A 72089-nucleotide genomic window follows, 5' to 3' on the forward strand; every position below is an offset into this window, starting at 1 on the left:
TCTCATTTATCACAGGGATTCAAGTAAAGTAGAAGACACAGGTGTTGGGCGCATTGGTGCTGCTCCACATACTGTACTGTATGCACTCGCCGCATCATTCAGTTAGTTAGCTGGACCTGTTTCGGATCACCTGTGTGTGTGTGCGCGGGCGTCTGTATGTGTGTGTGTGTGTGTGTGTGTGTGTGTGTGTGTGTGTGTGTGTGTGTGTGTGTGTGTGTGTGTGTGTGTGTGTGTGTGTGTGCTACCATATGTTACACCTTCAGTCGCACCTGATACGGCTCTGGCGTCACTCATAATTCTAGCTTCCTGCACGCTTCTAGCTACACTTTTGATATCAACTGATTTCTAAACCTTTTCTCTAATACTGTTCACACTTCTAATTCTCTTCGCAATTCATATTCTTCCTATGGTATGACCGCTTAATCTCTAACGCCGTCAAAAGTTCTGATTTTCTCCATTCTTGTAATTCTCTCCAAATTTGTCTCCACTACTCTGACTCTCTCCAGATTACTCGACTTTAATCTGTTAACGCTTTTAACATTCTCTCTTTATTGGTACTATCTATAAAATTGTCTCGCTCTGCAATTCTAATCAAATTTTCACTCCATAATTTTGACTCCACAGTTCCCTCCCTGGAGCTCTGTCTCAGCCCACCATCTTAACTCTCCCTACTCTACTAACTTTCAGAAGTAGTTTTGCCCAAATTTCTAACTCTTCCATATATACCTCGTCCCACAATTATTACTCCCGGGTGTCACTCTCTCCACAGTTTTAACCCTCCTCACAATGCTAACTCCTTAAGCCTAACTTTCCCAGTATTTCTCTCCACAACTCTTCCTCTTCATGGTACTAACTCTCACCACGTTTCTTACTGTCCACGATACATTTTTTCGCAACAACTTTTGGTCTTATTTATCTGTACACTATCCTAACTTCTTCCACAAGTTTAATTCTCTCCACAGTTCTAGCTCTTACTTTTGAGTCTCCGCATTTCTAACTCTCTCTCTCTCTCTCTCTCTCTCTCTCTCGACAATATTTTTTTACTCCACAGTTCAAGCCCACAATGCTCATTACACAATAATAACCCTTATTTTAATGTTTTCCCCTCCCCAGGTAATTTCTCTCCACAGTTCCATTTATCTTCACATTATTAATTCTCTCTGCTCCACGAACCTAAATCCCTCTGTTCTTCGAAATTCTCTCCATTTTTTCTTCTTTGCAGATCATACACTCAGTTCTCTCATTCTATTCTCTCTTTCTCTACATTTTCTTAATTCTACTTCTCTCCTTTGTTTCTGATTCTCAATTCTTTTTCTACTCATTTGTATCTCTCCGTTCTAACTCCGTTCTATATCTTCTCTTTAGTTTCAGTTATCTTTCTTTACTTCTCTTTTTACTTTTCCTCTCTTCATATTTCCAGATTCCAAAAATCAGTCTATTATTCTAAATTCTTACAAAACTCTGGGAGCAATTATCGCTCATGATTTAGTTAATAACTACTGCTTTATGTGCTCTAAATCAAATTGCTCGTGTGATATGTAAATTATACCTACACTCTGAACCAAGAGTAATATTTCAAGTAATGGATAAGTGAATTTCCATGCTCTGGTCATTCAACACAATGCCAAGGCTAAGCGCATTGGTGATGAGGATGTCTAAACTATGTGTGGTGTTCTTCATCATGTGGGCAATGTCGCTGTTCATGTGGCAATGGCTCGTCAGTGACACGGCTGACCTCGGGGAAACTGGCCACATCACCAACGCCACACCACCTCGCCCAGACCATGACGGCGACCAGAACCCAAGTGAAAGTGCTTATATCATCAAGGACAATAAGACACCACTTCGCCAGTTCCCGGGTGAATTAACGCCCTTCTCAGACATTACAGCGGCGGCAACCAGTAAGCCAAAGCCAGACGCCAACGAGACAAAAGAAAAGGTAACAGAAGAGGACCCTGTGGCACGCCGGTTACGAATGAGAGGCGAACGTCTACAATCTGTCTGCAAAAAGTACAATCCTCGGCCCAATCTTCTCCTCACCACATTGTACTACAGGGACTTCTTCTTCCACGATTACAACACCACCATCTGCACCATAGCAAAAGTTAGTGCTGGCAGTTAAGAATCCATCAGTGTTTTCAAAGTTTATCCTTTCACTTCACGCCTTCACGGAATTGTGAATTATTTTGAATTACTTTAAAAGAATTTTGCTTCCGATGAATCAAGCACACACACACATGCACACACACACACACACACACACTAAGAATTGGTACTGGAGGGAATGGGGTGAAATTGTGTTGCGTGAGGACACTAAGGCAGCCAGCAGGGATTGACGCTGCATGCGTGGCTAAGAGACTAGAGAGAGTGAAAATAAATACAAAAGCAATCAGAGAGATAAAGAGTCACTCGTCAAATTATTTAGCCTCACTCAGTTTAAAGTAATTTGGCAGCATAAATGTAGACCTGAGGTACATTACAATGAGAAGCCAGAAAAGGCCACATAGTGATGGGGGTAATGAAACTCTCACTCCAAGTCGAAAATCTCTCCTGACCTGATAAAATCGTTTGGGAATAACAATAAACTACGATTAAGCAGTCGGGTTGAAGAGGTTATCAGGTACAGCTGGAAGGGTGTTACCGGTATGTAAATGATTCAACTGAATTTTGTTAGGCTGAAGAGGCACATAACACATTGGAAATCGGATGATGATGGTGATGATAGCGATGGTTATAAAAGAAGTATGATGAAAAATGAAGGAAATAGTGTGTTGGCCATGATGAGTGATTTTATAGCGTGAGGAAGTCGCGTGAAGGAAGAGCATAATGAAGTGAGAGAAGCAGCTGATGCAAGAATAGAGAGGAGTCAAGGAATGGCTGGAAAGCAAAAATAGAAAGGAAGAGATGACAGAAGAGAGAAGTGTAGTTATGAAAAAAAAAAAAAAATCTTTTTTTTTGTCGGAAGGGATAATGTTAAAAGAAGATGTAATAGATGAAAAGTGAAAGATAAAATATAAACGAGTCTAGGTTATTTGGAAGGTCCATAAGAATTTTTTTTTTCTTTTTTTTGTGCCTTTCTTATAAACTTATGTTCTGTGCGTACGAAGTCTTTAAGTAATTTAGCTGTTATTATAGGTGGCTGATCTAGACAACTAAGTTATTCTGTGAGCTGGTGAGTCTGTATTAGCTTTTTTAGTCGAGGCTTCAAGGAAACCAGGAATGTTATGATATGCATTTGTGTTTCTTTCTAATTCGGTATTCTGGGTGAGATCAGCGCCTTCACGACAATTTAGCTTCTCTTACACATAAGTGATGGAAGAGGGGAATCAAGAGAAGTCAAGATGTTTGGAAGCGGCTTACAGTATCAATGTTTAGGACATTAACTTCTTTGCTAGAAGACGTCTTCCCTACTCTGTATATAGCTGTCCAGTGGTAATAGAAATTTAATACGATAAAGACGTCATTTTCCAGAAAAGGCCAATGGTGACTGTTTTTAACACTTTCCATATGAGAATGCTGAGGAGAGTTAAATACAGACTCCCGAGGCAGCAAGATTCTAATGAGAAAACACATAATTATCTAGAAATTAGAAATGGAGAGTTTCAAACCACATCGTCACCTGACATTTTTTCAATGAAGATTATAATTTTGTAGGGAAAATAAGATAAATTAATAAAACTATCACCGTATTGAAGGGGGTAAGAAATTTGTAGAGTAAGGGAAATGAATCAGCAAGGTAAAATGTAGAGAATGAGGGGTCATAAGAGAGAGGCGGAGAGGTGTTACCGATGTATTTTTTTTTTTTTTTTTTTTTTTTTTTTTGAGGGGGGGATGCTTTATTGTGGTTTGCTTTGTTCAATGTCTGTGTTTTGGTGGGAACGGTGGACATGTCGGCGGGTCAGCCAGTACCGGTAACTTGGTGTGAGGAGTTGTGGTATGGAAAAATGTAGCCTTCGAGAACCTCGCATAACTTGAAGAAACAGTAATTGGCATGGCAGAAAATTCGTGCTTAAATCTCGCCACCACCTCTCTATAGCAGCCTTACATAACATGAGAATATAAACTAACATGGCAGTAATATGGATGCGAATAGTAGAAGGTTTCACAGTGATATCGTTGTACCTCCACCTCACCCACATACTCTTCTAGACAGTATCCCACTGTCCACATGGCCGGATCATTTCAGTGTACAGCCATGGGCAAATGTTCACCGTCAATCCCCTGCCAGGCATTGTTTCCTTCCTTTCATATTTCTGATTCCTCTCAAAGCGCCAGAGTTTCTTTACTTATCATACTCTTTATTGTGAGTTTCATACTGTTACCATATAAGAAGAGTTCACATAACACCATTCATTACGACAACCAGCAGAGACATGTCGGAGAGATTTTGCGTGTCTTTACTTAAGTTGCATCCCAGGACATCCACATCAGCACAACAACACTCCTTCATACATTCAAGCGCTATTTCAATTATGCTCATAACGCCTGGGTCACGTCTGGCAACATAAGTGGATGTCGCGGGATTAGTCAGTTCACTACGATGATATGAAGCAGGAGAACCGTCTTCGCGTGGTTGCACTGTTATAACTGGGAGATGGAACTGCCCGATTTTACAAACGTTCTTTATCTCTCGCTATCCTGTGATTGGATGATGGTCTGCAGAGTAGGGGAAACTTTGGCGTGCAGTCCACCCTGTTCATATTCAGAACAGCCTGAGACTGCAATTACTGTTACTGCTATTACTACCGTTACGCAAGCGAACGTTTGAACATACACCTGTCATCATTATTTCATCTTGGTGTAAACTTTCAATATTCCTGATGAGGTAGTTAACCAATAACAGAATAATAATTACGCTAAAATATTTTCTCACGTTTTCTCTCCTGTTTTCTCTCTGGATGTGCATATATCGAGGCGCCGTAGCATTTATCACACGCGCGATGTTCATTTCTCTGTTCTCCACTTGCCATTTCAACAAACTGCTTCGGTAAACGCTTGGCTATTGATCGAATGATAAACCCAGAAACAGGGCGATTACCCTTGCTGATTTCAACCCCAAACATAGAAAAAACGTTCATGTAAATTATGGGCGTAATATCCGATATTTAGTTGTTAGAATTCATGCAAAAAAAAAAAAAAGTGTTACAACAGGAAATCTATATTGCCGTATAATGATCCGGTTTCGATATGCGTGTTTGCTTGTTACCTTAACACAGCAAAACAGGCGCCTGTAGCGCAATTTTTGTTAGAACAAGATACCGTTAAAATGCTCTAACTTGAAGAATAGAATAATTTTCAGTCCAATCGGACCATCGATTCCCGAGTTATGATTCGTTTCGTGACCTCAAGCGGGGGCCGCCGAATGCGGCCTTTAAGCGAGTCTTATTAAATCCGATTTCATAGTGAAACATGTCAATTGAAGCCTTCGGTACACTGGGTCACAAAAGTATCGGTGCACAACATGCGTGAAAGATTTGCGACCACAGAACGAAGGTCACTGAATTATTAGTATCCGACCTACCACACGTTGGAAGCCCTGATGTCGGGAGGTGTTATATATCGCCAACTAGCAATATCCTCTTGCAAACATATAACAAGTGTAATGTTTATATAGACAGACACTGATGTTACACAATGATATGTTGGTAATGTCAGCAGTTGTTCGAACCTTTTCGGTAGGCATCGCACCCCCTGTGGACCGATACTTTTGAGAACCAGTGTACATTCCCTATGAAAGCTGAGATCCCAAGGGGTTTCTCTGGTCTCATGAGTGTGTATATTATATATATATATATATATATATATATATATATATATATATATATATATATATATATATATATATATATATATATGGCTAAAAACAATAATTATTGATCGTATCTACTACGTGCTGAAAGAGTCTCTTCTCTATGTAGCATAGTATATAAGTTATTAGCCTCTGAAAACCATCGCGGTCGGGCCTTGTCGTCTCGGGATGGGCTGGGTTGTGTCGGGCCGCTCATTTCTCAGCTGAACACAGAGTTTACATCGCTTAACTCGCAGAGCTCACTCGCTCGTAACAGCTACTACTATTACTACCATTACTACTACTGCAACCACTATCATGATGTGTAATATAGTCTTGCCAACTGCAGATGATTTCGTTCATCTTCCGGGAGACCTGTTGTATTCAGGGTATCAATGAAAGCAATACAGTATCTAATACACCCAACTTTGAAAGTCTCCTAAACTGAATAAAGTAGCGTGAAAGTAACAAGAAACGCACCCTGTAAACTATTACAGACTGCGTTATCGGAGTGTGTAAGAAACGGAATCTAAAGGTGCATGTAGGGAAGAGTAAAGTTGTAGTCTTCGAGAGAAATGAAGTCATAGAATGTACAGTACAGTGAGGCAGGATGGAGAGGAAATGGAAAATGTGAATGAATTTAAGTACTTGGGCGATGTGATGAGTAAGAATAGAAGTTTAGAGGATGAGGTATTTGAAAGGATACAACAGGGAACAATGGTTGCTGGCTCTTTGAAAGCCAGTGATACAAAATAGGAAAGTGAGCATGGAAGTGAAAAAAGTCGCTGCTGATAGTATTGTGATACCAACACTAACGTATGGAAGAGAAGCTCGGGCCTTGTTGGTAGGACACGAGTCAAGAGTGAGAGAAGAGGAAATTAGTTATTTGAAAGGAGCATGTGGAATGACAGAGAGACAGACTTGCAAATAAGAAAGTGAAGGGGCGTTCTGCTGTGGATGTGGATATGAAGGAAGGCTTCAGAAGAAATACACTGAGGTGGTTTGGCCATGTGGGAGGATGGAGAGCGAGTGACCAATGAGAAGAGTGTATGTGAGTGAGGTGGAGAGGGGGAGAGGGAGAAGGAGACCGAGAATGAGACGGAGGGATGGAGTGGAAAGGTATGAGAGACTGGGGTGTGAACTAGGGGGAGGGCAACGAAATGGCGGGGGACAAGGCGATATGGAGGCGATTTGTTTCTGGCCACCCCTTACGTGATTAAGGCGTTTGGCTATAGAGAGACAGTTATGTAGTTATCGGTTTAGTAACAGTAGTACTAGCAGTAGTAGTTGAACTGTAGTGAGTAGTGTTAAATAGTAGTAGTTGTTCTCACTGTTGTTGTTGTTGTTGTAGCTCCAGGTTTCCCTCGCGGGACAGGGAGTTGGGGGATAATTGTATAACCAGGTAACTCCACCACCCAGTTATATCGGTGTCACCACATGTAGGCATACCTCTCCCGATACCGATATGGAAAGGCAACAGTCACTCCGCTACAGTGCCTAATTTTATTCCATTTTATTTCTGTCACTGTCAGATGATTTTATTCCCTTTACGGGAGATGTTTCGAGTAGCGGCATTAAATATAGCTTCCATTAACTCCCTCGCCACAAGATATCGCTCCAAAAACGGTGACTGAAATCGTTTCTCGGTAGGCTACTAGAACTAGCTCTGAATACATCATCGTGGCGAAAATATTAAGGCGGATCATGGGGTGCCAGCTATATTGTGACGCCAAAGTGTGTGTGTGTGTGTGTGTGTGTGTGTGTGTGTGTGTGTGTGTGTGTGTGTGTGTGTGTGTGTGTGTGTGTGTGTGTGTGTGTGTGTGTGTGTGTGTGTGTGTGTGTGTGTGTGTGTGTGTGTGTGTGTGTGTGTGTGTGTGTGTGTGTGTGTGTGTGTGTGTGTGTGTGTGTGTGTGTGTGTGTGTGTGTGTGTGTGTGTGTGTGTGTGTGTGTGTGTGTGTGTGTGTGTGTGTGTGTGTGTGTGTGTGTGTGTGTGTGTGTGTGTGTGTGTGTGTGTGTGTGTGTGTGTGTGTGTGTGTGTGTGTGTGTGTGTGTGTGTGTGTGTGTGTGTGTGTGTGTGTGTGTGTGTGTGTGTGTGTGTGTGTGTGTGTGTGTGTGTGTGTGTGTGTGTGTGTGTGTGTGTGTGTGTGTGTGTGTGTGTGTGTGTGTGTGTGTGTGTGTGTGTGTGTGTGTGTGTGTGTGTGTGTGTGTGTGTGTGTGTGTGTGTGTGTGTGTGTGTGTGTGTGTGTGTGTGTGTGTGTGTGTGTGTGTGTGTGTGTGTGTGTGTGTGTGTGTGTGTGTGTGTGTGTGTGTGTGTGTGTGTGTGTGTGTGTGTGTGTGTGTGTGTGTGTGTGTGTGTGTGTGTGTGTGTGTGTGTGTGTGTGTTTGTGTGTGTGTGTGTGTGTGTGTGTGTGTGTGTGTGTGTGTGTGTGTGTGTGTGTGTGTGTGTGTGTGTGTGTGTGTGTGTGTGTGTGTGTGTGTGTGTGTGTGTGTGTGTGTGTGTGTGTAATACAAGCCCTGGTGTCGTGAGAGTCATACGAATAAAAAGAGATGTCCAGTACCTGGATTTATTACAATTTTTGCTAAACTGCAAAGATATCTAAATATAATTACTGCAGTCTTGCGTGGAGTGTATTGACAAAAGAATGTACGACTTATGGTGATCACTTGGAACATTAAATATTTCGAGAGTTATGTGTGTATATTATTACGTAATGGTAGTTCATTTATGTTTTAATTTTCTTTACTTGCACTTCTCCTTGTCACTGAAAAATACACCGTAATTTGTCATACCTTGTATACTTTCTGATTATTTTTTTTCACACTTGTGATTATTCGTGAAGACAGACAACGTATCTACAGGGACACATGATTAAGGGAGATGGAGGTGAGACTCGATGCACTGGACTTGTATGTATGAAACAAGGACGAGTACAGTTTAACGCACTTTACATCAAGGACACCCCACCCCTTTAAACACACATACAGCTCATACACGTCTAACTTCAAGACTAATCCCCTTTTCTCCCAGACCTTTTATCCTACGGACGATTTCTCCCTGTATCTATTCCTTTATTCTAAAGATCACACTTACATATTTTCCACAGACTAAGAGTACTTCACACTCTCAGTCCCTTTTAACAAACAGGCAGGATCCAGCACTTGGAGATCCCATCTGCGAAAGGTAAACGGAGGTCCGCCACAACATCTTCCCGTTACAATGGATGCCCGAAGGATAGAAAAGCTGGCACAACCTGAACCCAAGCTGATAGAGGATGTTAATGCTTCGTCCACCATCATTACCGTCAGGTATGGCGAAGAAGACGAGCTGGTTTATAATTTATGTTAGATTGCTATATATTGCTTTGTTGTTTCGGACTGCGATATTAAACAAAAACTGTGGTAAGATATATTAAACAAAAACTGTGGTAAGATATATTAAACAAAAACTGTGGTAAGATATATTAAACAAAAACTGTGGTAAGATATATTAAACAAAAACTGTGGTAAGATATATTAAACAAAAACTGTGGTAAGAAAGTATAAGTTCATTAACGGACACAAACCACATATTACACGGTCACACTATATAAACAGAAGTCACACAGTAGCAGGATGCACATTACCGCACCTCACCTGTCACACCTAGCATTACTAGGCCTTACATACATTAGGATACACCGCTACATCACCCAAGATAATACTCTCCATTCTACCACACTTCACACTGCCACGCTTTGCACTCCCACACCACAATTTACCATACATCACAGTACCACACCTCACAGTGCCACACCTAACATTGCCACACATACTGCCACGTCTCATAGTGCCACGTTTCACGTTTGCCACATCTCACAATTTGCCATACCTCACAATTACACCTCAAGATCTGCCACACCTCACATAGCCACACCTCCATTGCCATACGTAACAGAACCATTCATATTACCATAATTCATACTCGCAGCCCACCTCCCGTCCCGTTGACACCTACACTCCAGTCCGTGGCGGGACCAGCCCCCCTAGCATCACCGAGGAGGGTAGGTCTGTCCTTTCCACCCGAGGGCCACGGCCTAGGACCTGCCCACCCGGAGGTCGAGAGAGCCGTTTTCCTCCCTCCGCCCACCTGGACCAGGGCCTGCCCTCCCTGGGACCGTGTCTGGCCTCCCTCTTCGGTCTACATCTGCTGCAGGGGTTGGGCGAGTCGTATCGCCTTTCCACCAGGGCAAGGGGGTTGAGGGCAGCATCGGGACGGTATTACATCCAGCACTTGTCGGCGCCCCCTCCATCGGCGCCTGGCAGCCTACCGTGGTTTCGCCGTCCCGCCCTGCCCTCCTCGACCATCGTGTGCTCGTTTCCCTGAACCACCGCGCCTTCCCCTCGCCTTGTTCGCCACCTCGTCAGCCTTCGTGTCGGCCCAGCTATGCTCTCATGGGAGAGCTTTTTTTTCTGCAACTTCCCTGACGGGCTCTCCTGTTTGCCCGTTCCCCATCAGAGCTATGGGGAAAATATTCACACACACACACTGCAACACCTCACATTGCCACACCTCCTGTCTCCTACTACACGGAAAATTTTTCGGACGTTTCTGCGCTTCCTGAATAATTAATAATGCATTTAACTGGAAGCTGGAATATATTAAATACCTTTCATAAGTGACACACTAGTAATAGTAACTGAAGTTGTTCCTTGAAATCATAATCATCCCAACAACCACCACTGTACTTAAACGGACTTCAAAGTTCTTGTGAAACTTAATTATCAGTATTTGGCTCTAATCCACTTGTTTAATTAATTCTTACTGAACAAAGCTTTTCAGTGAAACAAGCTTAATATATGGGTTATAATCGCTTGTTATTTCTTTATGTATGTTCTATGATGAAGGTGTCTAGGTAATAAGCTTAACTTTGGCTGTATAACTACCGTATCCAAAGTTGCGTTAATTAATACATAACAGCCGCCCACTTTGGCCATAAGTGATAGTAATCCTCGCATACGCCACTGTTCGTCTGCCTGCGTTTGCTAAATCATGTATAATACCAAAAAGCTATTGCAATAGGCATAATGTATTTGTTAAACGGGCATCAGACACGGCAGAGATTTCATTACTTTCACGAATTTCCATTGAACAAAATCATTTAACGGGGAATTTCACAGCTGATAATTTAGTTTTTCTTTTTTAAAATACAAGAACAGAAAATACGGGTCGCTCTAATGTTTTGATTTTCAGACTCTTCCATCAGATTTTTCTCCCCTTGAGCCACTCTGCGATTAGTGACAAATACCTGTTAATATTTTCTCCCCAAAATCTGTGTTCCATTACAATACTGCATAAAGGCTCAGCGATGATCCCATGTGTACTATAGCATTCAGGCCCACGATAACCCATAAAGCTGCTTTCTCACACAACAGAGCTCGGGCACGTAACCCGAATTTTATCATGAGTGAGACGAAGCCAAGGGTAAACTGGCGGCATTGCTGGGAAAGCCTCATTTCTTAAGCCCTGGGGCATGAGAACCCATTATATATTTACGGTACATCTTGCTGCCATCGGACGATGCTATACACTTAGGAGAGACTTTTCGATCTTAAGGGGTTGGGTGCAGCCATTCTCTAACCCACTTCCATGCTAGAACTTTCTCATACGCTGAAAAAAATCGAGTGGCTGTAGTATGAATGTAATCAAAATGACTCATGAGTTGGAGTTGTTGCTCTTTCCAATATCACACTATTTTTTGCAGCACTCTTATAGTTTTAGTTTCCAGTAATAATATGGATGTCCGCTCCCCGTAAAACAAATAACTCAGAGTTAAATGGCCACCCCTTACGGAATTATGGCGTCTGGCAATAGATAGATAGACAGATTCAGTAAACTACTGTTATTTTAGCTTTCAAAAATGGCCTCCATTTGTTCGAGTCCTTTACAATCGACTACTTGCAAATTTGGGGGTACAAGGAAGATCAATTTCGACACTGATAATTATCGTACTATTAACATAAACTACGTTTCGACAAGAAAAAATGTTCTGTAAGAATAACGTTGACAATATCAAGTACTTGCTGAGCAACACTGTGCCTTGATTTAGCCGTTAATGAAATGCCGAGAACTGGGGCCCCGAACTATCGACGCAAAGCGTCGCTCGGTATGCCTCCACCAAACCTTGAGCATGGACTCGCCATACGACTTCCATGACCTTGTTGACCTAATCAGTTCATTGTCCCTTCATACTGTATCACTGACAAAAGTTTGGTCGAAGTCCGCCATGGGGTTGAAGAGATATCGTGCCCACAAGAATAAACTAAGTTGACTCCATAAGACTTTGACCTTTGCCCCCTTGACCTTGCCGACATAGTTAGTTCATTGTCCCGTCATACTGTATCACTGACAAAAGTCTGGTCGAAGTCCGTCGAGGGATTGAAGAGATATTGAGCCCACAGGGATAAATTAAGTCGACTCCGTATGACCTTGACCTTTGATCCTTGACCTTGCCAACCTAATCAGTTCATCGCCCATTCATATTCTATCACTGACAAAAGTTTGGTCTAAATCTGTCGAAAAGTCCAGGAGATAGCGCCCACAAGGATAAACTAAGTCGATCCCATAATTATGACCCTGCCCTTTGACCCCTTGACTAAGCTGATCTAAGCAGTTCATTGTCTCTTCATACTGCATCACTGGCGAAGTTTTGATGGAAATCCGTCAATGAAGTCAAGAAATATCACGCACACAAGAATGTTATGGGCACCCATGCACCCACAGCCGGACAGACCAATCACTTCATGCCTCCTCCACCAAAGGTTGGCAGAGGCATGATATGGAAAATATTATATCCTTGAGCATCCATATTTTCACGGTGTTTGAGAAATGGCTTATTATTTTTGTTATGCAACGTATTCTGGGTCCCGGCTCCTCGGTTCCAGACACGTTGCGTTTCTGGGTTCTTTAGTCCTGATCGGGTCAGTGTCAGCAAGGATGGAAAATACAAACACCACGGGTCAAAAGTACACTTAAATATTAACACAAGACAGATAGGCCTACACACAAGGTTCAATGATCAAAACAAAGGAACTGTAATGACTTGAAATAACAACTACAACAATTACTCTCTACCTAGTTCAGCAAGTCTTACCCTTTACACGGCATTACACCTCCTTGATACACAGTGTTACAAGCAAGGCTACATAGGGATATCAGACCATGCACAGTATGTCCTCGCTCTGATTCGCCGGACAGTATATCTCCTGTCCTTAACTCTAAGTATCCACGTGACAAGTACGAGATCCTAACTAATCAATGTAACCGCGTGACAGTTACGAGACCTAGCTAGTCTTAGTTCTTACACACTTTATGGGGGGGGGGGCCATAAAATGTTGGGTGCTAGGTACGACAGGTGTGTACTGACCGGGATGATTATATAGCCTGACTCCTGGGTCTAGGTGTTCGCGTGACAGGCACGAGATCCTAACTAATACAATGTATCCGCGTGACAGTTACGAGGCTCTAGCTAGTCTTATTTCTTACACACATTTGGGAGAGAAGCCATATAATGTTGAGCGCTAGGTACGACAGGTGTGTACCTTCCGAGATGATTATATAGCCTGACCCCTGGGTCTAGGTGTCCACGTGACAGGCACGAGTTCCTAGATAATATAGTGTGTCTGAATGGCCTGGATAGTGTCCTAGCTAACCTTATTCTACACATGCGATACAAGGGATGGAAATGCACACTACCCCGCACTGACTGCTATGAGAGGGGGGGGGTGGAGGGTATCGTGGGGGTGAGTGCACTGGGGAGAGCGGGACAGGGGGAGGGATGAGGACACTGGGGAGGATCACACTGGGGATTGTGGTTCCGTGAGAGAGCAAGTAACGCTGGGGAGGGCGGTCACTGTCGGGAAACCCTCCTGTATTTGGGCGTTGGGCACTCCACGCGAACAGTAGGGTTCACTGGGGCGAGTCACACAGGAGAGGGTTGAGAGAGAGCATCATTAGGGCTCTGGGACAGGGGGAGGACCTTCACGAGAGCCAAGTCATTGGGGAGGGATCGGGGAGGGACACCAACAGGAATCTACTACTCACAGTTCCAGCGGAGTGGAGGACAGGTCCAGGGGACAGGAAGGCCAATTCCGGGAGCTTCATGTGTCAGCCCGGCGTGGGAAATGGGGCACCTAGTGAGTAGTACAGGGGCAGGTGTTCTGCAGGGTCGCCACAAGTCCTCGAGGAGTAAGTGGGTGGTGTATGGGGCAGCTCCCTAGCCACGGTGGCCCGGCGGGAGGGCAGGCTCTCAGGGCTAGGGCTGAAGAGGGCCAGGAGGAGCGCTGCTCGGCGCTGGCCCTTCATCGTAGTCGGGTTCCTGGGGGAGGACCCGGGGAGGCCCAGGGCTGGGGTTGGGTGTGGAGAGGGTGGCGCCCAAGGTGAGCTGCTGGAGTGTCCTGCTGGGGCAGCCGTCCCAGCGAGGCCGCGGTCTCACCGTCAGGAGGAGGCCATCAGCGGTGAGCTGCAGCCTCTTGCCCTGGAGGAGTCCAACAACACAGGGGGCTGCAGGGACAGGACACCGACTCTAGGGGACGTCAAGTCTGCTCCGGCCTCTGGTGGGGTCCCTGAAAAGAACGGGAGTCATCGTCCTCTGGTGGGGAGGGATGGGCAGAGGGACACCTCACTTCGCCACCGGAGGAGTGGTCGGGGCGGGAGGTGCCTGCCTCTACCGAAGCCTGGGGATGGACTGAGGGAGAGCGGTCAGAGACCGACTTTTCGGACTCCACAGGCCCTGACGGCGGGGAGAAGGCACCTGATGGATATGCCTGGCTATTGCCACAGCTCCAACAGAGGCTGCACTCTGGCCATTGTTCTGACAGTGGGGAGAGGGTGCCCGATGGATACGTCCAGCGATGGCCACAGCTCCGACAGAGGCTGCTCTCTGGCCATTGTCCCGAAGGCGAGGGGAAGGTGCCCAATGGATAAGCCTGGCTCTTGCCACAGCTCCGACGGAGGCTGCTCTCTGGCCCTTGGTCTGTAGGCAGAGAAGGCGCCAGATGGATACGCCCGATGGAGGCTGCTCTCCGGCCCTTGGTGTGAAGGCTGACGGAGGCTGCTCTATGGCCTTTGGTTATGGGACTCCTTTCCAGGAGACAGCAGTAATGGACGGCGATGGCGCGTCCGCTGCTCCTGGTGGGGGATAGCAGCCCTTGAGGCTCATCCTGAGTCCTCTATCAAATAAGAGGCCGATCCAGGTGACTCAGCGTTCGAGGGTCTGTTTGGGAGCTTGCCTTTGCAAGTCCCACCCCATTTTTTTTTTTTTTTTTTTTTTTTTCCCGGCCTATCAACCATTGGGGCCGAAGCCCCCACCCCGGTTCTGGTGAGCATTCCCTCTGTCGGAGTGTAGTGTCCTTTTCCTGCATACTGCCGGGTGGTCTTGCTGCGGGGAAGAGGGGCGCCGGGGCGCGAGGGATATAATACACTCTAGTCCGGAAGCTGTGACAGGTGAGCCAGCCTCCCTGTCATCTCCTTATGTTGTGAGTATCACTCCTCAGTACTCTCCTCCTGGGGTGGTGTCCGGCTCACCTTGCCGCACGGGTATTTCGATTTTCCTTATTTACTGCTGAATCGAAGCATACTATTGTTCAGCAAGTGTATTCTTGATATTATGACATAGATATCTGGAAGAGATATCTATTTATTTTCAAAGGGATTTCCGCTGAAATTACGAAAATTACAAGCGTCAATATTTTGAACTTCGTTGTATCCCGAAACTGGCAAGTGTTCAGTGGATATCTGGTCACGGCGTATGTATCACAGATTGCCGACCAAGTGAAATAATGTGTCTCGGGATCCATCGGTAATAGCGCATCTACTGTCCGTTCGATTTAACCAGGCATAAATTTTCGTTCTGTTTTAGTTTCGATCCCGTATCTCAATGACAGCCACTGAGGTTATCATGGGCCCATCACATTGAGATATTGCATTTTACTGTATTGTTTCAGCTGTGTAAGCGTTAAACAACAGGAAATTATATGTTGTGCTGGATGCAGCTTAACACAGCATACATGTGTAATCTAGCTTTATCCTGTGTGTTAAGTGTGTGTATGAGAGCAAAAACTGCGTCTGCATTTTAACCGAGCCTGATTCAATCTTTTTAACTACGTCTTCACCATAACAAAGTCCGGTTCAATTTGTTCAACTGCGTCTTCCTCTTAACCTAGTCCGATCCAACCTGTTTCACTTTTCAAGCTGCTTCCATGCTGGCCATGGGTAAGAGTTCTGAATTTTGCAATAAGTGCGAGGTCAAGACCTAGTCCGCTAATTCTCCCTTGCATCAGGGCAACTCTTATATCTTACTGAAGTTAATAGCAAACCATTATATTCATCTGAGTAAATCATAGGCACCTGTGTGTTAATAGTTACTGACAACAATCTCTTGTCGGAACAACTCTTATTTTTTTCTAGGTAATGCAAAACTATTTTATTAAGAGTGAATCACATGACCCTATGGGCTCGTTTAAGCGATCACTGTCGGAGCATGTTCTAGAAGCATGGTAACAATTAATTAATGGTAATGGTAAAGTAATGGTAACAATAAATTAATCAATGTTGCAGTCAACTCCATCTTTTCCAGAGCACGTCATTATTACCATGATTTGAAAAACATCCACCGACAATGATCATGTAGCTCAGTCGGTAGAGAGGTGGCCTGCGGTCCTTCCGGACCCAGGTTCAAATCCTCGCTGGGGCAGGGAACAGTTTCAGGATCTGAATTTAATAATAACAGACGTTACTGATCTACCAGAAGACCCGCCGACATGTCGAAAAAATACCCCCGCTAATACCAATACACCAGTCCTGTATGAGAGCACTAGCATGTATTCAATATTAACGGTGGGTGTTAGCGCCGAAGTGGTGACATGTAGAGGTGTATAGTACGAAGGAGAACTACTGGGCCTTGGAAGCAGGCTGTGAAGCCTATGCCCAGAGCCGGACGCATAAAAAATAAAAAACGCGCCATAAGAGTGTTACCTGTAAGGCCTGAGAAGTAAGCGTGGATCTGTTGTTTGTATTCGCTTGCATTTGTTTGTGGTGGGTTATTGTGTGGTGGGTTATTGATGAATAGGGTGCTGTAACGTGCTGGTAAGATTTGCTTGTCCGGGTGCGACTGTATGGTCCTAAAAAGTGAAACGAGTACAGGCAGAGGATTTGTATCTGCACTAAACTTGGATTCATTCACAGTTAGATTACTCTTGACTCCAGCACTTAAAGTTTCTATGCGTAGGCTTTTTTTTTTTCTTTCTTTCTTTAATCCATTTATCATGCGGAATACAAATTCTGTTGTTTGAAAAGTGTTACGATGTGTATTTGATAGGATGGGTGTCAGTATTTGTTGTTTGTTTAGCCGCCCACTAACATACATACATACATACAAACATATATGCATGCAATCTACTGATCTTTTAGGCGTGGAACACATTCGTGGTGTCCTCCTCGTAATGAATGCCAAACACTAAATTTTAAGTTCATGTGTTTTCGCCGTGTTATTTTGAGTGTTAATGAGAATAAAACTGCAAGCAAAAATAACTCCTTTTTACCGGTATCCTGCCACGCTGATGTGATGTCGACAGACACCCGTTGACTCGCCTGGTATCAACCTACCGCCAGAAGTATTCGAGAGGCGTCATGATACCTTACGATCCAGTACGAGAACGGGAGCAACTCAAGGTTAGTGAAAGTTTCAGCAATGCTTCCTGGTAAGCTGTACTTCCATCCTTGACCCAGATTAATGTCCTTTTCATCTTATTTCACGTTGCTCATTGGAAGAAAAGGACAATGCTACGGCCTCCATCCTTGTACTAGTGTTAATCTGTTATAACTCAAAATTCAATGTGGAGGGATGACATAATTTAGGCCAAGTTTAAGTGAAACCAGTATAGTATATATATAATCATGGCGGAACATGAAAAAACTTTATGACAAATGCGGAGAAACTCTGACCTTGAAACTCTTAACTATTTCATTCTCGGTACCACAAGACGATAACTTATACATATTCTTGATATTGGTCTCTCATCGTCGTTGACTTAATTTACACTGATGGACACTCATCGCGTTAAGGATCAGCATATGTAGAGTTGCGGACATAAATAACAATCCACTTCATAACTGGTAACGATGGGGCAGTGAGTAATGAGTTTCACGTCCTAGTCATACAATACAGGAAACACAGCGAACTATATATAATCTCACGTAGGAGTTTCATGAGTGTTCAAGTAAAGAGTGAAACGATATTATTGTCAGCAACAACTGGTGAAACAAAACTTCGGAAGCTAGTCAGATTTCAGACGAAAATGGACTAAAACTGCATTAACCCCTTCAATACTCTTAGGTCTTTTAAGGATCTTGCAACCTTAAGACGATTTAAAGCAACGTAGGAAAGCCTTCTCGTATCCAAAGGGTTAACAAAGGGCGTAGCGCACTCCTCCGGTTAGAAAAATTCAAAGCCGAATAGAAGAGTGTCAACAAAAATAAATTTATTACTGGCTGCAGCAACGAATTAGTTAAATAAATCATACGGTACATTATTTATACATGATTTGTAGAACATTATGAATACACCCATAGGGTGTTCATTATCTTAACAAGATCTAAATTCAGTTTTACTTTTTCTTCGCATAAGTAGGAGCATAATTATGTTTTTTATTCCCTGAGCATGGAAACGTCCATTTGTTTGTTATATTATGACTGTCGCACGACGATTTTACAGAGTGTTTCAATAAAGTTAACACTTATGTCGGACTGACGTTTGTAATAAAATATAACTTTCTACATTCCAGATCATGATAAGGTATATTTAGAGATTCAAAGAGTTAAACATTTTCCACTCTCCTTCTTTACTGCAAGATCATTCACGCTGCCTGTTCACTCAGTTACAGACAAAAGTCTATCTATCTATCTATCTATCTATCTATCTATAGCCCGACGCCCTAATCCCGCAAAGGGTGGCCGCAGACAAAACGCCTCCAAGTCACTCTGTCACCCACCATTTTACTACCCTCCCCCCAACTCACCCCCTCCTCCCTCATATACCTTTCGACTCCATCCCTCCACCTCATCCTCGGTCTACCCCTCCCTCTCCCTCCCTCCACCTCACCTACATACACCCTCTTAGTCAGTCTTTCATTCTCCATTCTCTCCACATGTCCAAACCACCTCAGTGTATTTCTCCTAATCTTCTCAACCACATCCACATCTACCCCACAACGTTCCTTCACTTCTTCATTTGTCAACCTGTCCCTCCACGTCACTCCACATGCTCCTCTCAAGTAACTCATTTCCACTGCTCTCACTCTTGACTTGTTCCCCTCTTGCAAGGTCCACGCCTCGCTTCCATACGTCAGGGTAGGGATCACAATGCCATCATGCAGTGACTTCTTAACTTCCATACTCACCTCCCTATTTCTCATCACTGCTTTCAGTGTACCAACAACCTTCCTTCCCTGCTGTACCCTTTCACGTACTTCATCCCCCAAAGTTCCATCCTTACTCATCACACTACCCAAGTACTTGAATGCACTCACATTCTCCATATCCTCATCATCCAACCTCACTGCACACTCTGTGACTTTATTCCTCTCAAACACTATAACTTTACTTTTGTTTACATTAACTTTCAGCTTCCTCCTCCTACACACTGTCCCAAATTCATTCACCAAACCTTGCAACTCCCATTCATCTTCACTCAACAATACTGTATCATCAGCAAACAGCAACACCGGAAGCTTCCAAATCTCACCTCCATCCATTAGGGCCAGTCCCACATCCACTGCCCTACCTTGCACCTCCTTTACAACCCCATCCATATATATATTAAACAGCCATGGAGACATCACACACCCCTGTTTCAGTCCCACATTGAGATCAAAGAACTCACTCAGCTCACCATCCACTCGCACCGTAGCCCTAGCTCCCTCGTACATACTCTTCACAGCACTCAACAATTTCCCCTCCACTCCATATATTCTTAATACCTTCCACATACCTTGCCTATCTATTCTGTCATAAGCTTTCTCCAAGTCCATGAAGGCAGCATACACTTTCCTTCCCTTCTCTAGATACTTCTCTACTAAACATCTTAGAACAAATATCTGATCTACACACCCTTTTCCCTTCCTAAATCCCCCTTGTTCTTCTCCAACTAGCTCCTCTGTCATATGCCTAACCCTATCAATGAGTATTCTACCATATATTTTACCAGTCACACTAAGAAGGCAAATACCCCTATGGTTACCACATACTTCTCTCTCCCCTTTTCCTTTGTACAGAGGAACAATTATACCTGATTTCCAGTCCTCTGGAACCCTTCCCTCTTCCCAAGCCAATCTACACAACTTCCATATCCACTCCACAACAATCTCACCCCCATACCTCAGCATTTCACCACACACTCCATCAATTCCTGGGGCCTTTCCCAGCTTAATCTTCTTCATCGCTTCCACTACTTCCGCCCTACTGATCTCTTCCTCCCTCCTCTCATCTCTTCTTCTCCCAGCCATTCCTCAACCACTTATACTCACACTGCTCTCACTCTCTACATTCAACAAATCCTCAAAGTGCTCCTTCCATCTCCTCAATTTCTCTCTCTTCTCCTCCAACAATCTATTATTCCTATCTTTCACTCCCTTTTTATTTTTCCCCTTTCACACTGCCTTACTTTCTTTACCTCCTTCCAAAACAATTTCTTACTCTCCCTCCATTTCACACTCAGATTCCTCCCAAACTCTTCATCCACTTTCTTCTTACTCTCCTTCACCAGTCTCTTAACCTCCCTTCTCCTGCTCACATATACCTCTCTCTTCTCTCTCTCATCTTCTCCCCTACCTCTACTCGCCAACCATTCACCATATGCCTTCTTCTTTTGTTCCACAGCTCGTTTCACCTCATCATTCCACCATGCTGTCCCTTGCACACCCTTGCATCTCCTCCTCACTCCACAAACCGCCTCACACGCTGCGCCTATCTCTTCCGTGAATATCTTACATACTTCTTCCACCCCTTCCATCTGCTCTAGCTCATACCTTCCCAATCTTTCCTCCACTATGCTTTTATACTCTGTCATTTTCTCACTATCTTGCAATTTCTCCACTCTTCTCACAGGAGCTGCTTCCTCCTGTCTTCCCCTTCGCCTCCTCAACCACTTTCTTTGCATCTTTACCTTGGCCATCACTAAGTGATGGTCCGAGACTCCATTCCCCCACCCTCTCCACACTCTTGCATCCAACACTTGTCTTCTCATTCGCTCATCCACACACACGTAGTCTATCATTGCCTTTCGTTCAACAAGTTCACCATCCATCCTCCTCATTACTCTCCATGTATACCGGTGGATCATCTTATGACGAAAGTAGGTGTTGGCTATTGCCAACTCCTGACAAGCACAGATGTCCACCAAAGCACTACCATTCCCATCTACTTCAGCTGGCACACCCCACTGACCAACCACTCCATCCACTCGTACATTCCCAACTTTGCCATTCATGTCTCCAATCAACAGCACTCTCTCGCTCCTCTCAAACTTGTCCATACATGCTTCAACTCTCGCCCAAAACTCATCTTTCACTCTTGCCACTCGATCCTCTGTTGGAGCATACACACATACAATCGCCCATGCTTGTATACCTACTTTCATCCTCACCCATACAATCCTTGCACCTACTGTTCCATACTCTCTTATATTCTCCTTCCACTTCTTGCTTATCATCAGACATACTCCCTCTCTTGCCCTCTCATTCTCACTGACTCCCGCACATATACCTACACCATATTCCCATTCTCTCACCTTTTCACCCATCCACAAAAGTACGGTATTAAAATATTTCCCATATAAGTGATAAAATTTTGAAGTACCCTGTATATTGCACTGTACAGAACTCACAGGCTGGAGGGGGAGGGGGGCGAAATAATCTTCATTAACTCATTCAGTGATATGACGCCTTGTTTCTCTTAACCTGGCTACTATCAAACGATATTATTGAGCTCAGGAGATGCCGATGAAGCAGAATAGTCAGTCCTCTCCATGGGTGGGGCTTCCCCAAGCTTCTCTTGAGCTCCAAGCTGAATGAATTTGCCTGGCTATAGCCAATACAGAAAGTAACAACTATGAAGAGGTTAAGAAAGAGCTTACAGTATCATATCCACCTTTCCTAGTTCTCAGTGCCTCTGTTGGCGAGCGCATAAAATCTTACCTAAGAAAGCCTCACATTGGCGCTTTGATATGATGTGCGGGTGAAGTAAATGCCCTAACTATGAATCAAAGACAGTGGAATATTAGGAGAACTTATGTCCCTGTCAGTACAGCTGCGGCATAAATATTGACTCACCTTTTAACAATAAATAATGAGATACTGAGTGATGACTTTCCAGACCAGTGATCTGAATTTCGGAGGCTAATAATTTCAGAATACTGTGGAAGAGGTTCATAAGTCTTCTGAAAAAAAAAAAAAGAAAAAAAAGTGAATATTATGGAAGAGGTTCATATGTCCTCAGCTAAAAATAAAGGTGGATCGTTATTTTTGTCCGCAATTATACAAGACGAATTTCCTATTACCCCATAGAGATCTGGATCGACTTGGAGCGCCAGGATGCATCAATTTTGGATCCCCGCCCTTCACACCAACAACCTCCTCCCGCCAGACCTGCACCTCACCCTTGGCCTCGATGCCCCATTTAGCCCCAACAAGATGTGAGTCGTTTATTTTCTTATCTGTCTTCACATTACTGTATCTGCTTGCCTTGTACTGTGCGCGTTCTAATTTATGCAGAAAGAGAGAGAGAGAGTACTTATGACTGTAAGAAAATTGGCGCTCGGAAAGCACGTTACAATATTAAAAACTCGGCTGATTACGTTCCCAATAACACTTTTTAGCTGCTGTCAGGAGGAGGTGGCTAAATGTTTTACATGACCATTGCAACCTACGGAGAAGTGTACTAAACACTGCAAAAATCCTATTTTGTATAAAACTAACTGCATTAATTGTACTTTTTTATTTCTAAAGTTGAAAAGCTAATCTGTGGACACCTTATACGAGTATCCCAAATCCATTTTCTGATGTGTAGGAAACATGAACTACAATACTTTTTACCAACCTAACGAAACTAGGTTACATCTTTTAGCTCAGGTAATAGGCAACTGGAGGGTCGATATGACCAATAACCATGAAGAGTCAGTCCAACTGCATAACTAAGGCTCATTGAACGTCAAGCAATCGTGACAGAGTATTTTAGGTGTGGGGGTCTAATTTCCTCATGTAAAAACAAACAGGGAATAGTTATCTTTTACTAATGTTTGAGTTGGCAACAAACGTAATGTCGTGTTTTCTGCTTCTCCCTTCATAGACTTCTAATGACTGCCTTCATGAATCCGTGACAACTGGCAGTGATGACTTTATTTGGCAACTCATAATTGTTGTTGGGCTCATTCGAATTCGCCGGGATAATTTGTAAAATCCAATGAGAAAACGTAAGGGAGATGGCAAGACTTTTGCTGCCAACAGTACGTCGTGTTTTCTTGTGTTTCAGATATTCGACTAACGTGTACTCTCGGCTGCGGCGGGCCCTCAAACCCCGCCTCACCTTTACACAGTTCCTGCGTCATGTAGTGGCCACCTTCTCACCCGGCCAACGCCCCGACGCTCACTGGTCAGTCACTACATCTACCACTCACGGCTACGGTTTGACTACAGTGCATTTATTCTAAACTCACAACGTTTAGCCCCTTTCAGCATAGTTAAATTCCAAGTGGAGTCAGACTGAAGGGAACGCTGACTAATAACCAAGGAGACTCATTCCTTATTCATGCCTCAGTCCCGTCGAATTTCATGCATCCACGATACAGTATTCGAACTATGAGTGATCCAATTATGTCAAATGGGAAAAAGAAATAAATAACTGCCATACAGGTTGACTGCAGCCAGAGTTTCTTTCACTTCCACCACGAGTCCTTTTCAGGGGCAGAGAAGTGAGACTTGTCATTATTCTCCCGTATAATATTAAAAAAAAAGCTATGTCCACATCAGAGAGCGATACGAAACACAAATGATTAAACTGGTGTTGTATAGCCAATGAATTACTATAGAAGTGTTACGGTTGCCTTGGAGTAGCAGTAATAAATCTTTAAAAAAAAAAGTATAACTTTGTTTTAAGTCGGGGACTTTGATGCATGGTCGTGGGGAGTTCGGACGTGTTTTTCTGGCTCTCCTCTAGCTTTCAGGGCTGCCCCACCGGCATTAGTTTTGTAAATAAAGCGATTAAGAGTTAGGTTAGCTAGTACTAATTCTCCTCCCAGCCCTTTAGAGATATAGTAAGTGTCTATATCTGTTTCCTGAGATTGCCTTTGCTTACTCACCTCTGGAGTGTACCCCCCACTGATCGCTCTGGGGTGTGAGTTATACACGGGCGCGTCCTCCCGAGAGTGGTTTGAGAGGGTAATCTCAGACTAGGTGTGTCTTTCCCAGGTACCTTGTCCCTTGCTTGTTTTTCTCCTTCTTCCCACTTCCCCCGTGAGGGGGGGGAGGTGGTCCTGACGAATGTAACGACCGGACTGACCACCCCCAGACTGACGGACGCCAAACTCGTGCCCCACTTGACGTTCCTGTTGACAATGCCACGTTCGTCATTATCCATGCTCTAGGTTCGACTCCCCTGTCCAGTCTCAATCCCTTCCTTATCAAGAAGGTGATTGACCACTGTGCAGGAGAAGTCGAACAAGTGAAAAAACTTGCTAACGGAGATCTCCTGGTAAAAACTGTTAACTCGTCACAAGTGAGAGATTTGCTGAAACTGCGTAAATTCCACTGTTACGATGTCGAAGCCAAAATCCCAGTCTCCATGAATTCTTGCAAGGGTGTTGTCACTTGCAGGGATCTCATGGTGATGAGCGAGGATGAAATCGTACAAGAATTGGCGCAGCAAGATGTAATTGAAGCTAAATTCATAACTCGTTATTCGGAAGGCATAAGAACGAAGACAGCAACTATTATCTTGACATTTGCCAAAATTTCTCTACCTAGTCAAGTCAAAGTTGGTTATGAAATCATTCACGTTCGACCATACATCCCTAACCCTTTCCGTTGTTTGAAATGCCAGTTGTATGGGCATGGTTCGAAGACTTGTCGGGCTTCCCAGCCAGTGTGTGGCAAGTGTGCAAGCCAGGGTCATGATGCGGAACATTGTACATCTGAGACGGTCTGTTGCTTTCACTGCAGGGCGGCTCACTCCACTTCCTCTAGGGATTGTCCCAAGTGGAAGGAGGAGAAGGAAGTCTGCACAGTGAAGGCAACTGAGGGCATTTCCTATTACGAAGCTAGGAAAAAGGTGAAGGAGTTGCATGCAACTCCCACGCCGAATAGGTCCTATGCTTCGGCGGTAAAGTCCCGTCCTGTGATGTGCTCTGTAGAGACCCAGACTGACCCTGTCTTTCTCCCTCCTGCCGCTCACAGTACATCTCCATCTCGACCTCCTGTCCGTTCCAACTCTCTCACTGACATCCCTAAAGCTTCAACTTACTCTCAGGCTGCTGCTGCCTCTTCATCAGCATACGGCCTAAAACGAAGCCTGACAAGCCTACTAAGAATAACATGACCACCCTCACGAAACAGTCACGTCCTCATGTCCTTCCGGTTCCTACTCCAGCGAGGGAGAGAAAGGTTAGCTCTTCCTCGGGGGAGGCTGGGAACCTAGTTATTGATGATAATATGGAGGTTTCCATTAACAAGCACCGGGATAGGTCCCCCGGTAGTCGCTCGCCTGCCGGCGGGCGACCCAAAAAGACAAAGCACACTGGCCCCCAACGAAAATCTTAAACCGCCGCATTCACTATACTACAGTGGAATTGTAGAGGTATTGGGAATAAGTTACACAATATAGCAATCTTGCTTTCTATACACAGGCCAGACGTTGTTTGTTTACAGGAGACGCGCCTGGAGGATCGTCCTGATCCTCCACAGTTCAAACACTACTACTCGTATAGAAGATATGAAGGTCACGGAGTTGCCATTTACACACACAAATCACACCCACAAACGGAAGTGATTCTAAATTCTACTCTGGAAGCGGTCGCGTGCAGAGTAAAATTTAATAACACGTATCTGTCTATTTGCTCTCTGTACTGTCCTCCACATGGCCCCATTGATAGTGATGCTTTAAATTCACTAGTGGAACACCTGCCTGGAAATAAGTTAGTGTTGGGCGATTTTAACGCCCATCACTATCAATGGGGTAGCTTGAGGATCGATGTCGTGGGGAGCAAGTAGCCGACCTAATACTACAGTCCAACCTCTGTCTTCTGAACGATGGTAGAGCGACTCGTGTAGATGATCGTACTGGTAACTTTTCGGCCATTGACTTATCTTTGGCCTCCCCTGGTATACATCAAGATCTCTCATGGGACCCTTACGACGACTCCTTGGGAAGTGATCATTTACCCATCTGTCTTTCTTATACACGCGACATCATTTCGGACCCTCCACCTCCAAAATTTAACTATAAGAAAGCAGATTGGGGATCCTTCTCAAGGATCGCCAATTTAGATATATCTGGGGAGACCATAGATGTTAAGGTCGAAAATATAACCCAATCCATATTACACGCAGCTGAGGCTGCTATTCCCAAGACTTCTACAGTTCATGCGAAGCATAGAGCACATTGGTGGACGCCGGATTGCCGACAGGCATTAAGAAAACGCAATAGGAGATACAGGATTTTTGATAGTCAGCCCACTGAGAAAAATTTTATTGCATACAAACAAGCACGGGCTGAGGCAAGGAGAATAATAAGAAGGGCCAAACGTGACTCCTGGCGGTCCTTTGTGTCCACGGTGACTCGTACAACACCATTACGTAAAGTCTGGTCCACCATAAGAATATTAAATAATAAAGGCCCATATTTCCCCATTACCACCTTGCAAGTAAATAATAACATCTATGACGAGCCCGTGGACGTTGCTAACATCCTCGCCAGAGTTTTTCTCATGTAAGTAGCTCAGCCAATTATGACCCGCGTTTCCAACATCATAAACGCACGGCTGAGCTACAGATATTAGATTTGCCACAGAAGACGTAAACTCCCGTACAACTAAGAGTTTCACGCTAGATGAACTGCTCCTTGCCCTTAAATCCTGTAAAGACACCAGCCCTGGACCAGACACCATCACATACGGTATGATCCAGCATCTTAATCAGGACAACCTGATTAAGATGTTAGCATTGTACAATGAGATTTGGGCGTCTCGAACGTTCCCAAACTCATGGCACTTTGCGCACGTCATACCGATACCCAAAGAGGCTGGTCGTCTTATGAATCCCACTTCATTTCGTCCTATTGTGTTGACTTCTTGTCTATGTAAGGTCATGGAACGTATGGTTAACAATAGGCTTCTTTTTGTTTTAGAGTCGAAGAATTTGTTAAATGATCAACAATGTGGCTTCCGTAAATACAGAAGTTCACTAGATCATTTAATGAATTTGGAGCATTGTATTGCAGAGGCATTTGCCAATAAAGAATTCATGATAGGGGTGTTCTTGGACATCCATAAAGCCTATGACATGACCTGGCGACACGGTATACTAATGAAGCTCTATGCTTATGGTTTAAGAGGAAATTTGCCTATTTTTATTTCAAATTTCTTAAGGGACAGAACTTTCTCTGTCAAATTGACCCGTAACGTAACATCGGATATATTTATCCAGGAAAACGGGGTGCCTCAGGGAAGTGTGCTTAGTCCTACTTTATTTAGTATTATGATCAATGATATTCTGTCATCAGCTCCCATCCCGAGGAATCTTAAATACTCACTCTACGCTGACGATTGTGCAATATGGCACTCTTCCCGTAATGCACAATTTTCGGCTGGGCGGATTCAAGCAGCCCTTGACTCCGTCCACCAATGGGCCTTGCAGTGGGGATTTAAGTTTTCCGTACGTAAGTGTGCCGCTATAGTTTTCACTAATCGTAACGTACCTAATTTGTGCTTAACTTTGGATAATCAGGCGGTACCTTTTCAAAATTCTGTAAAATTTTTAGGAATACATTTTGATCGTAGAATGAATTTTAAACTTCACGTTAATACTTTGCTTGCTCGTTGTGATAAACCGTTAAATGTCCTCAAGTACCTAGCGGGTACTACCTGGGGTGCCGACAGAAAATCTTTATTAATGGTGTATAAGTCCCTTATTCGATCGAAGCTAGACTATGGCGCACAGGTGTATGGCTCGGCATCCGATGCCACGCTGAAAGGATTGGATGTGTTACAGAATAAATGTTTGCGAATGTGTCTTGGAGCTGTCCGGTGTACCCGTAGAAGCTCGTATGGAAGTGGAGGCGAATGTGCCTCCTCCGTATTCGCCGTGACCACCTGGCCTTGTCCTATGGTGTAAGGACATTAAGAAAAAGTAATATCGGCAATGTGGCCTGTACCCCCGCGCGTCAATACCACCACCTTCTGCGGGGGTGCGTCGCCACTTGCCGCTCGCCTCCACTTACTGACTCAGGAGCTTGATGTGGACCCCAGTGACTGTGACAAGTTGGTGCTTAAAAATATAGCGCCTTGGGAGCCACCCGGCTTTACAGTCGATGTTACATGGCTCCCAGCACCAAAGGCCAAGGCGCCAGAGGCGGAGTTCCACCACTTGTTTCGTAAGATCATTGTTCGTCACTTGGGGTCCCATCAATTGTACACCGACGGCTCCAAGTCGAGTGAATGTGTGGGTGCAAGTGTGTGGTCGACTGAATGTGTTCTCAGGTATCGGTTGCCGACTCATACATCTGTGTTTACTTCAGAACTTTTTGCTATTGACAAAGCCATAGACTATGCTCTCAATTCTAGACATGACTCATTTGTCATATTTTCAGATTCAAAATCAGCCCTTCAGGCAATTGCATCTTGCACTACGGACTCTCATGAGATCCAGGGCCGCATCGTTAATAAGTTGCATTCATGCAACAAGTCATTCACGCTGATCTGGGTGCCTGGTCATTGTCGTATCTATGGCAATGAGCAGGCTGACTTACTTGCAAAGTCGGCTGTGGAGCTCGAGGAGACTTGGGACGTTCCTCGTGATCTACGGTCGAGTCTATCTCTCGGAAAGAAATCAATAAATCTTCTGTGGCAAGGTCAGTGGACCAGACTAAATATTCCAACTTGTAAGCCGTACCTGGGCGACTGGGACACTGCCAACCGTCCCAGTCGCCTAGAAGAAAAAGTGTTGGCACGGCTACGGCTGAATGCCACCGTTTTAACCCACATAAAACCTTATATGGAAAGACGCTTCCCACCGCACTGTGACATCTGTAATGCGGTGTTATCTGTCAGTCATATCATCCTGCGCTGTCGGCGATTTATTCGTGAACGCGCTTCACTTATGAATTACTGCGGCGCAGTTGACGTCCCCTTCACCCTTTCCACCATCCTGGGTGATGGGGACATTGTTATGACTGATAAATTGATGGCTTTCTTGAGAGAGACCGGACTGATCAGAGTGATGTGACTTTTTTACTGTGTGGTTATGGTTTTTATGAACAGTAAATATGTATATATTGTAATATTAATTAGGGTTGACAGTTGACATATTTTAAATAGTTCCTCCTCCCACCGATCTATTTCTAATATAGATGTCCCCTACATTAAGCCAAATTCCTCGCCTGACAGTCACCAGCTGATGAGTGCAAGTGTGCAATATAGGAAGGTATTGGGCACTTGCAGTCGATGGTAGTCTGCTGGGCGAGGTTCTTCAATTTTTGTATAAATTATGTAAATACATTATATTATCTTGCTTAAGTTATTCTAATTAGGGACGACAGCTGACGTATATGGAAATGTTCCTGACTCGTCTGGTTCCCTTTCATATATTGATGTCCCCTATATTAGGTTGTGCCTCGACTGACAGTCATCAGGTGATGAGTGCAGGTATGTAATGTAGAAAAGCATTACATATCTGCAGTCGATGGTGTTCTCTTGGTCGAGGCTTTTTGAACATTAGTGTAGGTCTAGTTATTTGTCTCTTAGGATTTAGTATAGGTTAGCGATTTGTCTGTTAGGTGGTTAGTTTTAGGGTCTTTAGATTAGGTATTTTGTTTATAAGTAATATAAGGTTAAAAATATAAAAAATAAATAAAAATAATAAAAATAAAACTACAAAAAAATAATGAAATAAAAATTATTATATATATATGTACGTGTGCATGAAAGTGTGTATGTTCATATGCATGGATGTGTGTATGTATGTATGTATGTATATATATATGTTTGTATATATATGTATATATGTGTCAATATATATACATATATATATATTTGCCTTAATGATCAGAGGCTTCGGCCTCAATGGTCGATAGGCAAAAAAAAAAAAAAAAAAAAAAAAAAAAAAAAGTTTTAAGTCTGACTACATCCACACGCGCAGCCGTGTTATTTCCACTACCACTCAGTGAGACTTTACCTTATTTAAGTAAAGCCTGAGAGTAACAAAAATATTTTAAGAGGTCGTGCAAACAATAAATACAAAGACATAACCAAATCCCTCTGTTTTAGGTCTGACATCAACCGCGAGTGTAACCCGTGTTACTTCCAATACAAGTACGTGACAAAGGTGGAGTCCATGTCCCAGGATCTCGAGTATATCTTTAAGGTGCTCAGGATTCCCACTACTTCCAGCATTGTCATGAACCAGAATAGCCCCAAAGATGGAGACTACTATGCGTAAGTATAACAAAACCATGAAATATGCATGGTAGTTTTCTATATATATATATATATATATATATATATATATATATATATATATATATATATATATATATATATATATATATTGTTTCATCCTTTCTATCTATCCGGTGGGCCACAGCAGACCTTCAGTGCAGTGACGTATATTTAGCTGATCTCTGCTATAGTCTTTTCACTTTAACTAGACGTAACATTGCTATCTGTTCATAATGCACACTAAGTATTACTAACAGATTAACAGTGTTACTTCATAATAATCACGAACGCGTGCTGTGGAAAGGATGTAGAGCCGCAGTTTTGTATTCTTCCATTTGGCTATGGAAATAAAGCTGCAAAGAGACGAAAATTTCAGCCTATTCAAAATGAATGAACTATACTTTCAGGTATATGTATAACTTGGGAAATGCCACATACTGAACCTGAAAATGAATGTTATATTACTTTCTTCTCCAGTGCGAAGAATGTCTCATACACTGAGTAAAGCAGTCTGCAGACATCAAGAATTATTTGTGTGTGTGTGTGTGTGTGTGTGTGTGTGTGTGTGTGTGTGTGTGTGTGTGTGTGTGTGTGTGTGTGTGTGTGTGTGTGTGTGTGTGTGTCACTGGACTGAAGCGATTAAGAGAAGGCTGAATATGAGAACACGAATGTATATTATTACCTTTTGTTACTGTAGGTGTTCACATCGAAAATTTTCAAGATGGTGAATAAAGGCCCAAGAATTGAGATGGGGCTTATGGTCGTACCCAGTGGGTTCATAAGGTTGAAATACCGATGATGATAGTGGTGGTGGTGATGATGATGATGATGATGATGATGATGATGATAATGATTCCTACATCTTTCTTAGAATGATGACAGAATGACATAAATTAGCTTTTGACTATGAAAAGTTATTAATAATGAGTAGCAGTAGCAGTTCTTGTTGCTTAACCCCAGTCCGCATGGCCGAGCAGACCCATCGACAGCAGGTAAGCTACTGCTCTAACGTTGTCGTCCCATAGAATCATTACACAGTTGATGTGTCTACATTTCAGTGTTGCATGAGCTTTCCAGTGGTCCACTGTGTATATTATGCTGTGTGGACCTATTCTACATGGAGGGTACTCGCCGCCTGTGACTCCTCCCAACCTGAATCTGTGTTGGTAACTGAGGAGGGCAGGGTGATGTCCTGATCAAAGCCGAGTTATGTGTACGAGATAAGCTTTATTTAAAGATACCTCTGATGGTGAACGTTAGGAAGGGTAGTCTGCAACACAGTGTTCTGATCGAGGTAGTGTACAGCCCTATGTGCGGAATAAATTTGTAGGTGTTTCTTCATTGCTGGCGTTGGAATGCCTCGCGATGGAATGTTGTTGAACAGAGTCTGGTAATGTTAATGCAGTGATGGTTTTATGTGCATAGTTTGTGTCGTAAGATTCTCATGTACAGTAATGACAGGGGTGTTTTGTGTTAGCACAGGTCGCTGCTTAGAATTGCGTTTCTCATTATCTAGAAAAGAAGACTAGTTTCAAAGTGTGAGTTGTGGGAGTGGTTTTGATGCAGCCAATGATGGTGAGATAAAGTAGTTCTGTACGATCTGCTAGGCACTGTACTAGGTGTCTGACAGGATGGGGACCTATGACGGGTGGCATAGCACATCACTGATTTGATATATTATTCGTAGAGTAGCGACAGTGTTTCTTTTTGTTGATCAACGTTTGTCCCTGTAAGTGCCTTGAGTGCGTTCAGTATGGGGGTGCACCAACTTTTGATGTCATGTATGTGGTCCTTGGAAGTAAGTCCAGAGTCATGATTATATCACTCCAAAGATCTCATTGGAGGGAGTGTCTAGCACACAAGTACACTGTTAAGTGTATGTTAGATAAGGTACCAGTGCTTGCGCTTGTTGCTGGTGATGATCGGGGTGGTATTACTAACTGGAGCTATTGTCAGCCTGTTTTCCTTGACTCAGGCCTGTAGTGTACTGGGTAAATGTTGTTGCAGTGTGCAGGCTGTTTGCAATGTGCCGTGAAGTTGCTATGGCGCTGCCCTCTGCATAAGGGACAATATTTGTGAGCGGTTGATTTGTGGGAATGTCATGCATGCACTCGCACAAGTAAAGGAACACAGCTGTTTGGAACTCATTCAGTAAAGGTTTGTGTTCGTGAATAACATGATCTACAGCATAAAATGTACTTGTCTACCGGGTAAATAATTGGCAAGCCAACATTTGGTGTTAATCTCCATGTTTGTGTTGTACATTTTAGTAATTAGTTTGCGTCGGTTGATGACATTCAATGCTTTACTAACGTCTATGATTTTAAGAAGTGTAAGTTGAGCGGGTTTTGCTTTGTTGATACCATCAGATGCATGATGCGTGGAATTGGTTGGTAAGGATTTTGTAGACTGTAGTTTTCCAATCCGTCTTGTTAATAAACAAGAGGGTTATGACTTGTGGCCCCTTTTTCTCTCTCTCTTTTTAAACGATCAGGTGTTCAGTTATCCTCGATGGCGGGCAGAGTAGTGTTATGGGTCTGTTCAAAGAAGGGTATACGAGTGCTGAGTCCTTGTTCTGTTTGCGCATAGTAATGACTGTTTCATGTTTCCAGATGTTGTTTCATGTTACCAGGTGACGGGAATGCTACAGTGTGCAAAAGTAGTTGCTGATGTTTGTGAGTGCCTGGGTGTCATGCGGTTTCAGGAGTAGTTCGCTGATGCCATTAGGCCCTGTGCTTGTAGATTTCCTTGTTTTTATTGCTGCAATGAAGGGGCTACGTTGTGGTTGAGTGAAAGACAGCCTATGCAATGAAGTGTGTGATGGCGTAAGGTTATTAATGTTTGCACAGTGGTCCAACGTGGTGATACACGAGTAAGTATGGTTCTTGTTTGAAAGATGGGATGTCCTGGGGGATGGTCGTGATGGCCACATGGGCTTTAGAAGTGCTGTTTGTGATTTTGTAATGACATTAAGAGTCTTAGGCGAGAACTGTCAGCTGAGTGTGTAAATTTTGCTACAAAAGCTTTCCACTTTGTCTACATTCATTTTGACAATTCCGTCGTTTAACTGAGGGATCAGTTTGATGGTGTCTTGTGTATGTTGAAGAGGGATGTAGGGTTTGAATGAGTTATGTTATTTTGCTAGGCAAGCTATCTCTGATGTGAAATTTAGGTTCCAGTTTTGCCTCATGGGATGCTTACCTCCGTTCATTATGATATTAAATTTCATAATGAGCTTGTTGATGTTGGAGATAGGTGTGCTGTTTATATGCTGAAGTGCTCTTCTGTTTCTTTGGTGAATTCGTCCAATCTGCTTCCTTGTAATTTGTGTAAGTGTTCTCTAATTGCTATAGTTTAAGATTATTCGTGTAGTGATAATGATGGAGAGGCGTAGGTGATCTGAAGGGAGTTTAGGTTTTGTCCGCTAGATGGTGGGGCATGAAAGTCTGGGCGAACAGAATGTAATGTCCGGGGAGAAAGGAAAACGGAGCGCTTCGTGTGGGATGTGGGTGCATTGTGAAGCGCCGTTGAGAATATACAGTATATACAAATCATGTTGAACTGTGTTGCACTGTCAAGGCTTCGGTCCTTGTCTTGATTATGTGCTTACCTGGTAGTGTTTTCAGCGTGAATTCCCTAGCTACGATATGACTGCGTGTGTGTTCGGAAGCGAAGCTGAGGATTGAATTGCACTGATGATGGTATGGGAGGTGTCAGGGGGAATGTAGTGTTAAAAATGTTGAATTCTTGATTGTGACCGGAGCTGACACTACATGACTATTTCTAATGCAATGTCAGGTTTGAAGAGTGATTGTATTGTCTGTGCTGTCTTTGTTGAGGATGGATTTATGAATTAAAGCGATGAGGCCATCAGTTCTGTCTGTGCAAATGTGTCAGTAGCGTCCAATGTGTTCATGTTTGCTCGTGAACCTATTTTTGTAGGTGTCCATTGTGTATATTGTTTTTTAATAATGTTCTCAATTTGTCGTGTTTTAGAGCGGAGGCCATTGACAATGCGTTGTAGCGTGCTTGTGTTGCGTGTTCTGAGTGCTGCCTGACTAGTCCTTGTTGTAGATATAGTGTTGTGTGCCAGGCATGAGTTGTGGTGGCAGTGGTTGTGTGAGTAGGGGAGTTGTTGGAGGGGGTCGGGGAAACTGTGTTTGTGGCGACGCACCTGTTACATACCCATGTGCTGCGGTGTTGTCTAGCATTTGTTAGTGTAGTTCATGTGCAGCCATTCTCTGCAAGAACTGCATTGAACGTACCCAAGTGGTACGAGTAGTTAGTGCTTATAATGTTGAGGGGGAAACTGGTCTTGTTTGTGTCTCGAGATTGTTCTCAGTGTCTCCGGAAGGCGTAATGATATGGGCTTACGCATAACTGCCACTGTATTCCATAACATAAGGTTACGTTCCATCTAAAGAGATGCAGGTCACAAAATGCAAGAAACGTCACTTCTATACATCATTCTGACATTTACAAGGTAGTGCTTGTGAGCTTATCCTCTTCAGTACAATGACGTCTTAGCATTTATTCTTGTCATCACACAAAATGGGTGGATTAAGAATGGCTTTCATGGACTCGTTCCGTACTAGCAGGGTTTACTAAGGTGAATAAACCTGTTGGTCTGTCAGTAGCAAGGCGTCGTCGTACTGATGAAGTTGAAGTAATTTTCGTTAACACGTCCTTCATTTCATCTTCCAATACTAAGTCCTCATTACATTCACAGATACTACAATGAGGTTCCCGTTGAGGTAAGGCGTCAAGTGTACAAGTGCTTCAAGATGGACTTCGAAATGTTTAATTATAACCTTCCGGATGGCTTCTTGGACCCGAAATCTACCATTGAAAATCAACGATCCTAAGCAGACAGACGCTCTGCATGTCGTTCGTAATTACTGAGTAAGATGTATCACTTGCATTTGACGAATAAAGTAGTTTAAAAAAAAATAGTAGCTCTAGTGGTCATTTTCTACCTATCCCTCTATTGTCGGTGCCTTAGTCCCGTAAGGGATGGCGACAAACAAATCGCCTCCATGTCACCCGGGCATCTGCCATTTGGCTGCCCTCCTTCCATCCCACCCTCCCTCATTCACAGCTCTCTCCATTTTATCCCTCCATCTCATTCTTGGTCTCCCTCAACTCCTCTTCCCTTCCTCCAAACTCACATACACATTTCGAGTCAGTCTTTCATTCTCCATCCTCTTCACTTTGCCAATTTCTCTTAATACTTTCAGTCATATCTATATCAAGACCACAAAGCTCCTTTACTCCTTCATTTGTCTGTATATCCATGTAACCCCTGTTAAATAACTTATTTCCATTGCTTGCTCTTGACATGTGTCCTTCCAGCAGGGTGCAAGCTTTACTTCCGTATATTAGACTGGGGATCACAATACTGTCATAAAACAACTTGTTTTCCTTCAGTGCTGATTTTCCTGTTTCTTATCACTGCTTTCAATGAACCAGCAGCATTTCTACCCTGCTGTACCCTTTTAATCACTTCATCATCTAGACTTCCATCCATACTCATCACACTACCTAAGTACTTGAATCCACTCACACTCTCCATTTCCTCACGTCCAGCCGAATTGTGCATGCAGTGACTTCATTTCCCTCAAAAACTGTAACTTAAACTTTTGTCAACATTCATTTTTAGATTCTACTAGCAGGGGTACCCGGCGTTGTCCGGAACAAAAAGGCGAACCCTTCAATTCTATTTTCCTCCAGTTCAATATTTCTTTCTACTCCAAAAAGACCATGTACCCCTCATGCTTCTAAAGAGGGATTATAAGAGGTCCAGAAACTTTATATTTCAGCTTTCGCAGACTAACGCACAATATTTATGCGCACCTGTTTACTAAAAAGGTGACCTCAAATGACCTCCGACCAGTGACCCTAGTATGACCTCGAAGGTTAACCTCACACAGCCTATGTCATAATCCGAACTGGAGGTCATGCGAGTCTCCATGCCAAAAATTGGGCTGCTGGGTCCGGTCGTTCGAGCATGTATTACCGGTGACCTCAAAGGACCTCGGGGGTCAACCTCAAATAGCCTATGTCCTAACTGGAGGTCATGTGAGTCTCCATACCAAACATTGGGTTACATGGGTACCCGGCGGTGCCCGGGCCAAAAAGGTGAACACTCTACCGGTGACCTCAAATGACCCAGATATGAATTTTTTCCCCCTCTAAAACCATCCACGGGTCACTCTGATTCAGAATATATATGGGTCTTGGGGTCTCTGGTCCTTGGTTTGGCCGTGATTGAAGGACAAACAAACAAACAATGCGGCTCTTTTATATACATACTGTAGACGCCCTACATACACCCCAAGCAAATTCATCAGGCCTTGCAGCTCACATTCATCATTCTGCACTTAACAAAACAGTATCGCCGGAAATTAACACTACAGAAAGTTCCCACTCCCCACCCACTTTCATTAAAAGAATCTAACATCACCAGAAATGACACACACCTATTTCATTCCAACACTCAGATTGAAGAACTCACTCAGTTCACTCTTCACACGCAGTGCAGCCCTAGCGCCATGATACATATTCTTCACAATATTCAGCAACTTTCCACCATCTCCCTATATGACTTTCAAAGTTCCTGTTCATCTGCCCTGTCATATGTTTTCTCTAGATAAATGAAAGCAGCGTACATCTTCTTTCCCTTCTCTAGATACTTTTCCATTAAACATCCTAGAATGATTATTTAGTCTGCGCAGCCCCTTCTGTTCTTAAAGCCTCCTTGTTCTTCTCTAACTAACAATTCGTTTGTTACCTTAACACTGTCGATAAGTATCCCACCATATATTTTTCTTTTACACTGAGAACACATATAACCGTATGATTGTCAAACGCTCCTCTTTCCCCTTTTCTTTTTATAGGAAGACGATAATACCTGATTTCCAATTCTCTAGGGCAGTAACAATGAGCACATCTTTTTTTGTTTTATCACTTTACGCATAGGTTTCATCAGTGTCATTGACCAAGCGGCACAGCAAGCATTAGAATATAAAAAGCAATGTAAAGAATCTTATTTAAATGGCAGAAGCTGTTTTACATTTTGACCATTATACCTGTACTCGTAATCTTCAAAATTCACGACGTTGTTTCATATTCTTTTCGTGACAAATCATAGAGATGCCTTTGATGTACATTTACAGGTATGCTTTGCTCTGCGTTCATTTAATACTATGTAAATTTAAAAGTCTTCTGCAATGTCATTACCTACGTTGTAGAAGTTGTCAACAGGTTATCGAGTTGCTGGATAATATGGGAATAACAACGTTGTTAGCCGATTCGTGCAATAAGATTTCTGTTAACATTTTCGTTTGCACTTCTGTAAGAGAATGCCATTTGCTAATAAAGTTCATCATCTAATTCTGTGTTGCCCCATGAGGAGCTATGGAGCCCGAGGCTAGGCAACTTGGTCCTGATATTAAAGATGGGAGTGTCCAGCCTCACACATCCCCGAGTGACATTACGTGAGCAATAAACCCCACCCACCCCATGGATATAAACCCGCACAGGCTTAATCCCATTGGAGAGCCCTAATTACCCACAAACCACCAGGCACCAAAGTTCGGTTATATGGTTACCTGGTGTACAGGAAACCATTTGGCTTGTCACTCTGTGTAGAGTCACCCATAAACAGAAGGAAAAACAAAGTATGAGGGAAAGAAAGACAGAAGAGGAAGGTAGGAAAGAAGGAAGGAAGGGAGGAAAGGGCAGTCATCCGAGAGCAGTACTGTGGCCTAATGAGTGTGTGGATAGTTAGTTATGAAAAATAAAACCTTTTTATGACATTCTCATTCTCTCTCTCTCTCTCTCTCTCTCTCTCTCTCTCTCTCTCTCTCTCTCTCTCTCTCTCTTTATATGCATCCTGTATATATATATATATATATATATATATATATATATATATATATATATATATATATATATATATATATATATATATATATATATATATATCGAAAAATCCAACTTGTGAATATTAATTTGTAATCAGTTCATCTATACTGAAAGTATCAAGTATGCAAAATATTGGTGTAATCTATGTTCATATAGAGGTGGCGCCTGCCTCGTCAATATCTCGCCATTAGCTGAATCTGGCTCATCAGTGCCTTCGTAGGAGTCTTATAGGTCAGACCTTGTAATTCGTGTTTTTTAATCATCTAGTCTTTGTCCTCTTATTATTTTTTTCATTATCAGGTGTTAATGCTTAATAATTATCTTGGAGATAAACAAATATGGCTCACACTACTCGGTCTGCCTTAACCCATGATATTTTTGGTACATTAAGAACTATTGGTGACAAGCAACTTCCACCGAAAGTGAGATGTGGAAAGACACTTTTTGCTGAAACAGAAAAATCAAAAGTGTCAGTGGAGGAAATAGCGATCAGAACTTGTTCCTTGTGTTCACTTAACAAGAATTACACTGTTGGTTTTGGACAACCATTCTAAGTTCAAGACTCTAGTGAAAAACAAGGGGAAAGACTGCTACAACAAACAACTTGAAAACTATAAAACTCACATGTAGAATGAGCTATTTGATATCTCCTGTTGCAAATGTAAATCCTTTGAAGAGTGTAAGTGTTCAAAGAAAAGAAAGGTGCCCGTAAATAAGAGTGACTTTCAGATCAAAGAGGAAATAGACAGATATACAATGGAGAAGTGGATACAAAAGAAATAAAAATCCTGCTACAACGAGCAAAAAGAAATAGGGAAGCAGAGAACAACAAAGTGAAAACCTACTGTCAGAAAGGTCAAAGTGGGATGGAGGAAATGAGTGATACTGCTGACAGTTTGGAAAATTATGGTACAGACGAAACATATTGTTCCAGTGTAGAAAAAAGAAAAGAATAAAAATTAAGATATCACGAATGCTAATCATCTGCGAACTGGTTACAAGAGAAGCTGATCGATTTGGTGAGAGTGATAGAAGTGCTGCTTCAATTCTCACTTCCGATCTGGTGGGTGCTCGGCTTGTTTCACCGGAAAACAAGAATTTAGTTATAGACAAGTTAAAAGTAAGACGTGCTAAAAAATCATGCAGAGAAAGACTTTAACATATAGAAAAGGGAGACATAGCAGCACTGTATTTAGATGGAAAAAAAGACAAAACATTAACACTGGAAGAGAGAAAAGATGAAAATTGGTTGTCTGTCCATTCACCAAGTAAACATTTTTGAAGAACACGTTTCATTAGTTAAAGAGCCAGGCTCTGAGTACCTTGACCATGTAACTCCTGACAGGGGAACTGCAGCTGCTATTACTGAGTGTTTAATGAACTGTGGGCTGAAGACTGAGATGCTTGTTGCAGTAGGGTGTGATGGTACACCTGTTAACACAGGGACAAAGGTCAAAGCAATAAAATTGACTGAAGACTTTCTTAACCGTCCTTCGCACTGGCTTACATGTTTCTTACATTTCAATGAGCTTCCATTTCGGCATATATCTAAACATCTAGATGGTAAAACCTCAAGGCCCACAGCATTCAAAGGAGAGATTGGGAAGAGGATAGGAGAAACAGCAGCCTCCCTGTGGTAAATGTTGAACCAGTTCCAATAGATGATGCGAAGAAGTTTCATGAGACCTATTTGGAGAGAGATTTAAGTAAGGATCAAATATATATATTCTGACTATATGGTATGCAGTGTCATCTGGAAAATTTCTTGAATCATTCTCTTCCGTTGAACCAGGCCCATTAGCACATTCAAAATGGCTGACAACATGTGCAAGAATTTTGAGACTGTATTGCTCAGTACCTCTTCCTTCCAAACCATTGAAAACATTAGGCAAATACTTGATGGCTGTGTACATTCCGACCTGGTTTAAGATTAAGAAAATTCCTTCCCGTGTCAATGGCCCAAAACATCTATTCAATGCTGTTACCAAGATCAAATATATGAAAGATGAATGCTTGGGAGCATATAGGGCTGCTACCCAGGCTATTAAAACAAATGCTTCCTATGCCCATCCGGCAAACATGCTTTTGGGCATGGCTTTTGGGCATGGCTTTTGATGAAGATATTGATATCAGAAGACATGCTGTGAAGAAAATTCTAGCAGCAAGAAACAACCCGAGAAAAAAAAAGAAGACAATTCAAAGTACCGGAGATAAATATGGGAGCAGATCATTATACTCAAATGATCAGCTGGGATGTGGTGGATATTACAGAACCGTCACTCCTCAAGAATTTGATGTTGAACTACATGGTTCGGTTGAAAGTCCTGAACTTATGGAAAAGCTGTGTCCAAAGTATCCTTCCCATACTCAGTCAGTTGAAAGCACAGCAAAGCTGGTGACTGAAGCATCTGCAAAATTTGGTGGTTACAGAAACAGAGATGGGCATTTAAGAAACATACTCAAATCAAGAAAAATAAAGCAAGCATTCGAATCAAAGAAGGATTTCAAAGCAGAGCAAATCTGGCCCAGTTTAATGGAAGGGTGGATGGGATGTGTTAGGTGTGGAACTCCATTTGCGGCCACCTCCTCGTGGTGAGTTCTTGGTAGTGCACTATCACAGTGCACTAAGGACTGCATAATAAAGTGTCCAGGCGCCACCTCTTACTGACTTTATATATATATATATATATATATATATATATATATATATATATATATATATATATGGCTTTATCTATTACAGATAGATAAAAAGATAGAGAGATAGATTGATAAATAAAGTTTTTATTATATGATCTTACGATAGTTAGATAGGAAGATAGGTACTGAATAATATATAAACATATATATAGATAGATAGAGATTGTATATACTGTATATATATAGTATAGATAGATATACAGATAGATAGGTAGATAGATAGATAGATAGACATAGATATAGATAAAGATAGATAGATATAGATATATATACATAAACCTACTAACCTGTCCCTGTATATAACTTAACTGAAGAAAGAGAATCACAAAATCAAAGGAGCAATTAGGTCACGAAAGAGAAGGGAATGAGTCGCAATTGTTGCTGTATTGCATTCTTCTTCCGCCTCCTCACAGCGATTGGTATACACACACACACACACACACACACACACACACACACACACCTTTGTAAACTCACTTCATTTAGCAGACGTATATATGGAATATTGGAGTAATAATGAAAGGTTATATATTTATTTTTTCATTTTTGCATTTATTCATTCATATTAATTTTTCTTGACAACGAGGTTTACCGTCTCACTGCTAACCCCTTCAGTACGAGGTCTCCGCTTATTATGTCACAGAAGTATAGAAAGAATTATCCTGTATATCTACAATAATCTTTTTTCTTGGGCTAATGATAAGGTTTGTGTGGACCATTCTATCCTTCTTTAAACCATTTCACTCAGATTATTTTATTTATTTATTTTTTTTTTTTGCTGGCTCCAAATGATTTTATTCATTTCTTGAGATACTTTTCCAAATGGACAGTTAGTTATAACCTGCAATAAGTTCTTTGTTACTAGCAGGCTCTCCTAGGCTGATGAAACTCATATTCAAGCACTACGAGTATGGTAAAAATAAGTACATTCTCAGTTTCAAGGGGTTAAGGTCTATTCACAGTATCAGGGAATATCCATACCATTAACAGCGATGAATTTTCATTAGTATCGACTTCCAGATGATTTTATTCTTTATGCGAAAGATAAAGACCGACAATTTGAACGATGAACTCAAAATTTTCATTTTAAAAATTGTCATCGTCATCCAAACTTCCACTTAAGATAGAGCAAAGCAGAGCCCAGGAAGAAAGTGCAGCAGTAGGATAACTATTAGGCAGTCTTTCACGCCTTCGAAATCCGCCTCCACCTTACCAGCAAACAATATGTACTATATGTATTTTAATTCATTGGCGCAAAAAAAAAAAAAAAAAAAAAAAAATGAGGGTTGGGCATGGCTAAAGAATACGGTACTTTCCATTCTTTTTAAACCACTGGTTCCATTCCAAGAGGTTTTGTTAATAGTCCAGCCCGGTGATTGTATCTGAAAACGTGTCGCTTTCCCGCCCTTTACAGATTCTTGAAACCAGAAAAATATACCTCGATTTAATTTTTTGATTGTCAAACAGGGTACTTTTTTGTCTGGGAAAAAAATCTGCAAAATGTAATTTGTCTTAATCATCAAAGTATGACAAACATGTCCAACAAGCACTGAGTTCTATGTTTTAAGTATCGATATCAGTCTAATATTGCCATGAATGAAATTTTATAAAACCTCAAAATAACTTAAGCAGACAGTAACCTTCTTTGCCGCAGTTTCAAAGTTTAGCTATTGAATTTTAGTGTCATACAACACTCATCGATTAATTACACTAGTACTGAAAAACAACTACGGTAAATGCTGTAAACAGGTTTCTACTATGAATAGATCATAACATCTGTGTATTTCTAATACGAGTACTTAAGAATAATATTAGTTGATTTAATATTCTAATCTGCACATAGTACTTTCCGATTGATTATGCCTTGTTCTTTGATTCCATTATTTTGGGGGATGCTAATGCTGATCATTTTCTTCATGCAAACCACTGATTTTTAGGGGGGGGGGGGAATTTTATACCCCATTACCTTTAAAATTTCAGCCACATTTTATTTTCTTATATCGTACATGCCTATTTTTATCAGCTAGATCATTTTTTTACTATTTTACTCTCAGCCTCAGTACAGTGTGAAGTTTAATTTGAAACAATAATCAATGAGAAAGCTTGGGATCGAGAAGTGGCTGGTTAGGGTGGGTATGGCCATGTATGTAGGTACTCGCACCCAGGTATGAGTGAATGGAGTTTTGAGTGAGGAGTTTTCCGTGAATGTTGGTGTGCATCAGAGGGTCAGTCTTGAGCTCCTTGTTGTTTAGCATGGTTACTGATGCCCTCTCACGTGACTCCAGAAATGGACTCCCGAGGCAGATGTTGTATGCTTCTGATTTGGTGTTGATTACAGAAAATGAAAGGGAAGCGGAGGAAAGATTTAGGAAAGAGAAAGATCGTATGGGGCACAAGGACTTAAGAGTATATGTAGATAAAACACAAGTAATGGTATCTAAGACTGGTGGCGATACTGTCAAAGAAGAGGGGGAGTGGCCATGTGTGATTTGCCACATGGGCGTGGGAAGTAATTCCATCTTGTGCAGTGTTCGTGATATGTGAGTACATAAGATGTAGTGGTATTAGAGGTGGACTGCGAGACAACGCTGATTTCATGAGTGCGTTATGTCGGGGACAGCATGTGGAGACTGCCAAGCGTGAAAGGATTAGCTAAACTTGCCGGTGAGTCTCTTGAGTATGTGGAGGAGTTTTGTTTTTTGGGAAACATGTTAAGTGCGGGATCTGGGGCTGAAGCTACCTCTGTGGCTAGAGTGAGGAGTGGTTGGAAAAAGTCCAGGGAGCTCTTGTCTCTCCTGACACTGAGAGGGCTCTCCCTCCGTGCTGAAGGATCTCTATATGCGGCATGTGTTAGGAGTGCAATGATGTATGGTAGCAAGACTTGGGCAGTAAAGGAAGAGGATATTCGCAGGCTCAAACGTACAGAAAGAGCAATGATTAGGTGGATGTGCATGCATCCCTGAGTGCGAGGCCTGAGGGTGCTCGGTTTACGATGGAAAAGTTGAGAAGTAGGATGGGACTGGAGTGTACTGGTGTTGTGATGAGAAGGGGTACATTGAGATGGTTTGGGCATGTGGAGAGGATGAGGGATGATAATTACGTGCAGAAAGTGAGAAGCGTTAATGTTGAGGATAGGGCAGCAATAGGTAGACCGAGAAAGACCTGGGACGAGGTCATTGAGTATGACCTCAGGGATAAGGGACTAAATAGGTAAGCTGCCAGAGATCATGCAGCATGGAAAGCCGCCATTAGGTGACCAAGGCCGACGCATGCAAGCATGTTGGAGCCTTAAACGAAATTAAACGAATAATCACCTCCTTTGTGTGTGTGTGGGGGGGGGGTTCTCTACCATTCTTTATGACTCGGATACAAATACAACATTTCATATTATGTCACACTCAGTCAGAGGCAGAACGACTCAGATGTGGGGTGCAAAGGACAATTTTTTGGCATATACATGGTGTTTCGTGCAAAGCTCTTCACTAGACATTCTACTGGGGTTTCTTAAGTGTTGAGGGAACGGTTCAGGCTGCCGTTGTGGGCGTGGCTGACAGTGGGAGCAGGTAATGAATTTTATGATGCAGGGAAGACATTGATGACGCTGGATGAGCCCTGCCTTAACACAGAAGAAATGTCCTGCTTGAGGGGAAGAGGAGCCATATTAAAAGGCCAACCTGTAAATATCTAATTATAGCTTGAGGCTAAGTAATAATCTTGACTTATCTGCGTAATAATCTTCCCTTTTCTATGACTGGGATGTAAATGTCGCACGCCAAAGACCAATCACACTTATTAAAACCTTTCAGTATACCATGAAGTCATTTATATTCTCATTTGTTATCTAGAGGAGTTTATTCATCTTTGAAGAGATTTTTCGAACTGGAGGGGTTACATATTGCCATAATGAACCTCTTCAGTACATGGGAGCTCTCCTGAAAAAAATCGTCTGGTGGTAGCAAGAATAAGGGAAGACGTTATTATATTAGACACTGACGTAGCGAATATGAGAGAGAGAGGGAGAGAAAGAGAGAGAGACTTGAAGAAATGGAACTGACAAGTAATTTCAGTATTTCCGCGTGGCAAAACTCGGTGATGTGGAGAGCGGCTAATTAAACTCCAGATTACAAGAAAATCCAACACAGCTTCTCCCTTCCTATGCAACCATTGACGCTACAATTTCACCATCATAGCTATTATTACTATCGCTACATTGCCATCACCATTAACACGACGTCGCCACCACCTTTAACTTCACCACCATTACCCTCACCATAACGGCCACTCACGCTATTTACATTTATCTTTTTTATCACCGACGATATTTTGATGACTGTAATGATGGTAGTGGTGGTTATGGAAAATGGTCAAGGTTATGGTGGTTTTGTGGGTGATGGTTGTTGCTGTGGTACCAGTGATGGTGATGGTGATGATATATATGGTGAAGGAAATGATGGTGAAGTTCGAGGTGGAATGATGGGGATACCGATGGCTATGGTAATGATGTCGATGGTGGTGATGTTAATGGTGAAGGTAATGGTGGACAAGTTGAAGGTGGCGGAAAACTATACTGAAGCGACCTTTCCCTTCAACAAATGAACATCTTTTCAACAACATGCGTACTGACGAAAAATAAATAAATTAATAAATAAAACTGAAAATGTGGTTCGTTTTCTTCCTACCTTTTCTCTCCCACCTTGAACCATACCTCAGACCCGTTAAGAGCCGCGTTCTTGGTGTCGACAGCTTCTAAATTTAATGGATCTTTTCCATTACCTCAGGTTGTTTAAATGAACTATTCACTTGGATATTAATATCGACTCACTTCATTACGATAAATAAAGAGACAATGAACAGTGATTTTGAAAATAATACCGGTATCTCTGTTTTCAGAGTTCCAACAAACTTTTTTTTTTTTTTTAAGACTTTTATAACTCTTCGCCTACAATGCGCAGCTAAATTCGTGTCCGCAACTGTACATGCTCATCACTGCAAAATTCCCCACCTCTGTCGTCTTTACAACTCAGTTTGCTGTGGCTGAACTCAAATATCTCAAGTTCATTGCATAAGGCTGATTGTATTACCAGTGAATGGTGTGCTGACATTTCTGTCCTTCTGGTTTATGTATGATATAAATTCTTTGACAGCTAATGGATACCCAGAAATGATTAAATATTATATTGTTTTTTATCATCATTCAAAAAGTAAGAACTCACGGTGAGATTACTTAAAATGCCTTTCCAAAGAATTTAAGTAAGAGACCCAAATACATGATTCGTTCACCTGAAGATGTCTCGGTACGTTGCTAATCCCAGACTGTCATAGGCAGTCTGGGACTAGCTATCAACGTGAATGGATAGGAACACGATAATTGCGGCGTTTTCCACTCATATGAACAGAGTGACAAGAGACAGGTATATGAATCGCTGCCTAGCTGTCCCACTTACACCTGCCCTCAAACACCAGCTGCCTCAGAGTACCAGCTGGCACAGAACACACTGCCTCGCAGCACCAGCTGCTACAAATCACCGGCTGCCACACAGCACACGCTATCTCACAGCATCAGCTGCCTCAGAAAACCAGCTGCCTCACACCAGCTACCACGTAGCACCAGCTGTCACACAGTACCGGCTGCTGCACAGCAACAACTGCCTCACAGCACCAGCTGCTACATAGCACCAACTGTTACATAGCACCAGTTGTCCCACAGTACCAGTTGCCACACAGCACCAACTGCTACACAGCACCAGCTGTCTCCCAGCGCCAGCTGCTGGTGTCCTAGTTCCAGTGCCGTTGTGTCTGCACTTCTGCCGACCTGGAATTATCTGCGATTGGACGATGTTGAATTTGCTGCATCACGTCAGGGTTCAGCGGAGCCGCCAGTCGAGTGTGTGATTGGTGGAGGGTGGGACGGAGAGGGAGAAGGCGGACGGGGTGGGAGGTTGGGACTTGAGAGAGTCAGACCAAGAACAAAACACTGTTGATTCGAATTTAGTAGTCAGATTAATTTAGAGCTTGAAATGTGCATATTTTGTAATCGTTTTATTTTTCGTTCTGTGGGATTTTAGATCTATATATATTTCTTTCTTAACTTCAGACTCTTATTTCTTCGAAGCGGTAATTCAGCTGTGATCTTTTATATACAGTATATACCAGCACGTTCACCCGTCTCCGGCTACACCTGCTAGGGGTCACTTACTCACCCAAAAGTGGACCTACTTTCATCCCAGTAACCCATTTTCCTCCATAGACCTATTTTCTCTCTGTACCCATTAACCCTCTGAACCCATTTTATTCCTTTGAACCCATTCTCCCCCTTGAATCCATTTTCCCCTCAAAGCCATTTTCCCTCAGAGACCCATTTTCCAACTTGAATATTTTCCACCATGGACCCATTTCCCCATAGGCCAATTTTCCCTATGGACCTATTCTTCTTCAATGGACCCATTGGAGATGAAAGAGTAGATTGATTACTTGAGTCTGGGGGAAACAGTAGCCAGATTGACTATTTCCTGGTCAAGAGCACTGACAGGAGGTTGGTGAGGGATGTTAGTCATAGGAAGCAATGAGTGTGTACAGCAACATAAATTACTGACATGTGATATGGTGCTTAAGGAGCAGGTGGTAGAGAAGAGGACCTAAGCACCTAGGAGGAAAATATGGACATTGAAAAACTAAGCAGTGACGGATGACTTCTATAGTGAGATGAGTAGAGTTGTGGCTGAACATGGAGCTGTTGACAGAAGTATTAATGATCAGTACAGGGCTCACAAGAACAATCTCCTAAGAGTTACTCATTCATTGTCTGGTTGGACAAGGGATGAGGATGTAGAAGCCATATTTATGAAGAAAAGAAGGCTTTCTTTGGGAATATGAAAAGGGTAGTAACAAAGAGGAATACTTTGCTGCCAAGCGTAGGGATAGAAAGGAGATATACCGGTTCATAGCAAAATCTGAGTGTCAGAGACTTCTACTGGATAACCTGATGTCACGAATCAATTCACGACATTTCCCTTTTGTGAGAAGCCGCGAACTATTAGTGGAAAACTCACTGTTTTTCGTTCAGTTAACCGCTCATTCGGACGGAAGCTTTGTCAAATCAGTTTTTCATTGTCATACGTGATCGTCTCTGTGTGAGACATTAGCGCTTCCGATGAGCGATTGTTTTGGGCGCGTTTCGCTCACTCGACCGTTAGAAAATACGGCTTAGTGCTCCGCCTTTCTTTCCCACGATTTGAATTCAGTCTTGTGTTTGCTGTGACGGAGAAAGGGTCTGCGCTCAGAAGTGGAGAGGTCAGCTAGCACCCCAAGCTCCATTAGTACAGTTAATCCCAGTACTCCCACCCCTCGGGTGATAACATAGTATTCATCGACTGGTATTTCTTTTGTGTATTTTGTAGTTTTAAGAGCTTAGTTAAGGTGTTTTTTCCTAGGCGTAAGTATTTAGCTTTTGTGAGAGTGAGTGAGTGCGTCTCATTGATTTGAAATGTAACGTTAAATTTATTTTTTGTGATTAATAAATTTAACAGTTCTATTTTCTTGAGCTTAATGTAAGTAAACTCTTGTTTCATTTCTCCATAATTAAGCTTATTTCCAATATAGCTCCTAGCTTGCATAAACGTTTTACTATTCATAACTGGTACTTAGACCAGTCTTGTTGTATTAACTTAAAATCCGTTGTGCCAGGAGTTAATGCATCAGCAAGAACCTGATGTTATTATTATTAGTATTAGTTATTTATTGTCAGGGGTGATGTAACTTTCTCCAGAGGCTAACAGTACAGTAATTCAGCAATTGTGAGTAATTAGTCTCTGCTGTGTACTGTTGAGGAAGTTTATAAATTCTCGTTCTCAGAGAATCGTGCTAAGCCAGCGTAAAGTAATCGTTGCTTGATGTAGCAAGACAATCATTGTCTCTGCTCTTCAATATTATTGAATATTATTATTAATTTAAATAATATTTAACCATTTATATCAAATTACCGTGATAATATAAAAACCCCGTGACAATTGGCGACCTCATTCCAGGATATTAACTCCTAGCTATAAAGCTATTCACGAGATAGTGCTCACTCATTCATATTTAGGTATTTATCATTAAAGTTTATAGGCACAAGCTTACTGGTGTTTACCCTTAATTTAGCAAGTGAATTTTGCTTTATTTATCAATAGAATACGTAACTCTAGTTTATTTTTGGTAACGCCAGACGATTTTATTCGCTCCTGGGAAGTCGCCGTACCCATTGTGTTTATTATTGAGTCTTCCCAGTCATTTACATTTTTTATTTATTCTTTGCCAGTTAATTAGATAAGACTGGTCACCACTAGCTTGTGTCTGTATTCTTTACTTGTGTTTATTAGTATTCGTCGCTAAGCAGTCAGTACTCAATTTCGGTTACTTAGTAAATTGAGCTAGCATCATGGCTACAGCTGTATATGTACAGGAAGCCAAAGATATTGGTCTCACAGACCCAGAGAAAATACAGAGTTACGTTCTCTCACGGTTCAATTACGAGCAAGAACGTGAGAAAGATGCTCGTGAAGAGCGTAGGATTCAGCGCGAATGTGAGCGAGAACAGCGCGAATACGAGCGAGAACAGCGTGAGGAACGTGAAAGAGAGCGTGCTTATGAACAAGAGCAGCGTGAGAAACAGCGCGAATACGAGCAGAAACAACGCGAGCTCGAGTTAGAAAAAGAGCGAGAACAGCGCGAATACGAGCAGAAACAACGCGAGCTCGAGTTAGAAAAAGAGCGAGAACAGCGCGAATACGAGCGTGAACAACGAGACAAAGAACGAGAACATGAACTTGAAGTGCTGAAGCTCAAGCGAGATTCCTTGGCTTCAGACACGTCTGGTGCAGTTGGTCAAAGCTCCACGAGCGTTCTCCCTGCACATGTCCTGGCGACCCCACGCATCAAGCTTCCTTCATACAAGGAAAGCGAGCGAATCGAGCCGTACATAGCTCGTTTTGAGGACATGGCAGACTTATATCAACTGGATGAGGCAGCTAAGCGGCTTCAGTTTCTTAGCCTATTTGAGGGCCCTGCCCTCGATATTCTCCACAGAATTCGTGGAGACAATCTCACATATGAGATGATGAAAGCTGCACTCATTAAGGCGTATGGTCTCACAGTAGACGACGCCAAAGTTCAGTTCATGCGAGCTCGTCTCCAAGACAAGGAGACAGCTGTTCAGTTCCTTGATCGTCTCACAGCTTACTTAAATGAGTGGATGGAGAAAGATGAAACTCCTTCCACGCGTGAGGGGATAATTGACCTTATGCTGCGTACACAGCTAGAGAGGTCATGGCCTGCTGAGCTCATAGCACAGCTTAAGATCTGCCAGGTGGAAGATGCCAGCCAAATGGCAGAAAAGGCTGACGCATTCTTTACTGCATACGGGTATCAAGCTCGTAAGCAAAACACCTGGAGCAGAAAAGATACTGCCAAGTCTGGGAAGCCGTCTCAGACTGAATCCCAGCACCAAGGCCGTTCTCAGAGTAATGGTCAAGGTCCAAGCAAACCACAGAAGGACCAGGGGCAAAACACTCAGAAACCTGAGTGGAAGAGGTACAACAAGTACCCTAACCAGCAGCAGTATCAGCCACGCAACCGACCGTCGGGACAAAGTTTTTCACCACCAGCTCAAAAGAGGCAGGAAGCGAATGCAGCCTTCATTCCTCAGCAGCAGCCTGGTGGTCACGTCCCTACCAGTGTGGGTACTTCCCCACAGTTCACTAGTCCCACAGTGACAGTGAACCCCCCTCCACAGATGGCCAATGTTCCATCTTTTCCTCAAGGCACAATGTTTGCCACATCAATTCAGCAGCCTCATGAGTGGCTAGCTGCTTCCTCCACAGGCCCGCCCAGAGGTGACAGTACCTTCCTTGTTCAGCCAGGGTTTGTGGGAGGCATTCCTGTGAAGGTCCTGAGAGACAATGGTTCCTCAGGTTGCTCTGTTAAGCAGAGTTTAGTTCGGCCTGAGCAGTATACAGGTCGACTGATCCATGCAAAGCTTATTGATGGATCAGTGAGATTGTTCCCTGAGGCATGTATCCAGGTGGCATCTTCATTTTATACTGGTACGACACTTGCAGTTGTCATGCCAGAGCCTCTATTTGACTTAATAGTAGGCAATATTCAAGGAGTCAAGGATAGTTGCTCCGATGATGACGCTACTCAGACTTCGGCTGCTGTGGTAACACGAGCCATGACTGAGGCTCCAGACTGTGTCACCCCAGTGATCATTGAATCGCCGCAAGATCTGAAGTGTAGTCAACTTGTTGTGCAAGAACAACATTCTGACCCGACACTTGCTACCGTGCGGAACAAACAAAAGGGTCGAGTGATTAAGTATTCACGGGGAGGTCGAGCCAAGTTCCTTCGCAAACAAGGACGGCTCTACCGTGAGTCACGAACACCCGAGGGCGAGGTTCGACTGCAGTTTGTCGTTCCCGCCAAGTACCGCCTAGCAGTGTTACAATGGGGTCATTGTTCAGTCTCAGGAGGTCACATGGGCAAAAGGAAGACCCAGGGCCGTATCCGAGCTGACTTTTTCTGGCCAGGGATGGGACGGGACATAGATAGTTTTGTCCGTTCCTGCAGTGTGTGCCAAAGTATCGCCACTACTCAGGGACATGCCCTTCCTGTGCCATTTATAACCGCACCTGTAATCTCTGAGTCAGTTGAGAGACAGGGTAGTGGTGAAGTGGGTGCAGACCTGATGTCTCGCCCATTGGCCCCACAGGACACATTATGTCCAGGGCCTGTACATACATATTATGTACCGTAGGTTAAGGGGGAAGTTGAGAGGCGACTTGAGGCTATGGAAGACCCAAGTTTGCACAAGGATTCTCAGCTTTCCGGTACTAATAGAAGTACTGTAGGTTAAGGGGGAAGTTCGAGTGAGAACTCCGCAGAGGCGACTTGAGGCTATGGAAGACCCAAGTTTGCACAAGGTTTCTCAGCTTTCCGGTACTAATATAAGTACTGTAGGTTAAGGGGGAAGTGAGAACTCCGCAGAGGCGACTTGAGGCTATGGAAGACCCAAGTTTGCACAAGGATTCTCAGCTCCCCGATACTAATATAAGTACTGTAGGTTAAGGGGGAAGTGAGAACTCTGCAGAGGCGACTTGAGGCTATGGAAGACCCAAGTTTGCACAAGGTTTCTCAGCTCTCCGATATTAATATAAGTACTGTAGGTTGAGGCACAGGTTGAGGACCCGTGTGCGGTTCGAGGCTATGGAAGACCCGAGTTTGCACAGGGATTCTCAACTTGCCAATCATAATCGTGTGCTAAAATTAATGGCGACCTCGAGTGTACTTTTCATAGCATGTACTGACTGCTAGCCAGAGAGAGTAATTGTAACATAATAAGAATTTTGTCTCATTGACACTTTTGATGCTCCACCTTAATTGGTTTTGCAGGTTCAGCAATGGGTGTAGCAGTTTTGCTGTGCGGACCAGCTGATCATCTGCCGCACGCTGCTGCCTCTTCTCCTCTGCCTCGCTCGTCGCCATATTATTTACTGTGTCATTTTACACGTAGGTACAGTTACACTACAACTGTCACACCTACACCGTGTATTACATACACCACGCTACACAACAATTAGTTGTCAGTGTAAATGTAGCGACTTTTCGCTCAGTTTGACCTGAGTACAGGATTTTCACCGTCGTCACGGAGTTTTTCCCTCAAGCTTGCTTCTATTAACGTAAATACGAGGTTTTTCGCTCACTGACGACTGCGACTTTCTCCTGTAGCAGGATAGCACACACACCACAGTGTGAATCTTGTGTGACTGAGTTAGGATTTATATGTATGTATATTGAAATCTTTCTTCTGAAGGAAGAAAGATTTAATTTTCATGGGGCGTAATGTCACGAATCAATTCACGACATTTCCCTTTTGTGAGAAGCCGCGAACTATTAGTGGAAAACTCACTGTTTTTCGTTCAGTTAACCGCTCATTCGGACGGAAGCTTTGTCAAATCAGTTTTTCATTGTCATACGTGATCGTCTCTGTGTGAGACATTAGCGCTTCCGATGAGCGATTGTTTTGGGCGCGTTTCGCTCACTCGACCATTAGAAAATACGGCTTAGTGCTCCGCCTTTCTTTCCCACGATTTGAATTCAGTCTTGTGTTTGCTGTGACGGAGAAAGGGTCTGTGCTCAGAAGTGGAGAGGTCAGCTAGCACCCCAAGCTCCATTAGTACAGTTAATCCCAGTACTCCCACCCCTCGGGTGATAACATAGTATTCATCGACTGGTATTTCTTTTGTGTATTTTGTAGTTTTAAGAGCTTAGTTAAGGTGTTTTTTCCTAGGCGTAAGTATTTAGCTTTTGTGAGAGTGAGTGAGTGCGTCTCATTGATTTGAAATGTAACGTTAAATTTATTTTTTGTGATTAATAAATTTAACAGTTCTATTTTCTTGAGCTTAATGTAAGTAAACTCTTGTTTCATTTCTCCATAATTAAGCTTATTTCCAATATAGCTCCTAGCTTGCATAAACGTTTTACTATTCATAACTGGTACTTAGACCAGTCTTGTTGTATTAACTTAAAATCCGTTGTGCCAGGAGTTAATGCATCAGCAAGAACCTGATGTTATTATTATTAGTATTAGTTATTTATTGTCAGGGGTGATGTAACTTTCTCCAGAGGCTAACAGTACAGTAATTCAGCAATTGTGAGTAATTAGTCTCTGCTGTGTACTGTTGAGGAAGTTTATAAATTCTCGTTCTCAGAGAATCGTGCTAAGCCAGCGTAAAGTAATCGTTGCTTGATGTAGCAAGACAATCATTGTCTCTGCTCTTCAATATTATTGAATATTATTATTAATTTAAATAATATTTAACCATTTATATCAAATTACCGTGATAATATAAAAACCCCGTGACACCTGAATAGCATTGAAAGAAAGAATATAGTATTTACGGTGGAAAATCAGACGGACAGGTAAAGCTGGGATATCACAGGTGAACAGTGTGTGAAGAATAATTAACGAAGGGTGGTGGTGGACAGTGGGGATATTAAAGACTGAAGAGAGCATTATAACCGGTTGCTGAATGAGGAGTTTGACCGGAACAGGGGAGCTCTGGAGTCATCAGATCCAGTGTTTAGCCCTTGGGATTTGATGCTACTACTGTGAGCTGAACAATAGGAAGGATGCAGTTAGGAAGACGGCAGGTGTGTCTGGGTTAGGAAGACGGCAGGTGTGTCTGGGTTAGGAAGACGGCAGGTGTGTCTGGGTTAGGAAGACGGCAGGTGTGTCTGGGTTGAATGTTGAAATGCTGAAAGCCTCAGAAGATATTGAAGTGGGGTTAGATATTGATTTTATAAATACGATTATACATGAGTGTTGTCCCTGAGGACTAGCTTTAGTGTGTGACTGTAAATGTGTATAAGTGGAATGGTGATGCCCTGGAAGGAGGAAATTATAGATGCAAAAAACTTTTGGACCAGATAATGATGGTAATGGAGAGTCCTTGAAATATGATTTGGGAAAGAGTGAATGGTGATGAGATGCAGTTTGGGTTTATGCAAGGGAAAGGGACCACTGATGCCATTTACGTTGTCCAACAGCTTCAGGAAAAAACAAACAGGAAAGAACAAAGATCTGAACTTTGATTTTATTGATCTGGAGAAGGCCCTGGGCAGAGTCCCTAGGGAGGTGATGAAGTGGGCAATGAGAAAGCTTGGGATCGAGGAGTGACTGGTTAGACTGGCTATGGCTATATATGTGGGTGCTTGCACCGCGGTGAGAGTGAATGGAGATTTGAGCGACGAGTTTTCCGTGATTGTTGGTGTGCATCAGAGGTCAGCCTTGAGCCCCTTATTGTTTGTCATGGTGCTTGAAGCTCTCTCACGTGACTTCAGAAATGGACTCCCATGAAAGTTGTATGCTGATGACTTGGTGTTGACCGCATAAATGTGGATAAAGCAAAAGTGATGGTATGTAGGGCAGGTCATGCTGCTGTCAGAGCAGAGGGAAAGTGGCCATGTGCTGTTTGCCACAAGGGTTTGGGAAGTCACTCCATCCTGTGAAGTAGTTGTGATAAGCGGGTGCAGTGGTAATAATGGTAGACTGCAAGATATGCTGATTTCGTGTGTGCGGTATGTCGGGGTGTGAGCATGTAGAAATTGTTAGGTGTGAAAGGAATGATCTTGCTGGTGAATCTCCTGACTGTGTGGATGAGTTCTGCTATATGGGGGACGTGTTATTGCTGGAGGTGGGGCTGGAGCTAGCTCTGGGGCTAAGGTAAGGGGTGACTGGAGGAAGTTCAGGGAGCTGTTGCCTCTCCTGACAATGAAAGGGCTTTTTGTTTGCGCTAAGGGATCTTTGTATGTGGCGTGTGTTACGAATGTAATGTTGTGTGGTAGTGAGACCTGGGCAGTAAAGGAAGAGAATATCTGTTGCCTCAAATGTACAGAAATGACTTAGGTGTATGTGCAGTGTGTCCTTTAATGTGAGGCCTAGGAGCCTAAGCTTACGACTGAAGAGCTGTGAGGAGGGATGGGACTGGAATCTATTGGCATTGTGATGAGGAAGGGTAGGCTGAGATGGTTTGAGCATGTGGAGAGGATCGTGGATGACAATTGGGTACGGAAAGTGACAAGTGTGAACATCAGGGGTTGGGCTGCGAGAGGCAGACCGAAAAAGACCTGAGAGGAGGTCATAGTGTGACCTCAGGGATAAAGGACTGAATTTGCAGGCTGCCAAAGATCGAGCAGTATGGAGAGCTGCCATTAATTGCCCAAGGCCGACGCATGCAAGCATTTTGGAGCCTTTTGAACAATATATATACAGGCTTCACGGCCTGCTCCCAAGGCACAGCAGTCCTCCTACATACCATACACCTCCACAAGTCACCACTTCGGCGCTAACACCCATCGTCCATATTGAATACATGCTAGGGCTGTCTCATACAGGACTGGTGTATTGGTATTAGAGGGGGTAATTTTACAGTACATGTTGGGGGGTCTTTTGGCAGATCAGTAAGGTCTGCTTTATGAAATTCAAATCCTTAAACTGTTCCCTACCCAACGGGGATTCGAACCTGGATCCATTAGGACTACAGGCCACCTCTCTACCAATTCAGCAACCCCCTTCCCATATATATATATATATATATATATATATATATATATATATATATATATATATATATATATATATATATATATATATATATATATATATATAAGTGTTTCTCATCTGCTGTTTTTACTGCCATGTCAGCAACGTTGCAATTCCGTTAGCTAAAGAAGGGTCCAGAAATTAGTTCTTCATCTTTATTTATTTAAATTCACATTTAGCTAAGTTTACAGTTAGGAGCTATAATTGTCATTTGTCAGTGTTACCAAACAAAATGTTTGCGCTATTCTACATATAAGGACAGAGTTACTGTATAAGATAATGGAAGGTTGTGTTAAGAGGAGTGAAATGAATCCCACAGGCTGGAGTTCGAATACAGAACCTAGAGGAGCGAAGTATACACACAAATGTTCCTGTGCTTCATTCTAGGCGCGGTTCGTCTCGCATGGCGTAAACACTGCTTGAAGGTCCTTCCTTCCATAGTTGTGATTATTTCCTGGTCTTTTGGTTGTTTGGTAACACGAGGGCGATCTGAACATTAACCGTTCCCCATTGTGGCTCCCTCTCGAAATCTCTAGCTTCGCCTTTCTCTGGTTCTGCATATACCAAATGTTTACACTCTGTTCGGTATTCTCTCCCCCTAAATAAAGAGAAATCCTGCCATCTTTCAATCCCCTAGTAGCCTAGTTGGATATATGTTGCTTGCCCTATCCACATCAAGGTATATACTAGGTCTGTTTGACTTTTTGTGGTAAGGTGTGAGATGAAACAGCCAGGCAATCGTCGCCCTGACCAAATATGGTTCGCATTTCGTCACTCGGATGCAGTAATTTTCGCGAATCAATGTTAAAGTTTCTGAGTTTCCTGGGTTCATTCATACTTTTATCCCATCTTCAGCAGATATGAAACTCGAGGAAGTCAGTCGAGCCAAAGATTAACAGCCTATGTAACTGTGGCAAAACCCTTATAATGTTTCACGTATCACACTTCGTCTTCGGACAAAACTGCAACACGACTTTGGTTTGTTTATGGCAAATGCATAAATATTTTCGGTCCAGTCTACCCAGTAAATCGAGTGATTGTGGCAACATGCGTCTGTCAAATGAGTGAGAACACAAAGAAGCAGCAAAATCCTGTACATAACATTTTCCCTCTTGGAAATGTAAATGCGGATCATGATATTAAAGGAGCCGTTCTAGCTAGCAATATGAGAATGTTAAATATTGTAGGCGATCTCCTCCCGTGCGATTCCATTAGTGACTGGAGTGGGAGTCTGAGAGCTGGTGGGAAGATGAGCTGGGTGAAAGCAGGTCATCACGGTCCGACTTCAAAGAACTCTCAAGGAAATAATCAAAAAGGCCTCCTGAGAGCATCCATTAGAGGGGTAAAAGGTATGACGCGAGTGTATTTTTATGTGTTTTTGTGTGAGCTTCCCATATCATAATACGGGGCAAATTAGAAACTCTGGCATAACCTGGGTGTGTTTTTATTTGTCTGTGTGTAGCTGCCCATATTTATATTATCTGCTTATTAGATGCTGTCTCCATTATCTTTTTCTTTACTATATCTATCTATCTATCTATCTATCTATCTATCTATCTATATATATATATATATATATATATATATATATATATATATATATATATATATATATATAGAAATGAAGACGTTATAGTTTTATGATTTAAAAAAACATGCTTGCACGACTAAATAGTTTAGTTGATCTTTCTTTCAAATTTGATTGATTTTTAGCATGTAGAATGAGAGCGCTAAAATATGAACGACCTTTTCTTGATACTTTAATTAACTGTTGGCTGGGAAAGGTAGTGGGTTACCTGACCTTTCATGCTGAGTGAAAGCCAAATAGGATTAACTGATCTTTCATGCTGAGTGGAAGAGAACATTAATTAAGCATTCTTACATTACTGATTGCTTTTAAGATGTTGACTAGAATAAAAGAAGTGGAGAACCTACCAACCACACAGACCATAAACAAGCCAACAGCGCGGCAGTTTAGCAATATTTCCCCCTCCAGTCACCTCGGCCGCCGCCTCGTAAAACTTGGTAAAGATATTCGATACGGGTTTATGAGCGACGAGGAACACCGGGGATTGTGTAAAGAACCTCTTGCTCCCTGAAATGCTTATTGGGGCCATAAAATATACGACACTAAATAATGTGTGGCTGAGGCTGAGTGATTGTGCACCCTCGATGCTAAAGTATTGGTACACACTTAAAGAGGGGGAAAGATGGGGATGATGATGGAGAGTTTTGGGCATATTTACCTTTTTTGATCGGGACATAGCTCACGTATTCTATTCCACCTAACGCCGGATGATTATATTTAGGCGAAAGTCATGCAAGCCTGAGGGTGTTAGTAGTGGTGCCATTAACCCTCTCATAATCGGAACAGCTCTAGCATTCCATCACAGAAAACACCAGGCAAGTTTATTCAGAGGAGAGTGAGGAATTGCAACCTGGGAGATCTTGTTGTGGCAACCCTGGGCTCATCTCATTGTGAACCCAGTGGACGGCAGGAAATCGGCGACTTTGAGCGGTCTCTCCCACAAGTCTTTTGTTAAAGTTTACATGGAGGATTGTCCGGCTGTGGTAGGCTAGTTGAAGGACCCTGTTTGGCTGAAAGTTTTGTACGGTTGTGGTAACTGTATGTTTATGTATGTAACTAGTGATGAGCGGAAGTGGGGGTATGTCGCCGAGATACTCTGAATAGTGCTGGGCAATTGTTCGTTTCTTGTTACTTCGTAGACGGGGATGGTTACGTGAAGTTACATTTGTGGGATGGGGCTTGAGCTGAAGCAGCGGTGTGCTCCTCATATTCTCACGGTCCTTGATTAGAAGTTTTTGTGTCTCTTGATGAGAGTAATTTATATTTGTAGTTTTGGTGGATCATGTTATTAATCTTAAGGCGTTTTTATTTCTTTAAGCTTATCCTAGCTTTTGTTGATTAAGGTTAGGACCCAGGTTGAGGTAGCATAGTTTATGATTGTTCGAACGAATTGTAAGCACTTTTCAGGGATTCTGTCTATTGCTTAAAAGTATGATAGTGAGTTTCTTCAAAGCATCGAGTGCAAGATGTCTTTGCACTGATGTTACTTGCGTGCTGAAAAAGTCGTGGTCCAAAGTAAGTCGTAAAATTCCGAGTTGCCTTTTTGTCATGAAGGTGAGCTTGCAGTTCACGGCTGCGTGGAGTGAAGTGTAATAGTTGATTTGGCTGGAGAGGCAGGATGACAGATGGATAAACAGAGAGTTCACTAGAAGACAAAAGACTATTGACTGAAGAAACGTAAGCGATTCTTAAAATATTAGCAAATGAAGTGGAGGCAAAGCGGGAAAGGAACAATATAAAAATGAAGTTTAATAACAACCGTGATTTCGATTGACTCTCGTCGGAATCATAAGCTAAACAAAAAAAAAAAAAGTGGCAAGAACATTGAAGAGATGTTTTTATTCTCCCATACCCAATGTGTCCTAAAATTTCAATATCTGTCAAGTCTGATACATGCTTTCTATCAAATAAATGCAAAACAACCAATGTCAAAGTTCGTTCATTTCGAAATGACAGGCCACACTGCACATGAAAAGGTAAAACCACTACGCCGGTGTTCTTGTCACTCGTACATTTATCCTGTGTTGCTGTGTTTTATCCTGCATTATTGACATCATCATAGCCCTGCATATGCAGTATATCCATATCTATATCTGTACCTATCTATCTGTCTGTATTACCTAACGTCATATAGCAGCAGATCATCTTAGCCTATTTTTCACTAACACATGGGATAGGTGGGTTCCAAATTATAGAAAGAGAACAGCACAAAAATGTAATTGTCAACAAAGGACACAGTGAACTGGGTTATATTCGGCACCTTCGTTCAAACCTTTCATACTGTGGGTTACTTCTCACAAGTCAAACAATCTACAGAAAATTGTGCTTCATGTCAGTGGGACAAAATACATTCGGTCAGTTACCAAGATATGTTATCTGCGCAGCTCCTGCTATGTGCATTTCCTGACATACTTCATCCAGCCATTATTAGTCATCTTCAATTCTCTAACTTCCTCATCTTCCAGACCACACATATTCACACAGTCCCGTATTTACCCATCCACCTTTGAACTGAATCTCCACATCTTCCCCTACCCTCCAGATTACTCATATTTACTCATTTCAGTATCATGTATCATTGTCTTAAAGACCATACCATCTACATTCATACTCTCTTTTACTGTTTGATCAAATAGTTTCCACGTTCCACGTCACAAATCTCTGTAATTATTTACATGTCTAACCTATGCAACCAACTAAGATTAAATAATTTTCTAGTTTTCACTGTCCTCACTCGATATTTCTGGTATTCATATTAATTCAAAGTGTCACGCCCATACCTACATTAATGTGCACACGATATCATTACCTTTTACTGTGATTCATTCCCTCTCCAATCAACCTGCTTAGTCATGCCAACGTTCATTTTCTTACCTAGTCGCTCACAGATATTCACAATACTCTGGAACAGTCTACAAAGATTCCGGGTGTTATAAGCAATGTACTGTACAGTGAAAGACGAAAGCAGTGTCATGAAATTTGGTGAAAACGTCTGAATGGCTCGAGTATTTGGTGCGCTCTGCTTTGTCATAGGGATGGTGGGTAGCACTGACATGAGTTGCCATTGCTCAACGTGACAAGCCAGTGGATGACATGAAATATGTGGTAACGAAGAGAAACAATTCTGTATATCTCTTTCCAACTATTACTTTTATATGTTATCTGCGACTCATTTTTTCATTTGATCTATTTTTCACTGCCATGTCAGCAACGTTACAGTTCACATAACTATGAAGTGGCTCAGAGTCTGTTCTCTATCTATTTTATTGTAACTTTTAACCCGAGGCATCCCATCGACATATGGGTACATCGCAACGTTTTGTCACAGCTAGTCCCGTCGACATACTGGTACGTCGCACAATTGCAAGGTTCATAATTTGCACAATTTTCAATTTTCGTGGTGATTTTTGGTACGTATACACGGGACACCTTCCTCTATTCCTCTACAAGAGGCCAGGCAGGGACAATGCCTTACACAGCATAACCTCCCCCCCCCCCACATGCCATTGTCTCAGCAATGCACCTGTTACCAGTGACTTGGCCAATAAAAACATTCAGGGCCAGACTGATTCCCCAATCGATGACACTGTGGAGGACAAAGTTTGCATAGCATTAGAGGAAGAAACAGTCAGAAATGATGATCAGGTAATGTCGCCAAAAAGGGTCAGGTATGTTGATGAGTTAGTCAGTGAAACAATGCTTACAATGCCTATATTACTGTTTGAAAACCAATATACTCTCGTACTACATATAAATTCGTACCAAATAAATAAATAAATACCATTTATGAGTGGTGTGGAATAGTTACCCTCCCATAGAACTCGTTTTCTTTGGAGCCAGCCTGATAGAAAACCCAGTAAGGTAAGGAGGTACTGCTACCTGTATCAAGTATTTTAAACCTCAGGTGAGTGATTTCTCTATGAATTTTCTATGTTTCTCACCAAAAGCGGAGGTTTTAGCCAAAATAAAGTTTTTCCAAAATAGCGCAGGATTGGGGGGTATCGGAGGTGTGAAATTGGTCGGGAAGTGATGGGTTAAATTACCTGTATGATTATTATGAACTGTATGTGTCGCTGTTTGTCAGTGTTATCAAAATGTCTACACTATGATGATAGAGTTACTGTATAATGATAATCGAATGAATGGGGAAATGAATCCCACAGGCTGCGTTCGAACGTAACCCAGAAGACCTAAGTCTATGCACAACTGTTCGCGTGCTTCATCCCAGGTGCAATTCGCCTTTGCTTGCAGGTGCTGCCTTACACTGTTGTGATTATTTCCTGGTAATGTAGTGGCATGGTAATATGGGGGCGACCAGAACGATGAAGGTTCTTCACTATGCCTTCCTCCCGAAATCACTTAATTCACGTTTCTACGGTTTTGCTTACACCAAATGTTTGCACTGTCTGTTCGGGATTATCTCTCCCTGCATAAGTGAGGTCCTTGCCACCTCTCATCCCCTTAACAGCGGGATGCATGTTGCTTGCCCGATCTATACCAAGGTGTGTACTAGGTCAGCTTGACGTTTTGTGGTAAAGAATAAGATGAAGCGGCCAAGCGATCATCAGTTTATCGCCTGACCGACTATGGTTCGCATTTCATCTCTCGGACGCAGTAATTTTCGCAAATCGATGGTAAAGCTTTGGAATTTTGTGGGTTTATTTATACCGTCATCCCATCAGCAGCAGATATGAAACTTAAGGAAGTCAGGATAATTAACCATGAGTATGTAACTGTGGTAAAGTGCTGAACAATTCGTGTTACACTTAATTTTAGCACAAAATCGCGACAAAACTTACGTCCTTCATTGAACACAACATTATAAGGAATCAACAGATCAGAATAATTCTGCCCCTCACATTTCTAACCTAGTTTGTAATACGCTAAGATATCCTATCATGCATGGAAAGTTTATGTTAGTTTAATTTAGGTGGCTCTGGTTAGGTTAGACTAAATTAAATTTAGTAGTTTTGAGATTCCCACTCCCATCCCTCCGCGCGCGCGAGCATGCAGACCGACAGTCTAGAGAAACAGACAGACAGACACAGAGCTATTAGCAGCTAGTCCCTTTTACGAGAACTACAGTATATATACAGTCAGTCACTGGTTGGCATAATATTCATTCATCTGTGTAATGGCAGGTGGATCAATCGGGTTTTCAGGCCGCATGATCTTTCTTTCGTTTGCCTAGATATGATTTTTGTACTAATTAATTAATATATTTCATTGTACTAACTGGTTAATATATTTCATAGTTAATATAATAATCTTTTTATGTACGACTGCATTGGCTAGGAAGGAGCTTGCAAAAAAAAAAAAAAGTCTGTGACAATGTTTACATACTTTTGCGAGAGATCCTTCTTACCCTCTTCGTACGATGTCAGTGGACCTCTCCTATTCTTTCCTGAGAAAATCTGTTGGTAATTAAAAGAAATGGTTATCGTAAGGCTGACTGACTGATTAATTGACTGATTGATTTTGTGTGTGTGTGTGTGTGTGTGTGTGTGTGTGTGTGTGTGTGTGTGTGTGTGTGTGTGTGTGTGTGTGTGTGTGTGTGTCCTCTCTCCTACAGTAATGGTAGTTGTAACTCGAATCATCTGAATGTGAACCCGGTGAACTGCAGACCAAAACTATCCTACTTCCGCAATACATCCTCCTCCTTCCGGGTGATAGGCAGTGAACTGATGGACTTTTGCACAGCCATATCGGTGCCATTAAGTGAAAGTGTCCCCCTCCAGCACCGTATCCTAAAGACCACTAAGGAACAAGTTAAAAGAAAACGAAGACATAGATTTCAGGCTGTGTACCGTATGCAATTCCTAGATGTTTGCTCACGTACAGAGGTGTCTTGCTCATAAACACTTCAGGGAGCAAGAGGTTCTTTACACAATCCTTAGTGTTCTCCGCCGCTCATAAACCAGCATCGAATATCTTTACCAAGTTTTATGAGTCGGCGGCCGAGGAGTCTGGAGGAGAAAAATCGCTAAACTGTCGCGGCGTTGGCTTGTTTATGGTGATGGTGACTGATTGCTTCTCTGACATAGTCCACTGTTTGGCTGGCATTGTATGAGTAAGAAGGTGCTGTAAATAATTCTTTTGCACGTCTGGGTCAGGGAACTTAGGAAGGAAGAATATGATCCTTTAATACCGTTAATCTGTAGCGATGCTGTCTTGTTTACAGAGGTGGTGCCTGACTGCATCGTTCTCATACCCCATAGTTTGACTGGCTTTATGACAGGTTACGATCAATAATTACTTTACATGTCTAACACTCCGAATTGGCGATACATGAGTGCCATCTGTCTTGGGCGTTTAAATATTGCTATGCTGTCGCAGTCTTGGCTTGTTCAAAGCGGTGATGGCTAACTACTTTACTCTCGCTCCTCATAGTTAAGTTGCCGTTATAGTGAAAGAAAGAAGCTTGCAACGTACTGTCAGTCACAAAAGACCATAGGGAATGTGTGAGTGGGTGGAGCCGTTCCCCATCTCTTTCTAGACGGCGATTCAATGTACAGTCAGGGAAAAAGCTCATATACTAGTCTATTCCATTTAAATCATGTCCTTCACTTTTGTTCATGCATCATATCAAAAAGAACGATCAAAGGGCAGAGAAGCTACCGTACCAAACCTCTCTAAGGCTAGAAATATCAGAGAATAGAGGAAAATGAGAAGCAGAAAAGGAAAAATATTAGAAGTTTTGTCTTAGACTGGTCAGCGGCGTGACGACAAACACATCTGAATACGGACAACAGAACTGTTCCTGCATGCGTTGTCACATGGCCAGAGTCTCGTCGTTCCCCTAAAACGGGGTACTGGATTTACCTACACACAGACAGACCTCAGTGAACTTACAGTACACCCAAGATCCGAAGAGGTCCAAGTTAGCACTGAAGTAATTTTGTAATTAATCAGTGAGACGTTGGGGTTCATACTGTGCTGATTGGTCTCACATTCCACTACCAAAACACTCACTCAAAGCACACAAGCACAAGAACGTATAAATTCGGTCAGTTATCTTTTTACTTCCTTGAATCTATAAAGTCCCTTCTTATGTCTTCACTGCACATTTTCCAGGTAAATACTTTCATTCCCATTTTAAGACATGAGGTGCATACTGTAGAAAACGCTAAAAGCAAACTAATACAAGTATGTGTATAGCTTTCCATTCTTATAAAAATAAACAACCTCTGCATTCTATAGGGCGCACTTTTCTTGTGGGAATATATTCTTATTTATTCATCGCTTAACTAATTGCATACATTATAAACTCGACCTATATCTAACACTATTAACCATTTCGATACAGCTGCGTATTCTTTTTAACTTATTCTTACTACTAAGACACGACTTTACTTAGGAAAGAAGACGCCATTACTAATAAAAAAGTTAATAAGGCGATATCTCCCCTTTTGCTCGGAGTCACTTAATAGACCCGTCTACTGACTGCAAGAATTAAACAACAAATGTCATGCTGTGAAGGCTCTAGTGTGTTTTCTAGGAGACTGCTAGACTAATACATACTAGTCTCCAACCTGGCATTATCCCTGCGAAGTTTACATTACTGTGCACCAATTACGGCAACACTGAGAGGATGTTCGCTTGACAGTGGCCATTAATCTGGTCTGCGTGGGGCGAGGGAGTGGTGCTTTGTGTGTGTGTGTGTGTGTGTGTGTGTGTGTGTGTGTGTGTGTGTGTGTGTGTGTGTGTGTGTGTGTGTGTGTGTGTGTGTGTGTGTGTGTGTGTGTGTGTGTGTGTAATATTTTATACTTCATGCAGTTATCGTTAAAACTATTATCTGGAGAACTGGGTGAATATATCAGAGGTTGGATTATAATCAATGACAGACTGGTGACTACTGTGTGGAAGCTGATCGGTGTTTAAGGCCAGGGAAAGGGCAAGCAAGTAGGCGGGATAAGGTAGCAGGATCCAATCTCCTAAAAAAATACCTCTCATCTCCACAACTGAAGCCTGCTAATTGCTCAGAGAATATCTTGTATACTTGCTGATGTTCATGATCTTGGTGGCTGTTCTTGCCAGTTTCTGTTGTAGAGTAACAAAATATAATTCCACGGCAAACTTTGAAAGAGAGAGAGAGAGAGAGAGAGAGAGAGAGAGAGAGAGAGAGAGAGAGGGTGGGGGGGATCTGGATTCCATTTATGTCCAAGCACCAAACACTAACGCCTTCAGAGCAACGACTTAAAAGACCGCCACCGTTATGTATAGTATTCCATTGGCAGGGTTATTCTTCCTTGATGAAGATAAACTCAAATGTTGCAGAGATCTCAGACAACAACATAAAGGTGACCAGCTATTCGGTGTTAGAAAAGACTATCTAGTAGGAGGAGGTAGGTGTACCAGTGTGAAGCGTAGCAGTGTGTGGTGTAGTAGTGTTTGTAGAGGTGTGTCAGGTGAAGTAGTGTGTGATGTGGCATTGCGAACTGTGGTACTGCGTGGTGGTTCTCATGCGCGATGTGACAGTGTGTGAGGTGTGGCAGTGCTAAGCGGTGACAGCAGAAAGGAGAAGTTTATTATTCAATAGAAACTATGTGGTTATGTACGAGAGTACCCATAACGAGCTCACTCGCAACTTATTAACCCGTTCACAACGAGGATGTCTTTAATATTGCACTTTTAGAACCATCGACGATTTTATTTGCTTAGGAGAGATTTTTGAACTAGGGTGGTTAGATATGACTCCTGGACAACTAAATGTTTCACTTAAGCTAATGGTGCTGAAGAGGGATGACTTCAAGGGGTGGTAGTGATATACCCCGCCAGCTCCACTACCTCGTCATCCAGACTTCGCTCAATTCCCCCCTAACCCCAGAAAGAAGGATGGTGAACGGCAGGAGAATAATAACATTGTCTGTACTCGTTGTCCACTGGGCTCACGATCAAATGAGCCTGGAGCCACAGCTATTGCTACTGCTAATCCAAATAAAATAGTTTCTCAATAACCCAAAGAAAATACCGGTACAGAATGCGTCATTGTGCTGTAGGGATAAGTATTGGTAAAATATCTAACACTGGTAGGTGCTAGAACGGTGTCCTAATAGTTGTGTTAACCTGGAAAACTAATCAAAACTTTCAGCCAGATTCCCAGAAGCCAAAATAATTAAATGTCTGAAGTTCACTAGTTCATTAAGCCAGGAAAGTTGGTCCATGATGGGAAGACGCAGAGTGTTTCTGAGGAGGAGCGCCTTCACACACTCGATTGGAATAGTGTGAGTCTGTTGTTATTAGGTTTTGGAGTTAGTTGCTTTCTTGGTGGTTTTAGAAGTTTCGTAACACCTCTTCGCATAGCATTTACTCTGCATATGACTCTTAGTTTTCTCTTACATGGCACACTTAATATAGTGCCAACTGTCACCCACAAGGGTCTTTGTAATGGGTGACGAACCAAAACTTTTTTTTTTTTTTTACCCAGGAAGCTATTTATTATTATGGCTGATAAACACATAATGTAATGGATGACTGTTTGTCATATGGGTTATGGCTTTGCTATTATATGTGACACATAAAGGTTTAAAAATGAGGGTTGGTAGGGATTTGTCGCTCATGTCAAACCGTTAAGGGACGAGCGACTGGTCTTTTTCCCACCTAAATGAGGGAATTAAGAAGCCCAGACCCGGACCTCTACGCTCTTGAAAGGGCAATAAACGATCGGCTGATAGCTATATATATATATATATATATATATATATATATATATATATATATATATATATATATATATATATATATATATATATATATATTGTAAAACTGCTCGAAAACATATAAAGAGGGAACTGCTACAGTTAAATTACATAAGGACTCAGAGAAAATTAAGATTGAGAAGGGCGTGCGTCAGGGAGATACAATTTCACCAAAGTTATTTACAGCATGCCTAGAAAGTATTTTCAGAAAGCTAGACTGGGAAACCAAGGAGTAAACATAGATGGAGAAAAGGTAAACCATTTAAGATTTGCAGATGACATTGTCCTAATCTCAGAAAAAGCAGAGACGTTGCAAGAAATGTTAAATGACCTGAACAGAGAAAGTCTCAAAGTAGGGCTAAAGATGAACCGGAGTAAAACTAAAGTAATGTTTAATCCTCAAACACCAAAGAGCGTCATAAGAATAAGTGAAGAAATTCTTGAAGAAGTTGAGGAGTACAATTACCTGGGACAAATACTAAAATTAACGAAATATAATGACAGCGAAATAAAAAGACGCATTACAATTGGATTGAAAGCTTTCGTTAAACATAGAGACATTATGAAACGTAGCTTGCCAGTTTGTATGAAACGAAAAGTATATAACGAATGTATAATTCCAGCTATGACGTATGGTTGTGAGACCTGGAAAATGACGAAATCGATGGAAAACAAATTAATTCGTTCTCAGAGAGCAATGGAAAGGTCAATGTTGGGAATATCTTTAAGAGACAGGAAAAGATCAACTTGGGTAAGAGAGCAGACTAAAGTCAAAGATATTATAGAAGTAATAAAAGGACAGAAATGGAGGTGGGCAGGCCATGTAGCAGGAACAAGGGATAATCGATGGAGCAAGAGGTTGACTGACTGGACACCAAGAGATGGTAAGCGTAGCAGAAAAAGGCCAGACAGGAGGTGGAGAGATGAGATAGAGAAATTTGCAGGGAAAACGTGACAAAGATTGGCTCAGTCAAGGAATTCGTGGAGAAGGTTGGGGGAGGCCTTTGTTCAGCAGTTGACTTATAATGGCTGATGATGATGATGATGATATATATATATATATATATATATATATATATATATATATATATATATATATATATACGATGGTGCGAAGGCTGCAGTGCGTGTAGATGGTGAACTAAGTGAATTTTTCTCTTTGAAAGTTGGGTTGAAACAGGGATGTGTTATGTCTCCATGGTTGTTCAATCTGTTCATGGATGGGGTAATAAAAGAGGTACAAGGTAGGGTAGTGGATGTTGGAGTGGCCCTGGTGAGAGAGGATAGTGTTTGGAAACTCCTTGTACTGTTATTTGCAGATGATACTGTGTTGTTGAGTGAAGACGAAGGGGAGCTGCAAGGCTTGGTGGATGAGTTTGAGAGAGTGTGTAAGAAATGGAATCTAAAGGTGAATGTAGGGAAGAGTAAAGTGATGGTCTTTGAGAGAGGTGAAGTCAGTGAATGTACAGCGAGGTTGGATGGTGAGGAATTGGAAAATGTGAGTACGCGTAAGTACTTGGGTAGTGTGATGAGTAAGGATGGAGGTTTGGAGGGTGAAGTGCTTGAAAAGGTACGCAGGGAAGAAAGGTTGCTGGTTCTTTGAAAGCAGTGATAAGAAACAGGGAAGTGAGCATGGAAGTGAAAAAGTTACTACATGACAGTATTGTGATACCAACTCTAACGTATGGAAGTGAAGCTTGGACGTTGTTGGAAGGACACAAGTCGAGAGTGAAAGCAGTGGAAATGAGTTATTTAAGAGGAGCCTGTGGAGTCACATGGAGAGACAGGCTGACGAATGAGGATATAAAGAAGCGTTGTGGTGTTGATGTGGATGTGATAGGAAGCGTGATGAGGAACACACTCAGGTGGTTTGACCATGTGGAGAGGATGGAGGTTGAAAGACTGACGAAGAGAGTGTATGTGAGTGAGGTGGAGGGGGGAAGAGGGAGGGGGAGACCGAGGATGAGATGGAGGGATGGGGTGGAGAGGTATATGAGAGAGGGGTGTGTGAGGTGGGAGCAGGGCAGTGAAATGGCGGCTGACAGGGCGACTTGGAGGCGATTTGTTTGTGGCCACCCCAAACGGGATTGAGGCGTCTGGCAATATATATATATATATATATATATATATATATATATATATATATATATATATATATATATATATATATATATATATATATATATATATATATATATATATCTATATATATATATATATATATATATATATATATATATCCCATTGGATCCTAGGGGTGCTGGGCGAGGCATTGCACTGGAAGGGTACTAAGCGTATCGCCCTCCGCCTATCGGCTCATAGTTGTAGAGCTCATAGGTCCCTACCCGGGGGTTCCCTGCTTTATAAAGACTTGAAAAATCCCAGTTCTGTTCAGTACTCGGGAAACTGGGCTCCAATATATATATATATATATATATATATATATATATATGTCACATTCTTCGCTATCAACAGCTGAAGAAGAGATGATAGAAAGTGTCCTATGCTTTTGAGAATACGGACCAGAGAGACTACTGTTTTGTTTTTTTATTTATGTTGATATGATTATAAAATCTTAATATTTTGTTACTCTCGTCAGCCCGAACACGTATTATGTGGGGGCCAGGGAGTCTGTTATTACATCCACGCTCGCGAAATGGGAAGGATATTGTGTGTGTGTGTGTGTGTGTGTGTGTGTGTGTGTGTGTGTGTGTGTGTGTGTGTGTGTGTGTGTGTGTGTGTGTGTGTGTGTGTGTGTGTGTGTGTGTGTGTTCTGTGCTCAAACAGTTTTGATCTGCTTTTAACCAAACATGGTGGGACTGTTAGGGATTGGTCAAGGAGCTGACAGATCGCTTTTGAGAACAATGTGTCAAAGGTCAAGGCTACATGGCAGGGTCAACTTTAAATCTGCGTTTAACTTATGCAAGTCTTTGGAGGTGGGGTCAGGTTAAGGATGCAATGAAAGAATTCAGTTTTGCAAACATTCAGTCAATTCATGGTCATAAGGCAAAGTCAGCATGAACAGTTCTGACTTGATAGTGGAACATTTAAGGGTAAGGCAAGGAGGATGGCATTCTATTTTAAGACCACTTAGTCAACGACCAAGGTCACAGGGCAAAGGTCATGGTCGCATGGCAACGTCAAAATAAATATTTTGATAAGATTTAGACCAAATTTTGTTAACAACTTTAAGACAAAGGCGAAAAGATTTCATACTAAGAACACCCTGCCAACGGCCAAGGTCATGGTAATGTCAGCATAAACAGTTCTAATCTGATTTAGACCAGATTTGGTGGAAGGCTTTAAGGTAAGGCAAGGACAAATGGACGAAGAATGTTCCATTTAATGGCAAAGTAACGGGAAAAAGTTAATGTCATGGTCACGAGGCAAGGTTAACGTAAACAGTTCTGATCCGACTTGGACCAGAGTTGGTGGAAGGTTTAAGAGTAATGCAAGGAAAAGGGGGACTCGATTCTGATTATACCAGGTCAAAGTCAAGGTCACAGGGCAAATTTTAATAATCAGACTTGTAGTGCGCGAGTGTTGCAGTCTCTGAGTGCTCCTTCTTGATATAAAATTTAGACCGTTGTTGATATGATGTTTCATCTTTAGTATTTGCTATTCCAAACTGTTCTAACTCACTCAGCCCGAGAATATCTCTCCTAGGGCAACAAAACTCATTCGGTATTAGAGTATAATAAATGAGAAAAGACCTGTGTTCAGTCAGAAGGAGTAATGGAGATTACTTCTAACTGCATCACTGGTAAGTTTTTTTGTTTTTTTTTAATGCTGGAGATAATTTCACATTATTGGTGTTTAACATAATTTAAAAAAAAAAAAAAGTGATGAAGCCGTTTTGAGGCTTGTTTTCCCGACATACTGAACACATTATGGTATATGCTATAGGGAAAAGGGCTTAAGAATCAGGTTTCTTAACCTATATCCTGAGCTAGAGGCATTAAATAAATTAAAACAACTAAATTAAAAAAAGAAACGAATAAAACTTACAGTATTAGACAAGCCAAGACTTCACCCATTCGCCACGACGACATACCCTTTCAGTCCTTTCTAGGCAACAGAACTCCACGAGGACGTGCCCAGAACGCCATAAGCAAAAACTCAGGCATTTTTATGCATTAAAATCAAACCTTATGTACTAAATGGCAGCATGCATAATCACTTTCTTTCTGTTACTAACAAAAAAAAAAAAAAAAAAGAAAAAGAACCAAAACATTTTGCATAAAATTTTCGGTATTACACTCAACTAACGGAAACTGAAATTAATATGTCCATTGCTAATTTTAAACAGTGCTAAGCATTTTCTCTTATATCAGCATTCGTCGCAAATGCTTTTCTTCGTACATAAAAGGAGATGGGGGGTGGGGTCTCCAGTTCCTATCTCCGTCTTTCATTGCAACTAATGTAACCTAACCTAACCTAATTTATTCTAACAACCTAACCTTATTTAATCTTGTCTGGACGTAGATTCGATAACACACGGAACTACGAGCTCAACAAT

General features: G+C 42.3%; 1 protein-coding gene across 1 annotated transcript; it reads left to right on the forward strand.

Annotated features, from left to right (window-relative positions):
• The first annotated feature begins 1690 nt into the window (after positions 1–1690).
• Positions 1691–35387, forward strand: LOC145407257 (carbohydrate sulfotransferase 11-like). The gene is made up of 7 exons (XM_080278290.1): positions 1691–2104; positions 8934–9094; positions 17399–17495; positions 22385–22512; positions 23349–23468; positions 30352–30519; positions 35252–35387. The coding sequence occupies exons 1-7, from the start codon at positions 1691–1693 to the stop codon at positions 35385–35387; spliced, it is 1224 nt and encodes a 407-aa protein (XP_080134416.1).
• Positions 35388–72089: the final 36702 nt, after the last annotated feature.

Source organism: Coenobita brevimanus, chromosome 72, assembly GCF_032717465.1.
Source record: "Coenobita brevimanus isolate Jiangsu-jjx chromosome 72, ASM3271746v2, whole genome shotgun sequence".
NCBI lineage: Eukaryota > Metazoa > Arthropoda > Malacostraca > Decapoda > Coenobitidae > Coenobita > Coenobita brevimanus.

Bases quoted from the DNA above. Each gene is read 5' to 3' on its own strand.
- LOC145407257 (XM_080278290.1), top strand. From the start codon at position 1,691: ATGTCGCTGTTCATGTGGCAATGGCTCGTCAGTGACACGGCTGACCTC. The intron at 2,105-8,933 runs GTTAGTGCTGGC...TTTAACAAACAG, and splicing joins CCATCTGCACCATAGCAAAA to GCAGGATCCAGCACTTGGAG. The intron at 30,520-35,251 runs GTAAGTATAACA...TTACATTCACAG, and splicing joins AAAGATGGAGACTACTATGC to ATACTACAATGAGGTTCCCG.